The sequence below is a fragment of the Mesoplodon bidens genome (genome assembly GCF_964165515.1).
Source record: "Mesoplodon bidens genome assembly, chromosome: 10".
Taxonomy (NCBI): domain Eukaryota; kingdom Metazoa; phylum Chordata; class Mammalia; order Artiodactyla; family Ziphiidae; genus Mesoplodon; species Mesoplodon bidens.
This window is the reverse complement of record NC_138172.1, coordinates 48,206,390-48,276,559: the sequence shown is the minus strand read 5'-3', so window position 1 is coordinate 48,276,559 and position 70,170 is coordinate 48,206,390. Positions and strand designations below refer to the sequence as shown.

Genomic DNA, 70,170 nt, shown 5'->3' with positions numbered 1-70,170 from the left:
TTGTGGCACGCAGTCTCAGCAGTTGTGGCTCACGGGCTCTAGAGCGCAGGCTCAGTAGTTGTGGTGCACAGGCTTAGTTGCTCAGTGGCATGTGGGATCTTCCCCGACCAGGGATCAAACCCGTGTCCCCTGCATTGGCAGGCGGATTCCCAACCACTGCGCCACCAGGGAAGTCCCTGTTTTGTTTCTTACGTGAGTGTTCATTATGTTATTTTCTCTGGGGAGTTATCTTTGGTTACATTTTTTTTTTTTTTTTTTTGCCTTTTTTTGCGGTGCACGTGCCTCTCACTGTTGTGACCTCTCCCGTTGCGGAGCACAGGCTCCGGACGCGCAGGCTCAGCGGCCATGCCTCACGGACCCAGCTGCTCCGCGGCATGAGGGATCTTCCCGGACTGGGGCACGAACCTGTGTCCCCTGCATCGGCAGGCGGACTCTCAACCGCTGCGCCACCAGGGAAGCCCTGGTTACATTATTTTTATACTTTTTGAATGTCTGAAATAATCCTTTAAACAACAACAGGCAATTAGTCAAGGGTGATAAATTAGGTGATGGAAGAAGCACAAAGGCCTGTGGAAGTAGAGAGACAAGAGCCAAAATACAAAGGAGAAAGTTGGGAGCATCTTGCAGCCAGAGGTGGTAACTTGTGCTAAGCCCAGAAGCCCAGCTTGGGGGTCTGCCCCACAGGTCAAGTCTCCCGGGAACCCCACTAGAATTGCTGCTATGGATGCAGTGGGGCCCCTGAGCCCTCTGGACTGGGGGCTTTGCAGAGCACAGCCGCTGAATGCTGCTGCAGGTGGGCAGGAGCCTGTGGGCATTGTCGGCACCAGCCTAGGCCCTGCCGCTGGTGCTCACTTAGCCTTTGGTCTCCGAGATCCACCCCATCCCCTCAGCCCTGCCTCTCACTAGTGGAGCTGCTCTGAGACAAGGCAGAGACAGCGGCAGGAAGCCGCCCTCCTAGTTTCTCAGACGTGGTCCCTGAGGTCTGCATCAGAACCACCCGAGACAGAGGGGGGTGGTTAAAAACATAGATCCAGGGACTTCCCTAGTGGCGCAGTGGTTAAGACTCCGTGCTCCCAATGCAGGGGGCCCGGATTCGATCCTTGGTCAGGGAACTAGATCCCACATGCATGCCGCAACTAAGAGTTCTCATGCCACAGCTAAGGAGCCTGCCTGCTGCAACTAAGACCCGGCGCAACCAAATAAATAAATGAATAAAATTAAAAAAAAACCCAAAAACAAAAAACGTAGATCCTGCCCCCACTCCAAATGGATGGGTCTGGGCAGGGCCCAGGAATATGCATTAAAAAAAAAAAGTTTATTTGGTTGGGTGGGGTCTTAGTTGCAGCAGGCAGGCTCCTTAGTTGCAGCACGTGGGCTCCTTAGTTGTGGCATGTGAACTCTTGGTTGCGGCATGCATGTGGGATCTGGTTCCCTGACCAGGGATAGAACCCGGGCCCCCTGCACTGGGAGCGTGGAGCCTTAGCCACTGCGCCACCAGGGACGTCCCAGGGATGTGCATTTTTAGCACCACCCTCCCGCCCCACCCGGATGACACAGTGATTCTGAACGTGCCCTGGGGTTTTGAGGGCCCCTCCATTCATTGCTGCTGCTGCAGGGAAGCAGCCCCCCCTCCCACCCAGGAGCCCCCCACTGTGCATCTGGCTGTCAGTCTGGCCCCCTGCCTCCCTCGTGGGCCTGGGGCTACTCGGCAGCAGCTCTCTCCCCCGGCCACAGGTTCCGGGCGCGGGGAGGCCGAGACGCGGGAGTGCATCTATTACAACGCCAACTGGGAGCTCGAGCGCACCAACCAGAGCGGCCTGGAGCGCTGCGAGGGCGAGCAGGACAAGCGGCTGCACTGCTACGCCTCCTGGCGCAACAGCTCAGGCACCATCGAGCTCGTCAAGAAGGGCTGCTGGCTGGACGATTTCAACTGCTACGACAGGTGCCAGTGCCCCTGGGGCTGGGTGTCTGGAGCTGAGGCAGGGACACACGGGCTCTCGTGGTAGCCTGGGCGAGCAGGGGTGGTGCTGGGTCCCTGCCCCCGTTGCGAGGTCCCCAGGAGGGCTCTGGGTGCATGTCCACCCTCTGTTGTCCCTCCTGATCCTGGGTCCCGCTTTAGGGGAAGTGGGCTCACACTCTCCCCCCGCCCCCGCCCCCCCCCGACCCCCGCCTGGTTCCCTGTGGGGTCCTCTGTGGGGAGGGGTTTGGCTGGGCTACCCCGGGGAGTCTGTCCCTCACCTGAGGAGCGGATGGGAAACTGTTCCTCCAGGCAGGAGTGCGTGGCCACCGAGGAGAACCCCCAGGTGTACTTCTGCTGCTGCGAAGGCAACTTCTGCAACGAGCGCTTCACCCACCTGCCCGAGGCAGGCGGCCCGGAAGGTGAGGTGGGGGGAGCGATGTGGGCCGGCCTAGGCCCCCCACCGAACGCTCGGCTCCTCCGTGGGGTGGGGAGTAGCCACAGGGCTCTCTGGTCTGGCCCTGGAGGTGTGCGGGTAGGCGGGCTGTGTGACGCCGGGCTCCGTGTGTCCCCCAGTCACGTACGAGCCACCCCCGACAGCCCCTACCCTGCTCACTGTGCTGGCCTACTCGCTGCTGCCCATCGGGGGCCTCTCCCTCATTGTCCTGCTGGCATTCTGGATGTACCGGCATCGCAAGCCCCCCTATGGCCACGTGGACATCCATGAGGTGAGATGGGGCTGGCTTGGGGCCGGGCAGGGTAGAGGTGGGGAGGCCAGGCCAGATCCTGTTAAGCCCTCGATCCCCCCAGGACCCTGGACCTCCACCCCCATCCCCTCTGGTGGGCCTGAAGCCACTGCAGCTGCTGGAGATCAAGGCTCGGGGGCGCTTTGGCTGTGTCTGGAAGGCACAGCTCATGAACGACTTCGTGGCTGTCAAGATCTTCCCACTCCAGGTGCGTGTGTGCCTGCGGGGGCCCAAGCTCTCTGCCCCAGGGCAGTCCACATCCTGTACAGCTGGAATGAGAGAGGAGTGGCCCCCATTGGGGGTGGTGACGCTCACCATGGGCCTAGGGTAGGGCTATGCAAAACATTGATTTGCAAAACCTCAATCCAGTCTGGTTTTCAGGGTTTTGTTTTGCCATCAGGTTCTGCTTAGAGGCCCTAGACACCAGGCTACCCCTAGCAGTTGCCTGGGACACTTGGCAAAGCCAGGCCTGCTTTGCTTCTCACTGGTTGGGTGGTCCTGGGCTCCTCACTTCTGTCTCTGGACCTCAGTGGCCCCCTTTGTAAATCAGGTGCTGGCCTTAGTGATCTCAGGGTCACTGTTGGTCTGTGGTCCTGGGCCCGGCTCAGTCCTGCTCCACCTCCCTTACGGAGGCTGAGGTTGGGGGTAGTGGGAAGCTGCAGGGTGGCGTGGCTGCGGTGGGGTTCAGCCGCATCCCTGCCTCAGGACAAGCAGTCGTGGCAGAGTGAACGGGAGATCTTCAGCACACCTGGCATGAAGCATGAGAATCTGCTGCAGTTCATTGCCGCTGAGAAGCGAGGCTCAAACCTGGAGGTGGAGCTGTGGCTCATCACGGCCTTCCACGACAAGGTGAGCACACCCTGTGGACCCTGTTCCCACGGGAGGTGACCGTGGGCCCCACTGGCCTTCCCCTGAGGTCGCCCGTCATGGGTGTGGACATGAGGGTCTGCAATAAGAACCCCTCGCCCTGGGATCAGTTCTTACGAATGGGAGCAGTGACTTCATGATTATCACTCTCTGACGACACCCCCTTCCCAACCCCTCCTGGCCTCATGAATTCCAGCATCCCGGGGTCGGGGGTGGGAAGCCCAGCCAATGGTCCATGGAGATGGCCCTCCCGGAGCTGGGCTGGATCCTGTCCTCCTGTGCCCAGAGCCTGTGCTGTTCCCTCTAGGGCTCCCTCACGGATTACCTCAAGGGGAACATCATCACATGGAATGAACTGTGTCACGTGGCAGAGACAATGTCAAGAGGCCTCTCATACCTGCACGAGGATGTGCCCTGGTGCCGTGGCGAGGGCCACAAACCGTCTATTGCCCACAGGTACCTGGGTTAGCAGTTGCCCTCTCTGCGCTTGACCTGGAGCTGCAGAGAGGGTTGGAGGGTGAGAGCAGGGCCTGGGGGGTCTCAGTTTCATAAGCGTGGTTAGCTGCTCCGTGGTGTGTCAGAGGCAACCGCACAAAACCCTGGGCCCACCTGACTCTTCCCCTGCCTTCTGCCCGCGTCCCCTGCAGGCTGTGGCCTCGCAAGTCAGTTCTCTGGTGCCCTCCAGTGGCCGCAGGAGGAAGTGCCGACTGCTGACTGAGTTGATTTAGTAGGTCTCAAACTTTTTGGTTAGGATCCCTTTACACTCTTGTGGGTTATTATGTCTGTTGATATTTGCTGTATCAGAGCACGCATATTCCGTTAACTGTCAGAGTGATGACATGTGTGTGTAGCCTCTGGAAAACTCTATACTCTGGGAGAATGAGCTTCAAAAAAGGCAAATGACGGATTATTATGAAAAGAATGCTGACCTTGCAGACCCCCTGAAACAAGTCTCAGGGGTTCACTGGGGTCCTTGGGTGGTGCTTTGAGAGCCACTGTGCTACCTCCTCATCACAGTGGCAGGCACTGCTCTAAGCACTTAGAAACACCAAGTCATTTCAGCCTCATTACTGCCCTGTGAGATAGGTACTGTTTTTCTCTGCCTGTCCTACAGGTGAAGGAACAGTGGCGCAGAGAAGTAGACCTAGTGTAGTGTGGTTCTGTGGCTGTGAGGGAGGGAGTGAGCCTCGAATTCCAGGGTTCAAAGCTGAAGGGCCCCGATGGTAATAACATGAATGACATAGGAGGTTGACTGTATGAAATTGCCATTGTTGTAGGTCAAAAACGGTTGAATGTCGACTCTTCCATATGGTTCCACCTAACGGTAGTGCATAGTAAGTGTGCCAGGGGTGGCCCTAAACATTCCTCCATCGGTTTAGCCCTCACAGCAAGGCTGAGACAGGCGCGGGGAGATTGAGGACCTGCTAGGGAGGGGCTGGGCTGAGCGCAACCTCAGCACCCGCTCCGCCGCTCCCGTAGCGGCTCGAGCCTCGGGGGCCTGCTCGGAACCCAGGCCAGTTCACTGAAACTTCTCTTTTCACTCACATCCCAAATAGTGTAAATTCTTCCCGGAAAACTCGCATCCCTGGCTGCTATGCCCCCTCCTCAAGCCCTCTAAGAATGTGAGGGCTGGCCTTCGATGCTGGGCACCGGGCTGGGGTCGGTGTTGCAGCTCTGGCGGGAGTGCAGTTCTGGATTCTCACACCAGTGGAGGGAGGCGTCCTAAAGCTGCCTGCCCGTGTGGCTTCGTGGAACTCCACCCTGGCGCAGACCCTGCTCCCCACGGGTGGGATGGCCTGGCCTGGGGTCTCTGGGAGTCAAGGTGGGAAGCCAGGAGGAGGGTCAGTGGGACCACATGTTCGACCCTGTCTCAGTCCACTGTCTCCACAGGGACTTTAAGAGCAAGAATGTATTGCTGAAGAGTGACCTCACGGCCGTGCTGGCTGACTTTGGCCTGGCTGTTCGGTTTGAGCCAGGGAAACCTCCGGGGGACACTCATGGGCAGGTGACGAGCCTCAGGGGGTGCGAGACGTGGGGGCACAGGGGTGGACGCTGCCCTTCTGGGGCTCAGCTGGCAGGGGGAAGCTCAGAGCTGTCTGAGAACTCCAGGAGCAACGCTCTCGTTTCACCAGTGGAGAGAGTGAGGCCTGGAGGGTGGTGTGGTCTCCTGGGCCAGCCAGTGAGAAACAGACTTCCCTTCCTCTTTCAGTTGTAATTATTAAACAAGATAAAAATAAGATAAACAAGAGTATACTGAGAATCCAAACCGGAAACCTAGAAAAAGTAACCTAAGGTTAAGCCTAAGCAAATCATCCTAAAACAACGGCTATTACCATCTTAAAGTCTTCTCCCCCGTTTGCTTTCGGCGTGCGTCTCCGTGACGTACGCGTCATCCGTGTGGCCCCTCGTGGTGCTGGTGGAGGCAGCGGCTCATGGTGGCTGACTGCTGTCTCGAAGGACACTTCACAGTCGTCATTACTTCGTGACCCCGGGGCCCCCCGGGGATGCGGTGCGTCAGGGACGGCCGTCATTGTTGATGGCCCTGCTCTGCACGTGGCTGTAGCTCCTGTGTCCAGCTGTGAGTGCATTTGTGCGTGGTTGGTGACCGCAGACCCTCCCCTGTCCCCGTGCAGGTGGGCACACGGCGGTACATGGCCCCTGAGGTGCTCGAGGGAGCCATCAACTTCCAGAGAGATGCCTTTTTGCGCATCGACATGTACGCCATGGGCCTGGTGCTGTGGGAGCTCGTGTCCCGCTGCAAAGCTGCCGATGGTGAGCGGGACGGGAGCCCTGAGCATTCTGGGTGTGGGGGGTGTGTGTGGTTGGGCGTTAGGGTGACCCCGCCGGGCTCTCTCTCTGCCCCCAGGGCCTGTGGATGAGTACATGCTGCCTTTTGAGGAAGAGATTGGCCAGCACCCGTCACTGGAGGAGCTGCAGGAGGTGGTCGTGCACAAGAAGATGCGGCCTGCCATCAAGGATCACTGGCTGAAACACCCGGTGAGGGGCCTTGGGGGCAGAGAGGGCAGCCCCTCCCATGTGTGGCAGGGTCAGAGAGAGGGGCCTCAGGCAGCGGGACAGCCCCTCCACCCCTGCCTGGTCAGAGGCCACTTAGTGCAGTGCCTCCCTTCCACCAGGGGAGTGTCTGGGGAGGTTAGTGCTCTGTAGGGAGGCGGCTCTGGTTTTGGCCGCAGAGAGCGATGGGGCCTGACAGCTCCATCGGAGCCCTGGTTGCCCCCGTGGAGCACTGGTGCAGTGGAGCCCAGTGGCCCTGGGCCTGACACATGTGGGTTGGAATCCTGGATCTGCCGGTCAGTAGCTGGGTGACTTCCGGCAAATTGCTTTATTTCTCTGAGCCTTTGTCTCCTCGGGGTAGTAATAGATTTAAGGAGTTACCATACATCACCAGGCAGGACACCTATCACGTAAGTGCTTAATATGGCTTAGCTCTGTGGCCTCTGGGCCCCTCCAGTCTGAAGATACCGTACAAAAGACCCCAGCTATGTAAATCATTAGCTTTCTTGGAAGGATATTTGCCTCCAGCTCCACTGAGTCCTTTCCCCTGCCACCCCAGGGTTAATTCAGAAGAGGGGCACCCTTGGGGCCAGTGGGAGCTAGCGCTCTCACCATATGGTCTGAGGTCGAGCTGTGGAGGCCAAGTTCAGCTGCCATGCTGCTCCCTGGAGCCCAGAGCTGCAAATGGAGAAAACTTAGGCATCAGGAGAAGGAAGCTGGGCCAGGAACTTACCTTCTGCCTCAGACCTCCTCAGTCTCCCAGGGCAGAGAAACTGGGGTTGCCAGTCCAGTTCCCTGATGGGGAGCAGATCCAGAGAGGTCTGAGTGTGTCCTGGTGCTGAGCAGGCCGGATTGCTCCGGGGTGTGGGCATTTTGCCCATCCTGCTGCCTTTCCCAGCTGCACACAGTTGGTTCCAGTACAGGGTGTCACGCCACGTTCCCTGGACTCTGGGGAGGTGTCTAGGGCTGTGGGGGACAGGGTGGGATGAAGCCTTCCTCTTTTCCCACTGTGACTGCACTTTGGGCCCTTACGTGGTTTGGGCTTGGCCTAATAAGATTTCGTTTGAATATCACTGCTCCGTGGCAGCAGCCGTGTCTGCCCCCGGAGGGCCCTGGGTTGCCCTGCTTCCCACGTTGAGGTTCAGTGGACCCTTTGCAGCGCTGTGGAGGAGGCCCGTGGCCTCAGGCTGGTGACTGTCGGAAGGGGAGTCTCCTTCAGACCCCTGCAGGTGGGCTCGTGGCTCTCCCCGGTCCTCAGGAACACCGTCAGGTTTGCTTGTCCTCAGTGAGGGCCACCGGCAAGGGCATCTGTTTCCTCTCTCCCGCTGGTGTGCAGGGCCTGGCCCAGCTCTGTGTGACCATCGAGGAGTGCTGGGACCACGACGCAGAGGCTCGTCTGTCCGCGGGCTGTGTGGAGGAGCGGGTGTCCCTGATCCGGAGGTCTGTCAATGGCACTACCTCGGACTGTCTTGTCTCCCTGGTGACCTCCGTCACCAATGTGGACCTGCCCCCGAAGGAGTCGAGCATCTAAGCCCAGGACGTTAGTGGATCTCCAGACTCAGTGGATCTGAAGAGGAAAGGAAAAAAAAAAAGTTGTGTTTTGTTTTGGAAATCCCGTAATACCAACAAACACGTAAAATGCAGCTGCTATTTTACCTTGACTTTTTATTATTATTATAATTATTATTATTATTATTATTAATATTATTTTTTGGATTGGATCAGTTTTTACCAGCACATTGCTCTACTGTATCGCAAACAGCGGACACGTCAGCAGGCGTTGAGGTGCTGAGCTGTGAATGCAGAACCAGCGCCGTGCTGAAGAGCCTCGGCCACCTCCCGCCCGTCAGGGTTCATTTTTCCCTCTTTCTCTTCGTTTGTTGTCTCAGAATCTGTGACACAAAGAAACCCATCTCCTGTCTTAGGAAACTTAATGCTGCAAACTCTACCTAGAGGAACCTTTGAAGACTGTTACATAAGAACACATCTTCCTCAAAAGAGGAGTTTCCCTCTGCCCTCGTCCTCCACCCCCCCACCCCACCCCACCCCACCCCCACCCCGCCTTTTACTGTGTTTTTCTCCCTTTTTAGACAGTGAGTTTAAGAAACAGCAGATGTGTCTTTCACGGATTAACGGGTGTTGTCCTGACCGAGGAAAAACTGGGCTGAGGATGAGGATGGTTTGGACTGGAGTTGGAGGGGAGGACAGCTGGGGGTGGGGTTTGGTGCAGAGCTACACTGGACCTGGGCACGTTCGGAGCAACATCCTTTGCTATGAGACTACTTCTCAGGTAACCAGGAATCGAGGGGAGGGAGCGTGTGGAGGCCAAGCGTTAACGGCCAGAGCAGGGTTTGGAGAAAGTCTGAAATCAGGTGTGGCTCTGACCCATCTGTTGGCCCTGACCAGTTTTTTCCACACACTTGGGCTTGGGCATAGTACGAAACATTTTTTCTGCCCTGATTTTAAGGTTAGGTAAGGGTATAAATCACGGTTTAGTGAGTACATTCTTCATAAGACATGATACTGTAAATATCTTTAATGAGGAAAAGTTGAAATACGTACAATGCTTCCTCCTGGAGCAGTTCAGGGAAATGGCCACAGGGGGCCCTCTGCACAGCCAGGGCGGGAGAGTTTCCTGGGTTGGGCCTGCCAAGAAGGCCTGCCTCTCTGGAGACCCCCGGAGTCCTGCAGTGCTGGCTCTGCCCTGTGTGGTGACGTTCTTGTCCCTTTCTGTGGCTCGTGAACACAGCTTTCTCCAGACCCTTGAAAGAGGTGCATATTCGAAAAACAGTTTCTCTGTTTTGCCAATAACCTTGCTCTCATCAGTGAATGTTCCTAATGCTGCTGTTTCAACATTTGAATTTTTTTTTAATTTATGAAACATGCAAATTTTTTAAAAAAACAAAACACACACATCCACACACGCTTTGCTATGTGGCTTCCGAGGTTTAAATTTTGAAGAGTAAGAGAATTAAAACTTCACGACCACAGACCACCTCAAACCAGAAATACCTCAGAATTTTCTACTTGTGTAAGTTTTATTATATATTTTATTAGTTGTGTTGTCTTGTAGTAAGTATATTTTAATGTAAGTTGGCTTTTATGCAAGAAAGTTTAAAAGAAATAGAGAAAAAGAAGCAAAGTTGTGAGTCTTCTAGGGAGTGCTACCATTTTTCTTTGATAACACCCCCTTGTAAATAATTGTCATCAACTGTAGGTTGGCTGTCTGGGCCAAGTCTGGGCATTCATTACTCTTATTTGTGAAGACTTTTCCTTCCCGTTTCTTTAGACCATTTTATTTAAAAACTGGATCTCTTCACCTTGCGGGTAGGCGAGTTGGTGGGCGATGGGGAGAGGTTGACTGGCGTGAGAAGGGGAGGGGGGAGCCTCCTCCTGAGTTATTTGGAAGTTCAAGTGTTTCCCTCGACTTGATTGGTCATTGTTCAGGATGACAGGTGACCCCACTTTAACTTGGCAAAACTGTAGCCTTTAGACCCATGTGAGGTAATTTTACTCCAGACTTAATTTCTTAAGCTCATTGGCAGCAGTGATAGCGGAATTGATCTGTAGGCCTCTGGGTCCGCACTGCTCGGGGCCGGTCTGTGACGGCACGGCTTGGTGGTGAGGGCTCAGTGCACTGCCGCGGGGGTTCTGGCCCCCTGGGCCGTGTCCTCCTCTGCGTGTTTGGGCACGGGGTGTGGTAGGAGACGAGTTTGCTTCCCTCTCACAGCTCAGTTTTTGCTTCATGGGTCAAAATGTGGGCTGGCCAAGGTGGCCACAGGGACAGGTTTTTGTTTTTGTTTTTTGGTAAGTTATTTGTCTTCTGACTTTTCCTTTTTAAGCTATTTTTTGCTGTGGTATTTTTCTTCCCTCAGAATAATTTTTAACAGAAAAACAGGCCTTACAGCAGTTGCTTTTCTTTTCCACTTACGTCTTTCAGAAGCTTTAAAATAATTTATTGAAAAGTGCCATATCTGATTTCTCCAGCTTTCTCCTTAGGCAGTGCTGGGAGTCTCTACTTTTCAACCCTCAGAAGAAACTAATAGAATAAACCAGTAACAAATGTAGCTAATTTACCATAGGAATGATTAGATCCCTGATCCCAGCCAGTGTGGAACACTAAACGCCAGCCTCTGTTTGGTTTTAGATTTCCTCTGGGCAGTTTTTCTTTTGTGTGCTGGCTTGATTCTTCTGGGAGCACGTTTTGGCCCTGCGGTGGGACCTGCGGGGCAGGATGCAGGACGGACAGGGCAGGCCTTTTGTCTGGGGGCACTCCCACTTTGCTGACCCAGTGCTCAGCCACTGTCACTCCCTTTGGGGCCTTGGCACCAGAATGAAGTGTCCAGAGATGGCCCCGCGTGGTGTGGCCGGGCAGAGGGCTTCCAGCGGCCCTTTCCCCGCGTGCTAGGCTGAGTGTCCCTGACTGCTCGTGGCCAGGAGAAGGTGGGCATCTCTCTCCCGGGCATGCTGCTGGGACCTGGGTGGGTCTTACGCCTCTGATAAAGTTACGTTTACTGTCGTGTCTTCTTCTCCGGGCAGTCAACCATCCAGAGCTCTGATTTGTGTCGATGGGGTTGGGGGCCTCTGCCTCTGCTCTTCTTCACAAAGATTTCTTGTAGCCTCCACTTCCAGCGAGCTCAGATCACTGCTACATTCCCCGCACCACCCCCCCACCCTGCCCGCCAAGCTCTCTGGAAGACTGGGGGGGCAGGGAGGGAGTCTGATATTGCTTTCCCTGCCTCATCCAGGGTGAGAGGGTGACCAAGTCAGGGGACAGAAGTGGCCCGGGATCCCTGCCCCTTTCTTCCTAGTGTACTGTCGTCCGGGCAGGCTTCTGGCTGTGGGGTGGACTTGGGGGAGAGTGTGTTCTGTTTGACCACTGTGGGGAGATCTCCTGAGCCAGAGAGATCCAGGAGTGAGCATGGGAGGGAGGAGACACGTGGGGACCAAGGCCACCATGCCACAGTGTCCTGCAGAGGACTCTTCATGACGGGCAGCCAGAGAAGGCCATGGATGTAGTCGTTAGCTCGTGCTGGGGCTGGCATAAGCTGGGCTTTTGCCTGGGGCCGTTGGTCCCTATCAGGAGTCCTTCTTTGGTTGATTACTTGGGGTGTGAGGGCTGAGAATGGACCCTTCTTAGGAGGAAGGGAGACCCAGCTGTGCATAAATGTGGTGAGCGCCATCAGCCTGGTGTTCAGATGGCCTTCCTGTCCTGTTGGCTTTCAGTAGGTGCCCGGAGGGGTCAGTCCTGCTGGGGAAGCTTCCCTGTGTGCGCCAGCTGCTTCTGACTCAGGATTCACTCTGTCTGGATGTGGTGGCACGTGTCCAGAACACGAAGGACCTTGTCCAGCCTCGAACATCCTCAGGATTCTTGAGCCCCCAGCTCACACCTTCTCAGCCAAGGGAAAGATCTGCCATCTCCAGGCCACTGAGGTGGTCCTTCCCCTGCCCCTGGGGCCAGGCTAACCCTCCTGTCATGCTTTAGGGAGCTGAGCAGGTGACCCTGCAGTTCTGTGTCCCCTTTCTCTCCAGTTGGCCCCGTTCTTGCTGGCTGCTGCCCTCTCTGCACTGGGTGCTTGGGTTGCATGTGTGGTGTTTCCTTGGTGGCAAGCCCAGCCGTGTATTGAGGGTCCACCATGTGCTATGTGTGGCACAGAAAGCCCATCATGTGGCCCCTGTGCTCTGAGCCATGAGGGCAGGGAGGCAGCTGTTCCATCCAGGGTGGGAGGACTAGATGACCCTCTTGCAAATGGAATTCTGCCTCTTTTTAGAATGCAGTGTGAAGTTCCCAGCATCTATTGGTAATACAAGGATTTGATGTTTTTTTAGTAATATAGTGAGCGTATGTATGTAAGTTTTTAGAAGTGGTACTAGAAGTTGAACAGCCAGGCATTATTCCGGAGAACTTGGCTCACTAGAAAAATATCTAAGTTGGAAAGCGTTTTCCAGGAGAACTCAGTTTACTCAGTGTGTCAGTCCCAGCTATTTCAATGGCCGGTTGGGTTCTGAATCTTTGGAGAGATGGCCAGCCCTGCCTGGTTCACAGTTCAGGGGCCCTCAGACCACATTTTTCCAAGAAGCACAGGGAATTGACTCTCTACACGCACCCCCCCCCCCCCCCGCAAGCAGCCAGAAAAGGAAAGAGGACAAGATGGCTTTTTCAATCCTCTTTGGGGTGATTTGAATTCTCCTAGGTCAATGGCTGTTTACAAAAGCTGAACTAATAAAATGCTCAGCAGCTAATGTGTTCAGCCTAGTAATGATGAGTTTAAGTCTCAATCAGGAGTGATGTTTTAGGCAAAGAAACAGACCCAGTAATTCAGTTGATGAACTGTTTGTTTATTTTCTCACTCTAGATGTGTAAACAATGAATTCAGGGTTATAGGCATAGTTCTTTAAGTAAGATTCCTGACAGTTAATTTGTAACCAGCAATTCATGTATGAATGTATCCCAGACCTTTAGGAGGCTTGGGGAAGTTTTAAAAGATGATTTTAGTTTTGTAGCAAAAAGAAATTGAAGTTTCAAATGCACCCTGTCCCTTGGAAATTAATTTATGTGACTCAGCCACACTTTAAAACAATTACAGTCGGCCCTCTGCATCCACGGGCTCCTCATTCGCAGGTTTAACCACCTTGTATCAAAAATATTTGGGGGGAAAAAATTACAGAAAGTTCCAAAAATCAAAACTTGAATTTGCCACCTACTGGCAACTCTTTACATAGTATTTACATTGTATTTACAACTATTTACATAGTATTTATATTGTGTTTGGTATTATAAGTAATCTAGAGGTGATTTCAAGTATAGGGGAGGATCTGTGGAGGTTATATGCAAATGCTACACCATTTTATGTTAAGAGGCCTCTGCCTCAGTGGATTTTGGATTCCCATCCCCCTGCCACACTCCTCCCCCATACAGAGGGACGACTGTAGTGGGTCCAGGAGACCTATACATTATCATCAAGTAAAAGTCCAAATTATCTAGTGGGATATTTTGAATATTCCTATTTTAAACTTATTTTGGGTCCACTGTAAACTTTGGTTTGGACAAGATTTTGAACTTAAAGGATTTACCACTATTTAAATTTTTACAATTTTTACCAAGCTTTTACATTTTTGTGACGGTATCTTCCAGGTATGAATGAAGCAGGACTTTTTGATTGTGGTACTCCATGTATCCCTGTAGTGCCAAAACCAGTGGTATTTTATTTGCTCCTATGGCAGCTCGTAGCGATAACACAAGTGTTTTTTCCTCACGAATTAAAATGCATATTCTCTAAACGCCAGCATGTGGAGATGGGCCCTGTGCTGCCCTTTCTTCTCCAGGAGTGTCTTTGGATTGTCTGGGGCCTAGACAATTCTGAGAACTACTGCAAGCCAGTTACAGGACACTAAAGAAATATACACACGGACATGTGTGTATGCAGTGGATTCTACAAACGTGGTTTCTTCTGGACATCTACAGAAAAGCGTTTCATTCATTTGCAAAGTTTACATTTTTAAGCTGACAGTTATAAAAAATACAACGCATTAGCTAATGCTTTTCACGCAGGTGAGGATGGGTTTTTTGCAAATGGATGAGTTCCGTCTTGAGTCCTGGGAATTTCTGCTGTTGGTTGGGCGTGGGCTCATTCCCTGACTCTCCGAATCATGTTTGCATTGGAATGTTGTTAGGTAGCATTGTAAATAAAAGTATAGGTTATATAATAGAGTTACAACACTTGAAATTTTACTTTAAAAAATCTATAGCACTACATATATATTTAGTTATATCACCTGACAGATTTCTTCTGCACAGTGTGGAGATTGTTTTATACCACAGATTATTTTTATAAAGTCTAGTGAGTTTCGAATAAGAATGATTTTCTAATCAGAGTAATGAGCTTTACCTTTCAAGATAAACATACACTGGAGTGTAAGTGGTGTGGCGCTGACACTTAGTGCTCCTGCGGATTCTCGTTGATACACTGGCAGATTACAGACCATCTTTGGGTCTCGTTTGACCAAAACTCCACTCGTGGCTGTCTGTGTGGGACAGTCTGTGCAGGACAGGGGTGCTCAGCCCTGCTCCTTGCAGACCTGGAGGAGAGGGGCTGGGAGAGGCAAGTGGAGCCTGCAGTGTGCTTCACAGTCGTGCTTCCTCCTGAGGTTTCTTTTGAACAAAGGGTTCTGAGGTGAATAATTAGTTTCTAAGTTACTCTCATGGGTGTAGTAGTGTGAAGGTGTTTTGGGGAACAGAAATTGCATGGGTGCAGATTGGGGTGGGTTGGGACTAGAATAAGATTCAGGCTACGAACATGTGAAAAGAGGATTTGGTGATTGGAGAAATCTGCCAAACTGAATTATCTAGGACCAAATTATCCAGTTTTCAGGACAGAATTCCCAATGGAGTAATTATTCGGAAAGGGGGAGGGTGGTGTGTGGACATAGTGATCAGATTATACGGAGAGCTGCCAGACACATGTTATCTTCCTTGTGAGGGCTGTTTGGAGGCGAGAGGGGCTGCGCTGGCTCGCCACTTTAGTCTAGCGAGTAAGCCAGGAGCCTGTGGAGGAGGCTCAGAATCCTGTACCAGCAGGGCATTTTTCCAGTATCTACAAGGTTTTCCTGCTCTTCCTACAAAGGTCAGCATCACTGCCATAATCTGGAAGGCAGTCTTCATGTTAGCCTTTTGATTTTTTGGGTAGAGAGTGGATGGTTATTGAGTAAGCCTTTTTGTTGGGGATGTATAGGAAGTATACATCATGTATACTCATCTGTACTCAAGTATAGAGTCATGTAGCTCATACTCTGTAGCCGTAATGGCTGAAGGCCTGTTCCCCAGCCCCTGCCTGCTGGCTTCAGCTGCTGCGTTCGGAGGTGTTCTGATTGGGACAAAATTGTCAGGAGAATCCCTACTGTGTCATGTGAAACCAGCCGTGCTTTTATTCAGTCTGATCGAGAGTAAAGTTTGACGCTCCCCCTTTTATACTTGAATGCATTGAGTTTCGGCAGATCCAGGAGCACTCTGGGCACCGACCATCCGCCTTTTTCCTGTTCCCCATCAAAGAACATTTCTCTGCTCTCCAGCCACATGTCTTGGAATGTAATTCTGTTGTGCCTTTGTTTTTGTCGCCTGCCTCCCCCCAAAAGCAACTGCTGTAAGCTTTTTTCTACTTGTCTTTTCTAGCCCGAAACCCCAGCTTTTTCCTTTTTCCCAGCTGTATTTTCTGGATGCAGTTCTGTGCTCCAGGTGTGTTAAGAACCAGTTACCTCAGACCTTGTGTTGAACAGTGTCACCATCTGGGTCCTCTCGAAACTGCAGGCTCGTGACATACACACGCAGGAACCCTGCTGAGTATGGGTACTTATTTGTTTTAAAGTAAAACTCTTCCCAAGGATTGCAGAAGGGGCTTCTGGCAAGCTCTTCATGGCCCTGCGGTGGGATGGGTCTCGAGTGCCATCTGAAGGGTGCTTTCCGCGCTCCACTTTGAATTCTGCCATTTTCAGTATTCTGCTGTCTGAATAGGCAGAGTGATTCAACTGGTTGGCCTTGTACACAAACGAGTTCCCAAAATGAGCTCTTTGTAACACATTTCCAGTCACTAAAGCTCAAATGAAGAACATTCCCTTAAATGGCAGGATTGAAAACCCCCGCCCCCTCTCCACCACAGTGCATTTCGGGAAGATGTCTGTAGCATATGTTGCTGTGAAATTGGGCCTTGCGGGTTATGGCTGTTTGTCATTTTGATGTATTTTAAATAAATATATATATATTTTTTAAAGAGCCTTTTTTACCAGTTCAGAAAGTTTAATTAACCAGCAGTCACCACATCTGAATTTTTGTCGCCAGGGCATAGATGGCAGACCAACATTTAAGTGGTAACTCAGCCCTATGAGTGTGGGCTGCCCACCTGGCCTGGCCTGCTGACCGTGGGACACCAGGGTCAGTGTGTCCCCACTGGGTCCCAACTCAGCCCTCGAAGTGTTCGGTCTCTACTCTGTTCAGGCGCTGTTTACTTCAGTCTCTACAAGGGCTTTAGCCCAGCTGGGGTTTTCTCAGAGCCCTGCCACGAGTTAAGTGTATGTTGAGCCAAATAATTCCTCCATAAGGGAAAAACACGCTCATCGAAATTTTACCAGCAATGACAGAGATGAGAGTAGGAAAGGTTAGGCAACATCTGGGATTTGATTTGGAAAGTGTCCAAGTCATTGTCAAACGCCATCTGAGAGCCAGTGACCGTACAGAGATTCTTAGGAGACCTCATCTGAGAGTGTGAAGACCTCCTGTGAGGGGAGGAGTTGTTAAAATGCCAGCGTCTTTTTCCTCCCTTTTTTTTTTTTCCCCTGGAATTCTGTAAAAATGCAAAGAGAATTGGGTGGTACTTGAGAATTGGGGGTGAGGGTTACCGCAGATGAGAAACATACTTCTAGATTTCAGTTCCACGCCACAAATCCACACAATGCCGTTTTTCAACTGTACAAAAGAATCTGCTTATGAATTTGACATGATCTTAATGGTAGCATCAAAGGCCAAATTTTTCACGTGTTAATATTTTTTCCACATTTGTCCTTGAATCTAAAGAACTTCATACAGTACTGTAAATTTAACTTACATTGAGTTTGATGTCAATTCTTGTGAAAAGAGCTTCTGCATGTAACAGACACACAGTTAAAGAACACAGCAGAGTACAACATTTGCAGGACCAATTCTGGAACCAACAGATGTCACCTCTCATTTGCCATCTTAAATGTCAGTTTTACCAGCTCCTTCTAAATGTGTGTAGTATTTGTAAGGAAAAGAAGGAAAATCCTAAGACTTGTCTAATAACTTAGTGGAGAATGTGTGTGTTGGGTTTAGGATGGATAGCAAAGTCTTTTTGAGCTGTGTTATCTAACTTGTATATAAAGCTGTAATTAAAAGTTTGGATTCACCTGTTTCTTGCGGTTTACAATGATGAATCATTTGAAAACTCTGGAAATGTGACTAGGATATGATTTAAGCCTGTAGAAGTGAAGAAGCTCTTCAAGTGCTAAAACTAAAGACTTCTAGTTTTTGGCTCAAATTCAGTAAGTACTGTTTGTATGCCAGGATATGTGAGATGTAAATGTAATAGGTCACTTTTCACCCTTGTAGCTATAAAATAAAAATTTTGTAGAACAGAAATAGATTGTACTACTGAATTAACAAAAGTTATACTAAAGTATCATGTTTAAAAAAAATTATTATATATATATATATATACACACACACACACAGAGTTAAGCTTGTTGCTGTTACCCTGTCTGGATTTGAAAAGTGTGCTGATTTATATATATATATATATATATATATATATATATATATATATATATATAAAACACACACACATATATATTATACACCCGCACACATCTAAAATGGCCTAAAGCAGACATCCATGTAATTACAGTTGCAAAATGAAGACATTTTGGAGAGAACATTGTATCATAGTTCATTCATTTGCAGTGGATCTTTGTTCCTTTTTACTGTGGTAATTTTAGAAATGAGTGTCAAGTTTGGAATTAGATCTGCTAAGTTGGGGTTTTGCTGCTTGAACTCTGCACTGGGTCCTCAAATAAACCGATGTGAATGTAGTTTTTTCCCCCTGTGTGAAGAAGCAGCCACACCCCAACAGATAGGAGGAAAAATCTAGAACTGTTTCAAGTTTTATCTTTTTGTATATGAAAATAAAATAATAATAATAATAATAATAAAAAAGTCCTGTTGTCTCTCTTAATCACATGGCAGGGGGTTGTGTTCTCCCACTTACAGGGCCAACTTGAGCACCTCCGTGAATTCCTGCTTGGACGACATGCAGTTAATGGCCGATACCTAGGCTGCCAAGGTCCTGTGGGTGGACTTAGCACAGGTCTCCAGTTCTGCCCTTCAGAAGCTCAGGACTTAGTTGGAGACACTGTGGGCTTCTCCTTAATGGACTGTCCTGGGACTTTGGGTATGTTCCTGCAGGACAGGGGTGTTATTTTCCAAATCCCCAAGAACCCCACACACACAACCCTGCTCCCCAATCCTATACTTTGCAGACAACCCTGAGCAATATTTTTGTAAGTGCAGCAAAGAAACCTAGAAAATAAGTTATATTCAGGACTACTGAGAATACAAGCGCTGCCATTTCCAAACATGGCTGAGTAGCTGGGTCACTTGCTGAGCTGTTAAAAAAATACAGTGATGGAGCACCACCCCAGATCTGAATCAGCAAGCCAGATCTCCCATTTGGGAGCTCCTGAGTTACCTCACTAGATGAAAACATGGTTCCCTGCTAATAAAATAATTATAGTCTCTACTACCTAATAAAACAGGAAAGACACAGAAATCACCTCACTGCTTTCTGCAGTAATATAAAAGATTTTTTTTTGGCCTCTGACTAATATTTGCTAGGTGGAGAAACAATTGCTTTGAATCCTCCTGGTGGTGTCAATGCCTTTTTATTCACTGTTTATTATGAAGATTAAATAACCTGCTTGGATCTCTTTGGTACAATTTTTGATGAAGGGGCCCTCTATTTAGGAACCAGTTGTCCAGTTTTTGATCCATTTTGTCCTCTCAGAGTTAGAAAGTTCACCTTTTATTAGTGCCCTTGATGAGAAGGAGAGGAAGACAAAAGGCTAACATTTTTGAACGAAGACCTTAGCGCTAGCAACACTGGTAGGTCGGACTGCAGGGACCATCTGGTTGCTTTCTCTTCAGCAAAGGGATTCTTTCAGTTAAAAAAAAAAATTGGGGCCTCCCTGGTGGCGCAGTGGTTGAGAGTCCGCCTGCCGATGCAGGGGATACAGGTTCGTGCCCCGGTCTGGGAGGATCCCATATGCCGCGGAGCGGCTGGGCCCGTGAGCCATGGCCGCTGGGCCTGCGCATCCGGAGCCTGTGCTCCGCAACGGGAGAGGCCACAACAGTGAGAGGCCCGCATACCGCAAAAAAAAAAAAAAAAAGAAAAAAAAAAAAAATTGGACACAGAGCCGGTTCATAAAAGCGGGCTTGCCCAAGTTAGCAAGTAGAAGAGGGCTCAGGGGCCATTCAGCCTGCCCTCCCACTCCTTCCCTTAAACTGTCAAGCACCCCTATGGAATACTAGGGTTCCCCGATGATAGTTTTAAAACTACTGGTCCTTCATTTTAAAGGTGGACAAACAGGCCCAGAGGAGGTACCCTACCCAGAGTCAGGCAGCCTTTACTTCTAATTCTTGACTCTTGGGGCCCAGTGTGGGGTTCACTGTTGTTTCCAAGTACAGGATGTGGGAGAGGAAGAGTCACCCACCATTTCTCTCTCTTTCTGGTGCTTAGCACAGTGCATGGCACTTAGGAGGGCCTTAAGAACTACCTCTTAAGTGAATGTATGTATTTAGTAAATTCTGATGGAAGCTGTCAAAGCAGCTTTGAAACCTACAGATAACAGTGTTGCCTGGTTGTATTTGTCTGGACTCTTTTTTTTTTTTTTTTTCTTTTTGCGGTATGCGGGCCTCTCACTCTTGTGGCCTCTCCCGTTGCGGAGCACAGGCTCCGGATGCGCAGGCCCAGCGGCCATGGCTCACGGGCCCAGCCGCTCCGCGGCATATGGGATCCTCCCAGACCGGGGCACGAACCCGTATCCCCTGCATCGGCAGGCGGACTCTCAACCACTGCGCCACCAGGGAGGCCCTGTCTGGACTCTTGATTGCACATGCCAGACACCATTAAACAGAAAGGGGGCTTTGCTGGAAGAATCCTGGGGCAAGTGGCCAGCCAAGCCTTGGGTAAAGGCAGGATGTGTCTGGGCTTCTTCAGGAGCCTTGGAAGCTGGGGTCAGCATGGCACGCCTTCACCCGTGTCTCAGCATTTGTTCCACTGGTGTTATGTGCAAGACCAGATGCATCTACTCTTTGTCTACTTAGCAAGAAAAAAGGCTGTAGACAGAGCGGGAGTTCCATATGTCACAGCTTTGCTATCTGGAGAAAGTTCCAGATCGAAACTCCTTAGGAAGACTCTGGTTGACTTAGCTCAACCAGTTAGTGTCAGAAGCCCTGGGGATCATACAAAATGACTTCATGACAGGTATTCCTGGAAGGGCGCATGGAGCCATGAAGCTGTCAAAACAACGTATACATTTTTTTTTTGCGGTACGCGGGCTTCTCCCTGCTGTGGCCTCTCCCGTTGCGGAGCACAGGCTCCGGACGCGCAGGCTCAGCGGCCATGGCTCACGGGCCCAGCCGCTCCGCTGGCATGTGGGATCCTCCCGCACCGGGGCACGAAGTCGTGTCCCCTGCATCGGCAGGCGGACTCTCAACCACTGCGCCACCAGGGAAGCCCAAAACAACGTATACATTTAAGTTGGTTGTTAGAAATGGCCTCCTGCTTAGTGAACTAAATCCACATGGAATGCTGGAGATTATGCTGCAAAATGAAGAAGACCTATTTATTTGTGAGTGGGAGTGCATAAAACATATATCCTTCCTTTGACAGCAGGCATTCAGCAATCCGGATTTCATATTCTATCAAGATAAAGTAGAGCTGCCTAAATAAAAATTGCTAATATTAACAGAGCACTTAACGACATGCCCCAGGTTCTTCCCTAAATGCTTTACATGGTTAATCTCCTTTAATCCTCACAAGAACCCTATGGTCTAATAAGTATTATTATTATTACTATTATTATTCCCGTTTTAAAAAGAGGAAACAGAAAGGTAGAAAGTGGTTGAGTGGGGATCCAAACCCCTGTGCTCTGATTCAGGGTCCTAAACCACCATGGAGTACTGTCTTGTCAAGAAACTCCTTAGGAGATGCAAAGCTATCTTTAGAAGTTACGATTTGTGTACCATGCGATTTCAAAGCCACGTGTCATGAGGACATCCAATGTGGCACAGGTTTTAGAATCAGACCTAAGTTGGAATCTCGGTTCTGAGGACCTTAGCGTAAGCATGCGCAAGTGGTTTACTCACCTATTAAACGGGACTAAGAGTATTTTCTTCTCAGGACTGTATGTGCACATACTGAGCCTTCAAGGCGTCATGCTCTCTCACCCATCTCCCGGTCCAGGATACTAGGGGTGGAGCCGGGATGCTCCTGGGCCTCCAGGTTTGTCACCAGGGGGCGCGCGTTTGCGCTCTGCCCTCCGGCGTCTCCTGAGAGGCTCAGGGCCAGCAACTCCAGGTAGCGCATGCGTGTCTTGGTCCCGCGGTTGCGATTGGCTTTCAGGCGGCTGACCTGGAGTGCGCATGCGCTAAGGCAAAAGGCTAGCGTCTCGGGCAAGATGGCTGCGAAGAGTTTTGCATCCCGCTTCCGAGGCTCCCGACGCTTTTTGAGTGGCTTCGTGGCTGGAGCCGTCGCGGGCGCTGTGGGAACCGGGCTAACTGTCGTGCAGTTCCTCCGGAGTCAGGACGCTGAGCCAGCGTTGGCGGTGAGGGAGCCGGACGGTGAGTGTGTGGGCCCCCAGGTCTCGGGCCCGGGCTGCTACCTCGGGCAGGATCCGTAACCGTGGACGCACGCTGTCTCCACTCGCCAGGCCCTTGGTCGTCTGCCGTGCGGTCTCCCGACTCGGCTTCCTCTCCCCGCGTTGCGTCTCACCTGCCTGCTCCGTGTACTTCCTTCCCCCTGGGGATCTACTACCCCGACTTGTGTGTTTTTATTGTCTATGTCCTCCCCTAGATTGTTAGCTCCATAAGCGCTCGGACGGTGTCAGTTTTGTTCTCCACCAGCTCGGTACCTGGTACATAATTGGCATCCAGTACGTATGGATGAATGAACGAATGAACACATAGTTTTAGCAGATCAGTTAACTGTCCTCAATTTATCGTAGTTCAAATGAAGAATACCTGCTGGCCTTTCTTCAAAGTATGTAAATCCGCAGGTTACCAGGTGTACCTTATATTTGACAAAGTAAATGAGCTCATGTTCGTTTCTTTCTGTCTCGGATACACTAATTTAACTCGCTCCTCCTGATACTTGGCATTTGGGAAGAGAGCAACTCTGGTGGGTTGAAGCCTGGAGAGCGCATCAAGAGAGAATTATTTGGAAACCGACTCCCTGTTCCGTGCGTGCTTGGTTTCTCCCACTAGGAGAAGCAATACCAGTTTTACCACTGTCTTGCTGCAGCACACATCTCTGCTTCAGTACCAGAACATTGAGGAAGAGTGTCAATGAACGATAGTTTTTTTTTTTTTTTGGCTGCATTGGGCCTTCGTTCCTCCACACGGGCTTTCTCTAGATGCGGCGAGCGGGGGCTCCTTTTCGTTGCGGTGCGCGGACTTCTCACTGCGGTGGCTTCTCTTGTTGCAGAGCACCGGCTCTACGCTCACGGGCTTCAGTAGTTGTAGCACGCGGGGTCACAGGCTCAGCAGCTGGGGCACACGGGCTTAGTTGCTCCACGGCATGTGGGATCTTCCCGGACCAGGGCTTGAACCCGTGTCCCCTGCATTGGCAGGCGGACTCTAAACCACTGCATCACCAGGGAAGCCCCTGAACGATGGTCTTTTAAAAAAATTTTAAAGGCTGTGCTTTTGTCCCCACATTAACTCTTAGAACATAATGAGTAGGTAGGCTGTCTCGCATTCAATCATATCAATGACTAGTGATGACAGGAGTTTTTCCTTTGCTGCTTTTGTATACTCTGTACTTTGTGGGGCAGAGATTTGAAAATTTGATGTGAAAGACCAGCAAGATCAGGTCCTTATTTAACAGTTAATGAGGTACTTCCCTGGTGGCACAGTGGTTAAGAATCCGCCTGCCAATGCAGGGGACACGGGTTCGTAGCCCTGGTCGAAGAAGATCCCACATGCCGCGGGGCAGCTAAGCCTGTGTGCCACAACTACTGAGCCTGCGCTCTAGCAACAAGAGAAGCCACCTCATTGAGAAGCCTGCGCACCTCACCGCAACTAGAGAAAGCCCGCGGGCAGCAAAGAAGACCCAACACAGCAATCAATCAATCAATCAATCAGAAAATAAATAAATTAGAAAATAAATTGGAAAAGTTAAAAAAAATTTTTTTTAATTAAAAAAAAGAACAGTTAATGAAATAGCTACAGTTTACCTGGATAGAACTATACAACTGATTATAGGCAAAACCAGTATTTTGCCCACTGTCTCTTTTCTTTTCTTTATAAGTAATTGCAAAAATGAGATGACCTGGTTGATTAAATTGTTGAGTCAGTCCTTTGTCTTACCCCCTTCCTTATAATTTTTTATTCCTAGTAATAGTCACTAACTGTTATTTTTTTCCCCTGTTTTTCATTTTTAGGTTCTTCAGAAAGGGCTCTCTTAGAACAATTTGGATTCCCTTTAACTGGAACAGAGACGAGGTGCTACACTAACCACGCCTTGTCTTATGATCAGTCAAAGCGGGTGCCTAGATGGGTTCTTGAACATATATCCAAGAGCAAGATAACGGGTAGGTGGTTAGAAGCAAAGGCGTTGATGAAAGACGTTTCCAAATTTAAAACAAGGAGGATTATTAATAATTTCAGCCATTTCTACTTTACAGCACATTTAGAAAATGATGGTGTTTGTATGGCTCACTAGATGAATGGACCCTGCCTGGCAACCAGGGCACCCTAGACCCTTCCAGGCTGTCTCAGGGGTTGAGAGGATCTGTATCTTGACACATGAATTGGAGGCTTTGTCATAAATATTGTTGCAATGAGCACCACTCATTCATTACGTCCGCAAATGCTTTTTTTTTTTTTTTCCCTGCCTCAGGTTTATTTGTACAAATAGCACAGGAGGACACCAGCCCCATGCAGACAGCAGCCAGGGGTCACACCGGTCCTTCTGTCCTCACATTGGCAGACAAAGGTCTCTACTCCAGAGCCTTTGTGGGGTTCTGGGCACCTTTGGGAGCCTGAGCTAGAGCTGGAGCAGCAGCTGCACCTGCAGCCTTGGCCTTGGTTTGAGCCTTGGCCTGGGACTTTGGCCGGCAGAGCCTGAAATCCTTGGCGATGCGGGCATGAGCACGTTTCCCAAGCTTGGGGTGAGCAATGTAGGCAAGTTGACTGAGCTTGCGGCTGCCGCCTGTTGGGATCTTGGGCTTGACCTCCTTGGGCTTTACGAGAGCCTTTTTTTTTTTTTTTAGTTAATTTATTTATTATTTATTTTTGGCTGTGTTGGGTCTTTGTTGCTGCGCGCAGGCTTTCTTTAGTTGTGGCGAGCGGGGGCTACTCGTCATTGTGGTGCGTGGGCTTCTCATTGTGGTGGCTTCTCGTTGTGGAGCATGGGCTCTAGGCTAGCGGGCTCTAGAGCACAGGTTCAGTAGTTGTGGCACACGGGCTTAGTTGCTCTGCGGCATGTGGGATCTTCCTGGACACGGGCTCGAACCCTTGTCCCCTGCGTTGGCAGGCAGATTCTTAACCTCCTCGCCACCAGGGAAGTCCCTTTACGAGAGCCTTTATAGCCTCAGCACGTGCACTTAATGGCCTTGGTGTTGTTGGCCTGCATCTTCTTCAGGCCCTTCTTGTTGTGCTTCTTGGCAAAGTGCATGTTCCTCAGGAACTTGGGGTCCACCCCCTTAAGAGAGTCATATTGTGATCGGGGTTCCTTGATGCCGTTTCTGTGCTGCTTTTGGGACTGGTTGTGCATGGTGCAGTTCTTGGACTTGGCCAGGTCTGCACTGGGGCCTGCCCACAAATGCTTTTTTTTTTTTTTTTTGCGGTACGCGGGCCTCTCACTGTTGTGGCCTCTCCCGTTGCGGAGCACAGGCTCTGGATGTGCAGGCTCAGCTGCCATGGCTCACGGGCCTAGCCGCTCCACAGCATGTGGGATCTTCCCAGACCGGGGCATGAACCCATGTCCCCTGCATCGGCAGGCGGACTCTCAACTACTGCGCCACCAGGGAAGCCCACAAATGGTTTTTTTTTTTCCACGGTACGCGGGCCTCTCACTGCTGTGGCCTCTCCTGCTGCGGAGCACAGAGTCTGGATGCGCAGGCCCAGCGGCCATGGCTCATGGGCCCAGCTGCTCCACAGCATGTGGGATCCTCCCGGACCAGGGCACGAACCCGTGTTCCCTGCATCGGCAGGCGGACTCTCAACCACTGTGCCACCAGGGAAGCCCCACAAACGCTTTTTAAGTGCCTACTTGTGCATGGCACTGTGCTGAGCTTTGGGGTTATATCAGTGACCAGAGTAGATGGTCTCTACCCCCAAGGCACTTTGAATTGGGGAGGGGGTGGGTGGACCTATCAAATAATCATAAATGTATAATTACAGTTGGCAATAACTGTTCTGAAGGAAAAATGATTGCAAGTTGGGATAGTATAATTAAGGAACAGTAAAGAATACGATGAGAGATTATAACAGGAGAACCTGATACTGATTAGTGAGGCTTTGAGAAAGTGGCCTGAAGAGTGGATGGCAGTCACTCAGGCAGAGGAGTTGGGTGGGCAGCGGGGGTATGGAGAAGAGTGTTCCAGGCAGGGAAAGAGAAGCACGGTTGCATCTTTAAAGGCCCCAATGTGAAGAGTTTGGTTTGGTTATGGAACTCAAAGAAGGCCAGTGTGGCTGGAGCAAGGGAGAACGTGATGTGAAATGAGACTGGAGAGGCAGGCAGGTGTGTGAGCCTGTTCACGTGTCCTCAAGTTTCTTGGTGCGTTCCTGTAATTAAGATGACCAGATCTTGCTATTCAATGTCAGATTGGTTTCTAGGTAGCCTACTTCAATTTACACTCCCACCATCATTATTTGTCCTGTCTCTCCCAGCCCTCACACCTAATGAGCATTATTGAGCTTTACCAATTTATTAGTTGATATTATTTGCGTTTATTGATTACCAGTGAGGGTTAATATTTTGTGAATTATTCTTTGTGAATTTTTCTTTACAATTTTCAATAGGAATATTCTTTTTTAAAAATATTTATTTATTTATTTTGGCTGCGTCAGGTCTTAGTTGAGGCATGCAGGATCTTTAGTTGTGGCATGTGGGCTCTTAGTTGCAGCATGCAGACTCTTAGTTGCAGCATGCATGCAGGATCTAGTTCCCTGACCAGGGATCGAACCCGGGCCCCCTGCATTGGGAGCATGGAGTCTTACCCACTGGACCACCAGGGAAGTCCCAGGGATATTCCTTTTTGAATTCTGTAGGAGTTCTTTTTTTTTTTTTTTTTTTTTTTGCGGTACGTGGGCCTCTCACTGTTGTGGCCTCTCCCGTTGCGGAGCACAGGCTCCGGATGCACAGGCTCAGCGGCCATGGCTCACGGGCCCAGCCGCTCCGCGGCACATGGGATCCTCCCGGACCGGGGCACGAACCCGTATCCCCTGCATCGGCAGGCGGACTCTCAACCACTGCGCCACCAGGGAGGCCCAGGAGTTCTTTTTTATATTAATGATATTACTTTTTGTCATAGTTGTTTTATTCCCATTCTCTTATTTGCCTGTTAATTTGCTATATGGCCCACAAATTATTTCTCCATTGCTTTACAGTGCATGCTATGCTTAAATATATTAAAAATGCTGATATTAAGATGAGTGTGTGCCTTTATAGAGTACACATTAACTAGCAGAATAGCAGGAGGCTTGGAATATGCTTGCTGCTAGAAGGAAACTGATGTAAGCCCAAACTTTATCATAGCAGGTGAAATTGATTATGAATTTACATCAAGAGAAACTCACTTGATTTAGTCTCAAGCCTGATAAATTTCCTTTAAATACAAAAATTTTCCCAATATGGAATTTCAGCTTTACTAATTTTATCTTGCTGTTAAGTTATCATTTTCAGAGGCATATAAGAAAAGCACTGTTTCATATTGTAAATCACGTGAGCTGTGTAATTTTGAGGAGGTAAAATAGAGCTAATTAATATTTGAAAACAAGCAATATACCTGTGATTTACTTATTTCAGTGTAAAGCATCTTCTGTTTTAGTTATGACAGACTAAGTTATTTAGATTATCTCTCCTGCTAAAAACAACAAGAAATGTTATTAGCAGTATATAAAAAGTATACAGAAAAAAAATCACTTAAAAAAAAAACGTGAAGAGGGACTTCCCTGGTGGTCCAGTGGTTAAGAATCTGCCTTCAAATGCAGGGGAACCAGGTTTGATCCCTGGTTGGGGAACTAAGATCCTACATGCCGCGGGGCAGCTAAGCCCACACGCAGTGGAGCCCGTACACTGCAACTAGAGAGAAGCCCATGTGCCCCAACGAAGACCCAGCGCAGCAAAAAAAAAAAAAAAAATGGTCTCAGAAGCCAGATTCCTGGCTTCTGATCCTGGCTTTAAAAACAAACAAACAAACAAAACATGAAGAGGCAACATGATAGTAGAGCTTTCTTTGCCAGGCCAATATTTGGGAACGCCAGAATCCAGAGGGGTAAGGGTGGCCCTGGTAAACCTGGTAAACCAAAGCCACATTGCCTTTGGTTTTGCAGCCTTATGGGGTGAGGGGGACTGAAGGCAAGACCTAGGGCTCACCCAAGGTAGATTATCTTACAGGAGACCCTTCCCACATTAACCTGGCACCCCAGAGGGCTGCACCCTCGGGGATGGGTGAACCAGAACTTACTTGCCTGCCCACCATAGGGAATTACACGGAAGGTTGCCTTGGCACTGAGCAGACAAGGATCAAAAAGGAAAATAAAAAGTTTGTTCTAGAGAAGTTGAGGCCACAGACTGGCTGTCATGCAGACTTGTAGCCCAAAGCCATGTAGCCTGTACAGATCAAGGAACCTTAAACCCTGAGCTTGCTTTACTGTGGTCCTCCACTGCTAATGCCTCCAGACACTGGACAGAAGTAAGTTTACATCCTCTCTTCAGGAAGGCATCTTCATCCTAGGATTTTGGAAATTCCCACAAATGATTTTTCTTTTTCTTTTTTTTTTTTAATTTATTTTTGGCTGCGTTGGGTCTTTGTTGTTGCATGTGGGCTTTCTCTAGTTGTGGTGAGCGGGGGCTACTCTTCGTTGCGGTGCACGGGCTTCTCATTGTGGTGGCTTCTCTTGTTGCGGAGCATGGGCTCTAGGCGCACGGGCTCAGTAGTTGTGGCTCTCGGGCTCTAGAGCGCAGGCTCAGTAGTTGTGGCGCACGGACTTAGTTGCTCCGCATCATGTGGGATCTTCCCAGACCAGGGCTCGAACCCGTGTCCCCTGCATTGGCAGGCGGATTCTTAACCACTGCGCCACCAGGGAAGTCCCCCCGCACCCCCAAATGATTTTTCAAGGGCAGTGAGCACCAGATAAAGAAAACCAGACATACCAGGAAGCGATTCCAATGGTAGTGACACTTAGAGAAGTTTACTAGGAATTCTCTGTTTACAGTTATTATTTTTTTTTATGGGGTGATTCTAAGCTAGACATTAGATACTTTACTCTGAACCTTGGGGTCTGATAATTTAATTTTTTTCTTGATTGAATGAAATGACATTAGAATCAGTAACTTCATTAATCCCCATTTTACACTTTTTTGAGAAGCAGCCTGAGTATATTCCATTTGTCCTCATAATTTTTATAGTTTAACAAGGCCTGTCCTAATGACAGTGGAAAACATAGTGTTAGGATTCGCTGATGTCCACGGTGGCAAACTATTTTGAAGGTATCAGAATATAAGTAAAATTGAGATTTTGTCTCTCCTGTGTGGTGCTCAGATATTTTGTGTCAGGAGTTTCTGGATTGATCTCATAACCTAAATGTTTGTTTTGTTATGGCTTAAGAGGCAGTAAGCAAGATATCAGAGGCACTCTCTCCCTCCTCTAGGCTGTGCCTGCCCAGAACAAATTGTTTTGTGTCTATATATATATCCATTATTTCAGTACGTATAAACTTGTCAAATACCGTTGTACAACATACAATACACGGGGGTCTTTTTTTTTTTTGGCCGTGCCACGTGGCATGTGGGATCTTAATTTGCCGAGCAGGGATCGCAGCCATGCACCCCACACGGAGTCTTAGCCATTGGACCTCCAAGGAAGTCCCCGTGGGTGTCTTTTTTAAAAAGCAAGAGTGTATTTAGTAACTAAGCTTTTTATACAGCTCAGCTATTTGATTGGTCATTGCTTTTACATAGATACTATCCAAGGGATTTTTCCACTTAACTTGAAAGGCCAGAAACAAAAGTATATGAGATGAGATAGCTGCACTGTATGAAAAACATTCTTTCCTGGACTAGTCCTTGCTAAATTCAGGTGAAGTAGCCGAACTCTCCCGGGAACTTGAGACATGCGTGCTGTCACTAAGTACTAGCTGCTCAAAGAGATACCAGCCAGCAGCAAGCAGCTTGCCTTGCTTAGAGAATCTTGAGGGATATTTGTCCACTGGTAACTTACCATTTTGTGTGTTTTTCTTCAGGTGATGCAGACAGAAAACATTGTAAATTCAAGCCAGATCCCAGCATCCCTCCAACCTTCAGTGCCTTCAACGAGGACTATGTTGGCAGTGGGTGGTCACGAGGCCACATGGCTCCAGCAGGAGATAACAAATTCTCATCTGTAGGCATATTTTTTGGGAGGGATGGGAACACAGGTCTGGTATTATGTGTACCGTGGGACTTGGAAATTAAAAACCTAGGAGCCAAACCCTAACACTTGAGAATTTTCAGACCCTATTTTGTATTTTTCTTCCTGACTTCACTTCCTTTCTTTGCTCCGATGCTCAGACATTTTTAAACAGGTTGAGGAAAACTAAATGCTATGCAAAAGGGAATTGGAAAGCCAATAGGAACTAAAGCTACTCACTCATTTTTATCTTGAAAAATTTCAGACCTGTAGAAAAGTTGAAAAAAGAACACAGCAAAAATATTTTGACTTGTAGAAAAGTTGAGGATAGTACAGCAAAAACATTTTGATACATATATTTTATATATGCATTTTTTTAAACCATGGACAGTGAATTGCAGACATTGTAACACTTCATGCCTAAGTAGATTGCTTGGGAGATTGTATTGTCTAAAGATGAGGATATTTGAATATATGTCAAGTGTATCATTATACCAAGAAATGTGTGCAAGTGTATTTTTGTATATTTGTACAATAATATCCAGTATACAGTTCTCATTCAGATTTGCCAAATTTTCCCAATTATGTCCTTTGCAACTTTTTTTTGGATTCAGTATCTAATCATGAATCACATATTACATTTAGTTGTCATGTCTCTCTAGCCTCCTTTAATTTAGGATAATTTCTCTGCCAAAAAAAAGGCGAGAAATGTCTTTTCTGACATTGGCATTTATTGCATGAATTGGTGATTATTATCATTAAGATAGTGGTTCTTAACGTTGGATACTCATTGTAACTACCTTGGGAAGTTTTAAAAAATCCTGATGCCCAGACCTGTAAGCCAGAGCAGTTAAATCAGAACTTCTAGGGGTTGGGACCTAGGCATCGATATTTTTGAAGCTCCCTAGGTTATTTCAATGTGCATCCAAGGCTGAGAACCACAGTTTGACAAGAGGGTATTTGGTGGCCTTGGCAGTGTAGATCAATGAAAGGAGATCCAATGACAGAGCCTTGGGTTTACAGGTCAGAAGTGTGAGAGGAATGAACACATGGTGGCTAGAAATTCAGAAGATGAGGACTTTTTTTGTGCCACTCTTGAACTAATGTGTTTGCACTGTACTACTTAAATACTACTGTGCTCCTGAAAGCTGCCCTTTGTTGAGAAACCCTCTGCCAGAGGCTTAGCCCTAGAATTCACCTTTTAGCTTTATACTGGAGATTTTTCGTTCATAGAGTCTACATTATTGGTTTGAATTTTATAGATTGTGAAGAAAAGCAGCACCCCAAACTACTTCTTTTGTTATAGTCCTTATTCTGAACAATTATTATTGAGCTTTCTGTCACGGAGTAGCTGTGGCTTTCCTTTATCTAAACAGATGGTTGCTGTAATTGCCTGGAGCTAAGGTATGACTAAGGAACTGGTTGTCTCTGCTTCGTAAAATCTCTCTCAAAGGGAACGGTATTTCAGTGCACGTTACTATTTTTATTTCTTTTCACAGAAAGCCATGGCTGAAACCTTTTACCTTTCTAATACCGTGCCTCAGAATTTTGATAATAATGCTGGTTATTGGAACAGGTGAGGGGTGAGAGTTTTTAACATGTGATTCTGTGGGAGATGAGTGATGTGACAGGAGAAGGTGTGCCTAGCACCTGTCTCTGCCTTTGTTGTGTCAAATGTTAAAACTACGGAAGATAAATGTTTTGGACTAGTTTTCTTTGCTAGATTTGGACGTATAGACTTCAAAACATAGCTAGCGAGTTTGGTCATGTTTCCTCTGGTCGGAAGTCAAGTTCTGGAAGAAACGCCTAAAAATATTATTACTGAGGCCGTAGAACACTGTTTACAGGCAGAGGATACTGTATTTTTCTCCACTTGTATTTAAAGAGTTGCTGAGCTTTTTAAGAACAGTGTTGGTACCGTCGAACATAACCATTACCAGTTTTTTTTTTTTTTTTTTTTCTTTTTGCGGTACGCGGGCCTCTCACTGTTGTGGCCTCTCCCATTGCGGAGCACAGGCTCCGGATGCGCAGGCTCAGCAGCCATGGCTCACGGGCCTAGCCGCTCTGCGGCATGTGGGATCTTCCCAGACCGGGGCACGAACCCGTGTCCCCTGCATCGGCAGGCGGACTCTCAACCACTGCGCCACCAGGGAAGCCCACCATTACCAGTTTTTTTTTTTTTTTTTTTTTTTTTTTGGTACGCGGGCCTCTCACTGTTGTGGCCTCTCCCCTTGCGGAGCACAGGCTCCGGATGCGCAGGCTCAGCGGCCATGGCTCACGGGCCCAGCCGCTCCGCGGCATATGGGATCCTCCCGGACCGGGGCACGAACCCGTATCCCCTGCATCGGCAGGCGGACTCTCAACCACTGCGCCACCAGGGAAGCCCACCATTACCAGTTTTTGATAGAAGCTGTCTACAGTAGTCCCCCATGTATCCATGGTTTTGCTTTTTGCCGTTTGTTACTCATCATCCACAGTCCAAAAATATTAAGTGGCAAATTCCAAAAATTAACAATTCGTGAGTTTTAAATCGGCACGTCGCTGAGTAACCTGATAAAATCTAGCGCCTCCCGCCGTGTCCTCCCGGGGACGTGAATCCTCCCTTTGTACAGCGTATTCCCCCCGTTGGTCAGTAATTGTCTCGCTTTCATAGTGCTTGTGTTCAAGTAACCCTTACTTTACTTAAGAATGGCCCGCAAACGCAAGAGTAGTCATGCTAGCAACTTGGATTTGCTGAAGAGAAGCTGTAAGGTGCTTCCCTTCAGTGAAAAGGTAAAAGTTGTTGACTTAAGAAAGACAAAAAATTGTATGCTGAGATGGTTGTGATCTGTGGTAAAAAGGAATCTTCTATCTGTGAAACTGTGAAGAAGAAAAAAGAAACTCATGCTGGTTTTGCTGTTGCATCTCGAGCTGCCAAAGTTATGGCCACTAAGCATAAGCGCTTAGTTTAGATGGAAAAGTCATTAAATTTGTACAATAAGGTATTTTCAGAGAGAGAGAGAGAGAGAGACCACACCCATATAACTTTTATTACAGTATATTGTTATAATTGTTCTATTTTATTATTAGTTATTGTGTTAATCTCTTACTATACCTAATTTATAAATGAAACTTTATCATAAGTATATATGTACAGGAAGAAACATAGTGTATATAGGATTTGGCACTGTCTGCAGTTTCAGAAATTCACTGAGGGTCTTGGAACGTATTCTCTGTGGATGCGGGGACTACTGTATAAAATCATCTGGGCATTCTGTATTTTTCTGATGCTTTCATGCAGTTCTTTCAGGGGATCTTTTAAGCATTGAAAACTGGTACAAATATTTCATGCTATTGCATTTTCCCCAGACATTACTGTCTGGTTTGAAATAATGAAGAGAGCACCCCACACTAAAAAAGACTTCAACAATTATCAGTCATGGCCCACATTTGTTTCATCTACATACCCTCCTTTCCCCCTACGCAGATTATTTTAAGCAGGTCACAGATGTATTATTTTATCCACAAATTTTTTTTTTTTTTTTTTTTTTTTTTTGCGGTAGGTGGGCCTCTCACTGTTGTGGCCTCTCCCCTTGCAGAGCACAGGCTCCGGACGCGCAGGCTCAGCAGCCATGGCTCACGGGCCCAGCCGCTCCGCGGCATGTGGGATCCTCCCAGACCGGGGCACGAACCCGCGTCCCCTGCATCGGCAGGCGGACTCTCAACCACTGCGCCACCAGGGAAGCCCCACAAATATTTTGATATATATTTTTAGAAGATAAGAATTCTTTAAAAATATAACCACAGTACTGCCATTGCCCCTAAAAATGTAACAGTAATTCAGTAATTCCTTATTAACAATTTTATAATCAGTGTTCAAATTTCCCTGCCGGTTTTTACCTTTTTTTTTTTTTTTTTTTTGGTTGATTCTAACACAGTCCACACATAGCTTTGGGTCATATATCTCTTCAGTCCCTTTTCATCTGTAGGCTTCTCCTCTTCTCCCTGCCCCCGCAAATTATTGGTTGAAGATCTGGGATGTTTGTCCTATAGAGTTTTCTTTCCATATTCTGACTGATTACATACTTTCGGAAGCATTTAACATTTTACTTTTTCAAGAGATATGTTTTTTGGAGGAAAACTTTACTTTTTTATTTATTTTATTTTATTTTTTTTTGCGGTACGTGGGCCTCTCACTGTTGTGGCCTCTCCCGTTGCGGAGCACGGGCTCCGGACGCGCAGGCTCAGCGGCCATGGCTCACGGGCCCAGCCGCCCCGCGGCATGTGGGATCTTCCCGGACCGGGGCACGAACCCGTGTCCGCTGCGTCGGCAGGCAGACTCTCAACCACTGTGCCACCAGGGAAGCCCAAAACTTTACTTTTAATTGGGCATATATGCTATAAGATGTAATGTTGATTTTACTTTTTAGATACAGAAACTGAGGAATGATGTCATGCATTGTTACCTCATAAATTGCTTCCAACTGCAGTATAACAAAGTGCATATTAAAACTACTTGCCAGGGCTTCTTCCCTGGTGGCGCAGTGGTTAAGAATCCACCTGCCAATGCAGAGGACACGGGTTCGAGCCCTGCTCTGGGAAGATCCCACATGCTGTGGAGTAACTGAGCCTTGTGTGCCACAACTACTGAGCCTGTGCTCTAGAGTCCATGAGCCACAACTCCTGAGCCCGAGTGCCACAACTACTGAAGTCCGTGCGCCTAGAGCCTGTGCTCTGCAACAAAAGAAGCCACCCAATGAGAAGCCCGCGCACCGCAACGAAGAGTAGCCCCCGCTCGCCACAACTAGACAAAAGCCCACGCACAGCAACAAAGACCCAACACAGCCAAAAATAAAAATAAATAAATTTATTTTAAAAAATAAAAAATAAAACTACTTTCCATTTATATCTAATAAATTAGCAAGAACAGTTTTTAAATGATTATTCCCAGTGTTCTAAAGATTCTTGTGAAACTTCTGTGTCGTATATTGGAGTTTATAGAGTAAATTTGTACAATCTCACTAAAAATATTACTTTTACATATAATCAAGCATCATTAAAATATTTATTCAATAAAGTAATTCTGGCCCTTGAAATTTATTCTAAGGAATTAATACAATGTTGCATTATTTAAGAAATGTCAGGATAAACCCAATTGTCCTACAATAGGAGTAGTTACATAAAAAAAGATATGTCAACTTTTTGAAATGATATGTAATTCTTGAAAAAAGTTTATTTGAGAACTAGGGCATAGAAAAATAGAGGAAACAAAACAAAATTTCAGTTATAAACTGTACATTGAATGCACACACAGGAAAATGTAGGTAGTTGTATAAATGTGTGTATTTTTAAAGTTTTTCCATGCAGTAAACACACTGGGAAGAACATTGCTTATATGCTTAATAGTGTTTTGTGCCATATTCTCTTTACATTGATTTCTCTAATTTAATATTCTTGGTAGCTCTCCTAAGGACTTGATATGGTTTGCTGCTTTTTCTACATTTATGTGTGAGAATATCACACATCTTTTTGCTTTGTTTCTCAGAATAGAAATGTACTGTCGAGAACTGACAGAGAGGTTTGAGGATGTCTGGATAGTATCTGGACCGCTGACCTTACCTCAGACTGGAAGCAATGGAAGGAAAACAGTTAGTTACCAGGTAGGAACGTGTTTTAATATTCAAGCTTATGTTATTTGCATGAGATTATAATCTCATTCTTTATTCTACTTTTTAATTTCATTTCTTCACCAGGATTTATTGAGCACCTGTTGGAATGTTAGGCATAGAGGATAAAATGATGGGTTAAAAAAAGCAAAGCATTGACTTCAAGGCGCTCACAGTTTAGGAGGGGAAAGAGACATGTTATCAGTTAATTATGTTAGAGTGTGATCTGATGTATAAACGCATAGATGAAGTGGTGTCGGAACGAACTGACCAACCCTATTTGTGGGGGTCAGGGAGACTTCACAGAGGAGGAGATGTTTTTTCTGGCCCCGCTGCATGTGGGATCTTAGTTTTTCGACCAGGGATCGAACCCTCACCCCCTGCATTGGAAGCGCAGAGTCTTAACCACTGGACCGCCAGGGAAGTCCCCCAAGGAGGAGATTTTTGAGCTAGATCATGATGGGTGAGTAAGAGTGAACTGAGTCAGGAGGGAAGCACGGGGACTCCAGAGGATGGACGGTGTGAGTGCAGGACACTTAAGATCAATAGCGGAATTCTGGGTTTTGGGTATCATTACAGACATGGGCTGAACTCAGGCAGATGGAGTGAGGAGGAGGAGAGGAATACAGGAAAGAGTCATCACAAATTCACTTTTTGGGTGAAGAAGAGGGAAAAATTCAGGAAGACATCCAGATTGCAGTTAGTTGAATAAATGGGAGGAAAAGCTTTTCTTTTAGATGCTTGGATTTTTTTAAAAAGGTGACTTTTTTTTACACGCACGATATTTGAGAACTTCATGAACTAAAGGAAAGGGAGGTTGAAGATACAAGAGAGTATAATTAGTGATGTGAGAGCTGTAGACAGCTTCTGTTACGCCTGTTACGAGATTAAGGATTCTGCCAAGATATGGACACCAAGGGGGTAAAAGGAGGGTAGCATGAATTGGGATATTGGGACTGACATATATACACTAATATGTATAAAATAGATAACTAATGAGAATCTGCTGTATAGCACAGGGAACTCCACTGTACAGTAGAAACTAACACAACATTATAAAATGACTATACCCCAATTAACCAAAAAAAAAAAAGGAGAAAAAAAAGGATTCTGCCAAGAGGGTGGCTGAACTGATGTACTGTGAGATCTACAGAGGGTCGGGAATGAAGTGAGGTGAGGAGGAAGAAAGGTGATAGAGTCAGTGAAAGGAGAGGGATTGAAGGACTTCCTGGAAAGTCAAAGAGGAGGTGTATTTGGGGGAACATCTAGTAGATGTTTAGTAAATGCTGCTTAGGTTACATGGTTACTTAAGGGGCTCTGTGATAAAATTGAATGATCTGAGGAACAGTTAGGAAAACGAAAACAATTTTAGGGTGTATTCTGTCCCACTTGACTGGCTTATTAGCCCATCTGGCTCTGATGAGCAGTGATGTGTAAGTCTCCCAAGTGTTCACACAGGTGCTCACGCCCTCAGAGTATTCCAGGGGTTCTTGTGGGAGTGAAGGAGTGGCAATGGAGTTAGTATTCCAAGCAGAGTAATCTCTCTCCTCTCATCAACTTGCTAATTTTCATATTTTTTTGTAATACTAGAAGGAAAAAATGCCTTGAAGCTCCCTGTGTTCTCTTATTTTTCGAATACTAATTATTCTTGAGCTTTGGTAAATCCTCTTTACTCTTACTTTTGGAAAACAGGTTCTCCCAGCTTTCACTTCTACACCTTAAATGATCAAATGACAGTTTTGTCTGGGCTTTGTTTTCATAAAATTGAAAGATTTGTATGACTAGCTTACTGTGTAGTAGAAGAAAAATGTATACAAGGTTTAAAAGGGACAGTTAACCAGTAGTTAAGAGCGTTTCACGAAACAGCTTTTTTGTGTGTGTGTGAATATTTCTGTTAAATATGTTTTGGCCACATGCTGTCGTGGGAAGTATATTGGTTTTCTTAAGTTGGATATAATTTTTATTATCAGTCTGCTAAAAGCGCCTAGAAGCAGTGATATGCTATTGGCAATGAGTGTACCCTGAGACCAGATCTTGGTTTCTAAAAAAACGCCTCCTGCTGAAAGAACCCAGCGCTTGCAGAAATGACTGATTCCAAGGATGGTGCAGGGAAAGTACAAACTGGAACATCTTGTGCCAGGAAGCAAGTAAGTGCTCAAACAAATGGTGAGGACATGTCAAAAGGACACAGGAATCAGCTTTATGGAGTTCTAACTTAACGTGTCTGGAACTCTTTGATATCAAAATAAAATGGATTATAGAACTAATAAATAGGAATCCATATCTTAATACATAAGTAAACACATGGGTGTAAGGAGAAGCTTCTGTGTACCATGGACTGTCAACTAATAAGTTTGTAAGAATGAAAGAGAAAAATCATTTTGTAGCCATCATGGTAATGTGTTTCAAACAATCATCAGTGGATGTTAAAACTAGAGAGTAGAAAAGCTTTATGACGAATAGGACATGTATATAATCTAAAAGAATCCCTCCGCAAATTACTTATTGATAACAAAGCAAGAAATTATGACTTCACAGTAGAGAAACCCCCCTCCCCCCTTAACTGAGTGATCAGAGTTAATACTGCACGTATGGGACTTACTGATAAATTGTACTTGCTGCTGTGATGCACTAAGGATACAATATCACTTCTGTGATATTTCTGCCCAAAATGCATAATGTTGAGTCTCATCATGCAGGAGTATCAGGCAAACCCCAACTGAGGGACATTACATGAAATAGCTGACTTACATTCTTCAAAAATATTAGTGTTGTCAGAGACAAAGGCTGAGAAATTAACTGTTCCAGGTTAATGGAGACTAAAAACTAAAGACTGAAACGGCTGAAAACAAAATGCATTGTGTTATCTTAGATCAGATCCTAGATCAGAAAAACAAAAGTTGCTAAATAAGACTTTATTCAGACAATTGGTAACATTTGAGGTCTCTAGATGAGATAATTATATTTTATCAGTGTTAAATTTCCTGATTTTGATCATTGTACTGTGATTATGTAAGTGAATGTCTTTGCTCCTAGGAGATGCATCCTGAAAGATGTGTCTATGACTTACTTTCAAAAGGGTTAGGGAAAAAATAGAAAAAGAGAGTGATAAAGGGAATTGGGCAAAATGTTGAGTTGATGAATCTGGGTGAAGGGTGTGCACGTGTTCCAATGTGCCATCCGTACACATTTTAAATTTGCAGTTAATTCAGAATGAAACAAATATATACGTATATACCTTTTAGTATATCTTTTCTAGACCAGAATTCTTATTACACTGGAATATGTAAAACTAACCACTAGAAAGACTTAACCTTACTTCTCCTAAATCGTTGATCCGTGAATGATATTCAGGCATGTTCAAGTAGTCTTGAAGAGAGTTTCAAAAGAGACCTGTCCGCTCTTCTCACCCTAATTAGTGTCGTAATGGTGAATGTGTGAGGGCAGTCAAGATCAGCTTCCTGAAGAGTATACTTTGAGTAACAGTCTTGTTTTTTTGTTTTTATTTTAAAGCATTATGGGTCTTAGGCCTTTTCTTTCAGATTCTGGGCCTCTGAACCTATATCATTAGTTTTCCATGTCTATATTAATTAATAGGACCTATTCATGCTCACACTGGCAAATCTTTAATTCGGCAAATTCTCATGTACCTCTCATGTGGGAGGATTGCATATGGAATTGTAAATGACATGCTTCAAACTACATTCTTGATTACTTTCTCCCTTCTTTCCTCTATTTCACATCCTGGGAGTCATCTCTCTTAATTTCGTTGAGTCAACAACTTTTATCAGTTCTTTTACTTAATAACTTGTACTCAGATTTTGCAGAAGCTCTGAACACCTGTAATACTGAGGAGGACTCCACTAAGTTTCTCTGCACTTCCTACTTTCTGGCGTAACAGGATGTTCCAGACTCATCTTGGGCAAACTCTGGAATCATCCATTTCTCTTGGTTCATTTTAATGGGGATTGGTATTTAGAAACCAAGATCTGGACAAGTTGATTCTTGAGTACTCGGTCTGCTGTTTGCCTTGTCATGTATGTTCACCACATTTATTTTTAGCCGTTTTTAGTGGGTGGAGAGAGCCCCCAAAAACATAGTATGTGAATTCTATTGCCTTTAGTGGCACACTGTTGGGAAGACCTTTTTTCTCCATCTTTAATATTCCTATGCTTTTTTTTTTTTTTTTGCGGTATGTGAGCCTCTCACTGTTGTGGCCTTTCCCGTTGCGGAGCAAGGCTCCGGATGCGCAGGCTCAGCGGCCATGGCTCACGGGCCCAGCCGCTCTGTGGCATGTGGGATCCTCCCGGACCGGGGCACGAACCCGCGTCCCCTGCATTGGCAGATGGACTCCCAACCACTGTGCCACCAGGGAAGCCCCCTATGCTTTTTAAAAATTTAATTTTATTTATTTATTTTTGGCTGCATTGGGTCTTCATTGCTGCACGCAGGCTTTTCTCTAACTGCGGTGAACGGGGCTACTCTTTGTTGCACATGTGCTTCTCATTGTGGCGGCTTCTCTTGCGGAGCATGGGCTCTAGGCGTGTGGGCTTCAGTAGTTGTGGTGCGCGGGCTCAGTAGTTGTGGCTTGCAGGCTCTAGAGCGCGGGCTCAGTAGTTGTGGCACATGGGCTTAGTTGCTCCGTGGCATGTGGGATCTTCCCAGACCAGGGCTTAAACCCATGTCCCCTGCATTGGCAGGCGGATTCTCAACTACTGCGCCACCAGGGAAGTCCTTCCAGTGCTTTTTGAGAAGGAGATTTGTAGACCCTGGTCGTAAAGGAAGCAGGTAACTCTGTGTGTTATGTATGTGTACATAAAGTTGAATGTTGATAGGAATCTATATCCCTCGATGGGTATGTAGTTTTTCATCTTTCTTGGAATCATATCAAAGTGACATCTACTTTTATATACGTATTTATATTTTTCACTAACAATTTCTATTATAGCTTTTGTTAGATTTGGCATCAAACTTGATTTCAGGTGGAATTTTAAATTTAAAAATCTTTAGTATATTTATTAGCATGAAAGCAAAATAGGATCCTTTAGTAAATTAAATTGGAAACATTGTCTCAGAGCTCACCATTTTAGGAATTTAGTTGGGCGAAAAATATTATATCTATGCGTACAAATATATACACGTATAAACTTGGGTGAATTTGGTTAAGGAAAATAGACACGGGAGGCAAAGCTAGGCAAGGGGAAGGGGTAGGAAAAGGTAGGATGTGTGCCGAGAAATAGTAAGTCCCAGACAGTTGGATTAGAGCACTTGTATAGGGAAGAAGACGAAAATGAAAGGAAAGGATAAACAACAAGGACCTACTGTATGGCACAGGAAACTATATTAAATATCTTAAATACCTAGTAATAACTGTAATGGAAAAGAATCTGAAAAAGAATATATATGTGTGTGTATGTATAAAACTAAATGACTTTGCCATAAACCTGAAACTAATACAATATTATAACATTATAAATCAACTATACTTCAATAAAAAGTTGTCTTGAAAAAAATAATACAAGGGGAGGTTTGCACCAGGTGGTAGAAACCTTGAATGCCCAGCTAAAAATTCAGGTTATTTTCTAGCAATTCATAACAAAATCATTGTGGATAAAACCATGTCCTTTAGTGATGCTGAGTAAGGGGACACAGCATTGCCCAGCCCTCGAGGTGGGTCTCTTCCTCTCAAGGAATTAATATGTATTTGAATCATGAATTCCTGTTTCCCGGGGAATATCTTGCAATTATGTGTGGCAATTCATGTTTTGTTTTCTTAAATCCATCCATTTAGTATTTACTTCTTGTTTACAACGATACTCTGAACCTTATTTTAGGAGGATGTAGCTAATAAAAGCGAGGTATTAATTTACATATATGTGTCTACTTTGGAGGAAGTGAAGCGGATGAGCTGGTGTTTATCGAGGGCCGTATATACCACCCGGTGTGTAGGTAGCTTTGTTCACGCCATCCCAGTCAGTCCTCACAAACGGCTCTTAAAAACAAGCAGTGGTTATCTTCTTTTATAGGCAAGGAAATTGAAGTTTTGAGGGGTCATGTCCAAGTCACATTGCTAGTAATTGTCAAGGGGGAAATCCAAAGGTGAGTCTCTCTACTTGTATGAGAATTGCCAGTCATTCGTAGTATTGTTCTTTAAGCTCTCAAAAGTCGACAGTGAAGGGATTGCTGTGCTCTTCATATATAGAAACTTAAGGCCAGGAGGTAAAACATGATGTGGATGGAGAGCAGTTACAAGTGATATTTGCTAGCCTGCAAAAATAAGAACAGAAAATGGGCCAAGAGGAGGATTCCTTATAGCCAGGCAGAAACGTCTGCTAGAATATGTAGGAAAGAATCACAGCATCATAGGATTTGAGTAAATGTGAGCCTGAGGGAAGATTGGTAGCAATGATTTTATCAGAGTGAGTCATCTGACAGCTCTAATCAGAATCACCCCCTTTATTATAGCTTAGGTCATCCATGTGCCTATTTCTAGAAAAGACTGAATCAAGACAAGTGAAACATACCTGAAGATCCTGGCCTGAACATTATAATTGACCTGGCAGGAAAGTGAGCTTCAGATTTGTCAGCTCAGTAGTGGTGGTGGTGGTGATGTTAGAAGTACTTAACAGTCTGGGTTTTCCTTCTACAGCCTTATTTTCCAAACTTCCACAACTCCTGGAGGGGGAGAAAATCGAAAATATGCTTCCAGGGATCTTGAGGTATCAGCTGTAGTGATCAGGAATTTTTTTTTGAAATCTCCTCTTTTATCTTTATGCAATCTTCATTTCCATATCTATTTGTTTTAATTGAAATAAATTCTTTTATGTGTTAAATATTTCCTCACCCCCATCCTAAATTGCCCAGTATAATTGAGAGTCTGGGCAGTTGTGCTTGTTTCACTGGTTTGGCATCTCCCACCCCTATGCAGGACAGATGCCTAGTGTGAGAAGCACCGTCTCCCAGGGTTTGAGCTCCCTCAGAGGCTTTACAGGTAGCACACGGGGCTGCCACACCCCTGTTGACTCCCCACCCCTGTGACTCCCTCCCTTTTTGTTCCTCCAGCCTCTCAGGTAGAGATTCCCTGTGTATCACACTGTGAATTTCACTCGATTGGCATGACCCTTATTTTAAGGGCTTCATCTCTTGATGGGTCCAACAGTTTTATTTTTGGAATTTCTTTTTTTTTTTTTGTCTTACCAGGGGAACGTAACCAGATACATTACATCTATCTGAGTCTTGCAGGTACATATTTTTTCCTCACGATGCTGCTTGCTATTTCACTTAAGGCACAGTTGCTGCAGATATGACATGACAGAGGGCAGGCTTAGCCTGGGTGTTGTTTGCGGCCAGTCTCTGCTGGTACTGAGTCAGCATGAAGGCCCAGCTCTGTGTGTGTGGAGTTGGGGGTGGGATGGGGGAGCAAATTGTCATCTCTGTCTCTTGGATAGTAGGGAACAAGCGCAGGCCAGCACGTACGGAAACTAATTTCAGGTCGCGAGCGAGTGCCAGCTTTATGATTGTTATATATGTTGTATTTTCTAGTGATTCCCAGCTTTTGTTACAGCCTTGACAAGAGTTGAGTGCTGTTTGGTAATTTAACAGCAGCAAGGATTTCCTTTGTAAAGTATTTTTATACCTAAATGTTATATGAAAAGGATTATTGCTGATTTACTGATACTAAAAACTTGGTTCACGTTAAGCCCTCGAGTCCTTTGTTTAGGGCATCATTTGGGTCCAACCTGTTTTCTTCTTCTGAAACCCTGTTGTCCACCTTGAACTGGTCTAATTTTGCTTGATCCCATGTTTCCCCACTGTCCCTCTGCAGAACCATCTTTTGTACCAATGCAATTGCATTTTTGTCTTTTGAATGACATCCACTACAAAAATAGCTTTTTTACATAGGCCTTGCAGATTTCAAAACCTTTTTTTTTTTTTTTTAACGTGTCTTTGTATCTTCAGAACTATTCTATGAGATAGACTGCTTGGGGATTGTTATTACCCATTTTATGAATGAAAAAAGAAGATACCAGTGGCTGTGAATTGCAACTTTGCGCAAAGCCTCAGGTCTGTGGGGTTTCAATCTGCTGAACCATTCTGCTTCAGTACCCTAGTTTCTAGAAGCATTTTCTGAAAGTCTTCCAGTTTTCCTGAAAGTGGGAAGAATTTATTATGTAGGTTGAGTTGTTTACAGAGAAGAAGATAGCTTTAAAATATTTCAGGATTTTTTTTTAAGTTTTAAGTTCAAGGAAGAAACAATGAGGGTTCTGAATTTCCAAATAGGACTGGTTCCTATATTAGGCAGATTAAAGACGTTTACTTCCTGAGAACAAAGCAGACTGAACCAGAGAAGATAGTAGCTAAGGTTTCCATTATTCTCTTTATTTCTGGGAATAGTGTTTTACGCCCCCTTTGTTGAAATATTATGAGACCGTCATGGGTGGAAGTCACACTTTGTGGTTCTTATTAGGAATTTCTGTGTCCATGAGGTTTCTCAAAAGTAATATTAGAGGTCCTCTAGCTATGTGAGAGTTTTTGAAAATCTAATAGAAATGGTACATTTCCATGAGGTAAAGCCATGAATCTTCAAATGTCAAGCTTCTTTACTTTTGGCTGGAATTTAATAAACCTGGTTAGAAGCTCTGGTTGGCAGCACATGGCCTAACCAATTAATTATTTTTGAGAGTTGTCATTTGTAGACAAAGAGTCCATGAGGAGAGAAAGTAATCAAGTGACCGGTCTCCAGACAGTTGGAGTCTGAGATCTGTGCTGCAGTGATGGAGGATGTCCACCAGGGGGCACCAAGGATTTGCTTAACTGTTGGCTCCCCAGCTAGTTAGTGCCTGGACCACCTGAAGCCCATTTAACCGCCACCACCACCCCCCCGCCCCCCACCTTGTAAACTATGGCTCAGGTGCAGCCACACCCTCAGTTCCGGTCCCTGACTTCCCCTGCACCCACCCCCTCAGTGCTGCTGCTGATGCTCTGTATCGGCGTCTCACCACATTCTGCCTGCAGTGAAGGCTGTGGATGTTGACTTCTCTCCCGGATGGGAAGCTTCTTGAGAGCAGCACCAGCTGCATTTACTTTCAAGATTATTCCTTTCAGTATTTCCAGCAGTGCCGGGCACAGGACCTCTGAGTCGCAGTGTTGAGTTAACATCTCTTGGTGATCTGTGGGCTAGTTGTGTACTCCATCGAGCTCACCTTCAGTGTGTTTTTTGGTCTTGAAGAGCATGCATAAATGACTTCTTGGGCGGCAGCGGGGGATTTTGTGTCTGTAGGTTGTGTAGTTTCATAAACCTTACTCTAAACTGCACCCTGACCAACCACTTTCACTAACTTCCAAGACAGTTATAGAGACCATTCCTGTGGAATGATGGGTCTTCCCTGCAGCCCTGCAGTTGGCCTTCGTGGTGGGACTTCCCTGCGTGTTAGGCAGCAGGTGGCCTCGGAGTTGTTAGGCTGTGCGCCGTGTGGGTAGGAGCTTGGGAAAAGCAGAAAAGAATCCTCTGTAGCTCTCATCCTTCTGCCTTATCTGGGCTCCCAGCGGGGCCTCCCACAGCAAGTGGGTTTGGCCTGGAAGGGAGGCCTCTTGCCAAGGAAGGGCCGGCCCGGGAGGAGCAGTAGTACCACAAGCATATAGTAGCTGGATTGTGTCATTTTATTGGAGACCATTAAGGAAATGGACGTTCATTTTTTTCTTTTCCAGAAAACAGATAATGGCTTCTAAGCCAATTGGAAGGAAATTTGAAAAGGTTTCATAACAGTGGTATTTCATTATTACAGCCAACCTACACAGGCAGCCAAGTTGTTTTCAGGCCTGACCCTGGCTCTGGCTTCTTTGCTGTGTGGATACCTTTCCAAAGTGTTTGATTTGATGACACATTCAGGGGTTCTGTGTTTGATAGCAGACCCAAGAGTGTGCGGAACTCTGAGCAAACAGCATTTACATTTACCTAATGTAATTTAAAAAATGAACCACAGTCTAGGTGATACTGGAGATGGTAATACTGATGTGGTGTGTCTGGCTGCTTCTTGAAAGGCTGTTTGTTTAGCTCCCTAGTGAATTTGGTAAACTAAGGCCATATTTTTATTTCTAGAGCTGGGAGTTCCCCAAGCTGGCCGTTTTGACCTTTGAATGTTAGGAGCCCCAAAAGTTCTGATTATGAGACAAGGAAAAGGCAACAGCTTTTCTTGTCCATTAAAAAACCCAGGACCCACTCCTGGCATTCCTTTGTCCTACAAACAGAGCAGAGAATGGGACCCCTGCTCTTTGGGGTGGCATTGCTTTAAAGACGATCAGAATCTACCTTTTAAATGCTCATCTTCTCTGTGAATCTGTGTCTTGGTTTATTATTACCTTTGGCAGCTGAATTTAAGTCCACTGGGGGTGGGGTGGGGTAGTTCGTAAGTACGTTTTCAGAAATGCATCTTAAAGCTTTTCAGGAAAAATTTGGGACCTGCTACTGCAAATTAACATCGCAAATATGGCTGCTTTGCTTTTAGGTGATTGGCGAGGACAACGTGGCGGTGCCCTCCCACCTCTACAAGGTGATCCTGGCACGCAGAAGCCCGAGGTCTGCTGAGCCCCTGGCACTAGGGGCCTTCGTGGTGCCCAACAAGGCCATTGGCTTCCAGCACCAATTAAGTGAGTTCCAGGTGAGCCTGCAGGAGCTGGAGAAGTTGTCAGGACTGGTGTTTTTCCCTCATCTGGATAGGACTAGTGACATCAGGAACATCTGCTCGGTGGACACGTGTAAGCTCCTGGATTTCAGGGAGTTCACTCTGTACCTGAGCACAAGAAAGATTGAGGGAGCCCGATCAGTACTCAGACTGGAAAAGGTCTTGGAAAATTTGCGGAACGCAGGCATTGAACCTGATGAGGACTTCATGACTCGCTACGAGAAGAAACTGCAAGAACTCAAAGTTCAGGAGCAGTCAGGAGTCCTGGAGAGAAAGCCCTCGTAGTTCACATCTCAGAAACCTGATGTCATCTGTAATGAAGCAGGTGTGGCCTCTTCAGATCCTGTATTTTAGTGGCTTTGTTTTAAAATGATGGAATCCTAAATTTCAGACTAAATTTCTCCCCAAAAGATGTCAAGTGTTTTGGTTGGTATTTTATTTGACATGGGAAACTAAGGAAACTGTTTACGCCTGCAGCTCACGGGCTGGTCTTGTGTCAAGTTAACAGGAGGGCTGTGTCTGCGGGATGACGCTGTGTGCGTGTCCCTCTGGGTGTATTGTATGTGAAGGCGTTATATTTTCTGCCTCCAAATCGTACAGTGTCTTTGATGTATCTGCTCAGCCTTCTTGGAACCCAAGATTGTACGTGTTCTTTCCCTTGGACTTGAGCTGGTCTTAGAGATGGCTTTTAGATTACCTCTATGCATTGTCCTGACCACGTGTGTCATATATTTGTTTCTTGTTCCTCCTCTCATGGGCCTGCTGTTCCTCCTCTTCTGTTATGCAGAAGCACTCAACAGCTACATTTTCTGCTCACTTAGTGTGTTCTGTATACTAAGCTAAGTGCTTTACACATATTATCCTACAACTACCCTCTGAGGGAAATACCACTATCCTTATTTTACCCATGAGGAAATTGAGGCTTAGAGAGCTGAAGTATTTTGCCCAAGGTTCATCTTCCCAAAGAAGTAATCCACAAGGAATGAGGCATATAACATGGGGTATGTTGAAATCTTCCCTGACACAGAGGCTCAAAGACATACTTCCGTGGGTGTCTGTGATCCTGGGGCTTGCTTGGTAAGAGGGGTCTGGTTTCTTGTCTGCAGTCGAGCCATAGGGACTTCAATGTCCTCTGAATTGAACTCTCCTTAGTTCTTTGGGAAGAAACAACCACAGGTATTTGAACGTTAGAGGACAGTGCTTCATAGGGTTTATCTGAGTCCCTGCTTGCCTTCAGAAATGCAATTCTTCTAGTGACTGGCTTGTGCCAAATTCATGTGTTCCTTGCTTTCCAGATGAGCTTTTTGTGAATCTCTGCCCGTAGATTCACCAGCTCATGGCTTGCTCGCCTTTGTGCCTGCCTGTCTACCTGGTTGGCCCAAAGACCCAAAGACAGTTACCTCTGGGGGAAACAGTGGCTGTTTTTCTGAGCCAGATCTCTAGATTTGGGTTTACGTAGAGTCCTTTCATGGGCTGTCATAAGTGCAGGCAGTAAAATATCTTCAAATAGAGCATAGGAACTTGTCTGACTGTGTCCTGTCAGTACTGTCTTTCCAAGTGGTGTTACCAGAACAGTTTTTATGGTGTTTTTGTGGTGTTTTTGTGTTTGTCTCTAACAGAAATGCCAAGGTGTTAAGATAAAGGTAAGATGAGAATGGTTGATCTTGTTCTGCTTTATTTGGGTAAACAAGAAGTTAGGGGGTCAGAACACTTCAGCCCGATTAATACCAGCCTGTTTTATCACACTGTTCCCCATTAGCTTGTGCCAGTCTTTTTCTTCTCAGGGAGAAAGAGCCAACATGTCACTTTGACCAAAAAAATCTGTTACTTTCTCTCCTTGTTGGAGAGGTGACAGTGGGGTCTGGGGGTTTTTCCAGGAGCCCGAGGGCGGCTCTGTGGGAGAGGTCCTACGGCCCATCTCCAGAGGTGAGTCCCCGCCCACTGTCCCCCGGGCCTGTCACTACGTTCTCCTCTGACCTCAGTATCCAGCAGCCTTGGGGTTATTCCCCATATGCTGCTCTCACTCCTGTGCCTCCACCTTGATGGTAGAAAGTCTTGATTTTTAGATCAGTAAATTAAAGTGTCTTAACACATTTTTAGTTCCTATGAAAAACACTACCTAGTCATTGTGAAAAAGAGAGAACTACTTACAATAAAAAAAAAATGCGTCTCCCAATCCTCATTATTATATGTAAAAGTTTTGTTGATATACAACAAGTGATGCTTGAATTGTTGTCTCAACACTTCCACTAGGAGTCCCTCCAAAACAAACTTTGAAATGTAAACACTGGGTAGAGCTCAGGACTTTCCTCTGGATCAGATCACTTCCGCCTCCCCCGTGGGACTGTTGAGTACTTGGACTCAGACGCAGCAGAGCCCTAGGCCTCCCCGCAGCATCAGGTGTGTCCCTCTGGTCAAAGAAGCACCTCATTACTGACCTGAGCCAATCACCATCCAGCCGGGCCCTCTCCGGGTCCTGCCGCGGTCTCAGGCTGCACCTGGGACTCTGCCTTCCACTCTGTTTATGCTCAGGGAGCCCCTGGTCTGAGGGAGGCTGCCAAGGGAGAAGGACCCAGGCTCTGCTGCTGGGACCCCCCTCTGGGGGCGAGGGACTCACTCCCTAATCTCTCTCCACCTGCAGTAACATCTTTATTGCGAGACTTCAGACTCTTTGGTCCATGGATTGAGACTATTTCACCTATATCGTATGCAGCAAAGGGGGACCTTACACAAGTGGCAAAGGTAGGATGGGTGTGCTATCCCCTTAAATACCTGTTAGTGTTTCTGCACTTGTGCCTCCATCTTCAAAAGACTGAAAACCTCCGTCCCTCCTTCAGGACTTAGAATAGAGCCCAGCAGGAGATACAGAGTCTGATCTTGAGGGAATGGCTTCCTACAGAGCTGGGCTCAGCCTGCAGCCCTGCTCTTGGAGTGACTGTGAGTATTACCATGTTGCCTGTGTTCCCTGCCTTGATCGTGAGTCCATAAATGTCATTGGCGTTAACATGACGAATCTCCCAATTTCCCGTCAGCAGCCCATCCGCAACTCCAGGGTCTGCTGTTCTGTTCCCTGCTAACTCCCTCCCATGTCCACACTGTGTGCCCTTCCCCTTTCTGGGCCCTCGCTCTCCTCCTTGAGCCTCTAATTCATTCTGGTGGAGTTGGTCAGGGGTGGCCTCACATCGACCATGGAACCCCTGCTCTTGCCCACATCCATACCCAGCTTTTTCGTCTGGCCTGCTTTTCTGGGTGTCGTCATGGAGATGGTCTATCACAGGATCCAGTGCTGTTTTTCCAGTCTAGCCCCACCTCCAGGGACCAACCCTCAGGTCATCAGAGGGCCGAGTGGGATGTACCACACTCTGTATAATTTGGGGCAAGGGGAGATGGGGTGCTTGGATGGGCTTCTCTTCCATGTTCTTGAACTTGACAATTTGGCCAAGGACTGGTCCCCTCTGAGTGCACAGCACCTCTAGGGGTCAATGTGGCCTAATGCCACACTGCTGGGACCCCGCCCGAACACAGAGCCTCAGTCAGCAGGCTCTCAGGCTAGATGGGACAGGAGGGGTCATCTTGTCCAGTGCGCCTCATGTTTGGCTCACATCAGAGTAGCCTAGGGAGTTTAATCCGCACCCCCTCCAACTTTATTTTGAATAATTTCAAGCTTTCAGAAAAGTTGAAAGTGCAATGAATGCCCTCCCTCAATATTGTATCTCATTGGTATTCTTTTCTTGAACCATTTAAAAGTAGATCATTGTCTAAAAAAAGTAAGTTGTAGGGCTTCCCTGGTGGCGCAGTGGTTGAGAGTCCGCCTGCCGATGCAGGGGACACGAGTTCGTGCCCCGGTCCGGGAGGATCCCACGTGCCACGGAGCGGCTGGGCCGCTGAGCCTGCGCGTCTGGAGCCTGTGCTCCGCAACGGCAGGGGTTGCGGCGGTGAAAGGCCCCGTGTACCGCAAAAAAAAAAAAAAAAAAGTAAGTTGTAGACACGGCACTTCACTTTTTTTGTTGTTTTTTTACTTTATTTTTTTAAATTGAAGTATAGTTGATTTACAGTGTTGTATTTCTGCTGTACAGCACAGTGATTCAGTTACCCATATATATACATTCTTTTTTATATTCTTTTCCATTATGTTTTTTTTATTTTTATTTTTATTTTTTTATTTTTTTATTTTTTTGTGGTACGCAGGCCTCTCACTGCTGTGGCCTCTCCCGTTGCGGAGCACAGGCTCCAGACGCGCAGGCTCAGCGGCCATGGCTCACGGGCCCAGCCGCTCCGCGGCATGTGGGATCTTCCCGGACCGGGGCACGAACCCATGTCCCCTGCATCGGCAGGCGGACTCTCAACCACTGTGCCACCAGGGAAGCCCCATTATGTTTTTTTTAATTAATTAATTTATTTTTGGCTGCATTGGGTCTTCATTGCTGCACACGGGCTTTCTCTAGTTGCGGCGAGCGGGGGCTACTCTTCGTTGTGGTGCACGGGCTTCTTATTGCGGTGGCTTCTCTTGTTGCAGAGCATGGGCTCTAGGTGTGTGGGCTTCAGTAGTTGTAGCACATGAGCTCAGTAGTTGTGGCTCGCAGGCTCTAGAGCGCAGGCTCAGTAGTTGTGGCACACAGGCTTAGTTGCTCCGCGGCATGTGGGATCTTCCCGGACCAGGGCTCAAACCCATGTCCCCTGCATTGGCAGGCAGATTCTTAACCACTGCACCACCAGGGAAGCCCTCCATTATGGTTTATCATAGGATATTGAATATACTTCTCTGTTCTATACAGTAGACCTTGTTTATCCATTCTATATATAATAGCTTACGTCTGCTAACCCCAACCTCCCACTCCATCCCTCCCCCAACCCCCTCCCCCTTGGCAACCACAAGTCTATTCTCTATGTCCGTGATTCTGTTTCTGTTTCATGGGTTCATTTGTGTCATATTTTAGATTCCACATATAAGTGATATCACATGGTATTTTTCTCTGTCTGACTTAGTATGATCATCTCTAGTTGCATCCATGTTACTTCAAATGGCATTATTTTGTTCTTTTTTATGGCTGAGTAATATTCCATTGTATGTACCACATCCTCTTTATCCATTCATCTGTTGATGGGCATTTAAGTTGCTTCCATATCTTGGCTATTGTGAATAGTGTTGCATTGAACATTGGGGTGCATGTATCTTTTCGAATTAGAGTTTTCTCTGGATATATGCCCAGGAGTGGGATTGCTGGATCATATGGTAGCTGTATTTTTAGTTTTTAAAGGAGCCTTCATACTCTTCTCCATAGTGGAGAATTAATTCTTAAATAGAATAGGTCCCCAGTGAATCATCCATCCTGCTTGCCAAGTACTCTTCGGGCCACACGTAGGAGGCCTGAGGGCCAGCCCAGGAGGTGGCCTTGAGGAGGCCTCTTGCCTCTCGTGGCACCTTCCTTGTCCTGGTCAGAGACCAGAGGTGCCTCCACCCACTCTTGGGTGCTCTGTGCCCCACTTTTGCATCCAAAATTGCTCCCAGGTTTCTCACCTTCCACTGTCCCCATCCTAGTCCAAGCCCCATCATCTCTCCCTACAGAGACCACCTGACCTGTTTCCCCTCATCTATTCTTATGCCCCACAGATCTTTCCCTCAGAGCAAGAGGTGGGATCTTTCTAAAGTACAAACCCAGATGGCAACCGTGCCCCTCCCCACAAATAATAAAACAGCGTGTACAACAAGGCACCTCTTTGTGTGCCCCTGGGTCACGTCCACACTCCGCTCCTGGCTCCCCCTCACTCCCCTGCCAGCCACGGGGGCCATTGCTCCCTTCTGGACCAGGCTGCGGCCCTTCCCTCTCTCTGCCTGGCGACACCCACCTCAGTCAACAAAAATGCCATGTCTTCATCAGAGGTCTTCCCTGATGCCGTCCCCTGGATATTCTTACTCGTTGTACTTTGTCCCCCACCCCCTCACTGTTTTGTAATTATAAAGAGCCCTGGTTTGTGGATTTTGAGGTTAATGTCTGTCTCCCCAGGATGGCATGGGCCTCCTCTGTTTGTGCTCATTTTTCTAACTCCAGAATCTGGGAGATGTTCAGTTCATGTTTGCTAAAGGAAGAATGGACAGATGCCTCGGTCTCCCCAGCTGGTCCCGTGTGTAGGCTGACATCATTTAGCAGGAGTGAGTGAGTGAGGAAAGGGACTCCTTTGGCTCCGGGGCCTCCTGTCCCTCGCGCCTGGGGAGTCCCGCTGCCGTCAGGCCCTCAGGCCAGGCTGTGGCCCCACTGCTTCGTTTTTATTTATCCTGCAGACGTCACAGTCTCTACAGGAGGAGGAGGGTGGTCACGCAGCAGCTGGGGCTGGCGGGAAGCAGACACATGGGGCCAGGTGGTCCTCAGCCGGGGCACAGGAGCAGAGAAATTGGCATGGGGGGCTCTGCAGCTGGGGCCTGGCAGCAGGTGGGTGGCGAGGGCTGGGCGGGCTGCCCATAATCGAGGAGCTGACGGTGTAAAGAGCCCGCTTAGTGGAAGTGGAGGACTGGGGGTGGGAAGGCCAGAGCTTCAGCCCCTCGACCCAGCCGTGCCCCTGGCCTCTGCTAGTCTCCCTGATCTGGGCTTCTAGAACCCCCAGGCCCCCAGCCCCTGTGACGCCCTCCGCTCTCCCAGCCTCCCTGTCCCTCAGCTCCCCAGTCGCCACCTCTGGCCCCTCCTGCCAGCGGCCTGGGCCCTGCTGGCCAGCCCCCTTCTCTCATCACCTCCTCCCACTCCCTGTGGCGCCCTGGCACCAGCCCCAGGTCTGTGTGGACTGATTGCCCGACACTCCTGTCCTCCCTGCCCCACACCCCCAGGGAGGGGCTCTCTTGGGGATCCAGCTTCCCCCAGAGGTCAGGTGGGGGGAGGGTGTGGCTGACAGAGGGCCTGGTCCACCCCGAGCTGTGGAGCTGAGCTAGGGAGCGGGTGGTGGGGGGAGAGGAGAGGGCATGCGGGGCCACTGCAGGGCAGGGGATGGGGTCCCTGAAAGGCCACACTACCTTGCCAGCTTCCTTGGTCTTGCCTGGCGCCATCTGCTCTTCCCAGCTCTTCCTCAGTCTCCACTGTGCCCCCTGGTCCTTCCAGCTTCTCATGGTCCCTCTCATTGGTGACTGAGGAGCTGGGGCCTAGGCCATTCTGCGTGTCAGGAAGGACGGGCTGGGGGGACTTTCTGCTGCATTGTGTGTGTAACTAGTGTCCTGGGGGTGGGTGGCTATCGGGGGTGCCCCTGGGTGGAGGAAGGGACCTGTGAGGGGTGTGTTAGTAAACAGAGAGCAGTTCAGGAAATCAGTGGATGTTACTGTGGAAGGGACTTAGAGATTGTCCCTAACAATTTACAGATGAAAAACACAGGGCTCTGGAAGAGGGAAATTGGATTGGCATGAACAAGTCACATGGGGGCTGGTAATCATGCTCATCATTATCATGCTGGGTATTTATTAAGTGCTTACTGTGTACTAGGGATTATTGTAAATTTTTTGTGTTTTAGTTTATATAGTCCTCACACTACGCTAGGAGGTAAGTATTGTCATGCCCATTTTACAGATGAGAAAAGGGAGACTAGAACAGTGAGGTCAGTTTCTCCAGATGGTACAGCAAGCCCATGCAGAGCGATGGAATGTTGTCACACTGCACAGGGAGTTTTGCTCCTTCAAATGGTGACATATGTATTAACATGTAAAGCATTTCTTAGAGCTCCTTAAAAACAATAGCAGACATTTCACCAGGGAGGATATAGGAATGGCTAATAAGCACATGAAAAGATGCTCAACATCATTTGTCATCATTAGTCATCAGGGAAATGCAGATTAAAATTACAGGATACACCCACCCAATTGGCTAAAATTAAAGGAAAAAAAAAAGACTGACAGTTCCGAATGTTGGCATGGATATGGAGCAACTGGAACTCTCATTGCTGGTGGGAATGAATGATGAACAACCACTTTGGAAAACATTTGACAACTTCTTATGGAGTTAAATATATACTAATCAGATGAAACTCATTAGTTGTCCCCTGAAACTAAATGTCTAGGCATTTACCCAAGAGATAAAAACATATGATCACACAAACACAAGTACACAACGTTGATAGCGGCAGCTTTATTCCTGTTGGCAAAAAACTGTAAACAACCCAGATGTCCAGTCCATCAACTATTGAATGCAAAACCAACCATGGTACATCCATTTAATGGAGTACCTCTCAGCAATGAAAAGGAACAAACCAACACAGGCAGCAACACAGATGAGGTTCAAGTGCATTATGCTGAATGACAGCAGCCAGACACAAAGGCTATGTGCAGTATTATTCCATTCAAATGAACGCTCCAGAAAAAAGCAGAACTACAGGAACAGAAAACACCTCAGTGGTTTCCAGGGACTGGGGCTGGGAAAGGGGTTGAATGCAAAGGAGCATGAGGACATGATGGAAATATTTGATATCTTGATTTTGGTGGTGGTTATACTGCTTATACATTTGTCAAAACTCACCACACTGCGCATTTAAAAAGAGTGAATTTTGGGACTTCCCTCGTGGTGCAGTGGCTAAGACTTCAAGCTCCCAATGCAAGGGGCCCAGACTTGATCCCTGGTCAGGGAACTAGATCCCACATGCTGCAACTAAGAGTTCGCGTGCCACAACTAAAGATCCCACACGCAGCAACTAAGACCCAGCGCAGCAAAATGAATAAATAAATATTAAAAAAAGAGAAACAAGGGCTAAGATCTTAAAAAGGGTGAATTTGTTACGTGTAAATTATACCCCATGGAACGTGATCTAAGTATAGAAACAGTGGGCTGGAGAGGATAGAAAGTACGATGGTCATTGTTGCCTCATTGCGAAAGTGACATCAGAGGAAAGAGGGGAGCCATGCACTCTCTGGGAGAAGACTGTGAAGGAGAGGGAACGGCCAGTGCTGAAGCCCTCGGGTGAGGCGTGCACGGGCTGGGCAGGAGCCAGCAAGGAGCTGGTGTGGCTGAAGTGGAGTAAGAGCCGGGGTTGTAGACGGGCTCAGACAGGCCCTGGGGAGTGGGGTGCATTGGGGGGCTGCAGAGGGCTCAGGCTGTTCTCTGAGTACAATGGGGGCCACTCGGGGGTTCTGTGCAACTTGCCTTTTAATAGACACCACTGGCTGCTGTGTTGAGAAAGGTCTGGGCCAAGGACCAACCAGGAGGACTTTGTAAGAATCCAGGCAAGAGGCACTGGTGGCTCAGACCAGCATGGCGACGGTGGTGTTGAGGAGTGGTCTGACTTGGGATATACTTTGAAGGCAGAGCTGACAGGATTTCCTGCTGGATTGGATGTGGGGTGTGTGAGAGAGAGGAGGTAGGGATGATGCCAGGGTTTTTGGCCTGAGCAGCTGGAACTCCAGCTGAAAACCCCATGGGGGCTGCTGACTGGTGTTACCTGTCCCCTGGGGCCTGTGGCTGAAGTCAAGACAGACATGGGGGAGGGCTCGGCCCTGCTCCTGGCTCTGGGGCTCAGGGGATGGGCTGCCTATACTAGTTATTCCATTACCCTTTATTTATTGGCCTTATTGGCTTTTGTCATTTCCTCGTTGTCTCCTGTCTGGAGAGAAGACTATAAATGTGATGGATTGATACAGGATACAGGAGGCCCAATTATCTCTGTCGAGCCGGCCTCTCCTCTTGGTCAAGCCCTCCCCGTTATCTGTCTTTGCAGCACCTCCCATAGCCTTGCAGGCAGAAGCAGCCTGGTCCCTGGCTGTCCAGGAAGAGGGAGTGCAATCCAACAGGGTGAGTGGCAGACAGACGGTCCCCTGGAGACACGGCTCCAAGAGCAAATACAGGAGGCAAGCTCAGCCCCACAGAGGCCGGGCGGAGGCCAGCGGGGTGGGAGGGCAGGACGTACCGCCGCAGGTCAGCCCACATCCGGGGAGGGGGGCTCTGCTTCGACTTGCACGCCTTTCTGGAATCCGAGCTGGCGCCTCCCTCCACGAACGCTGGGGTGATGGGGCTTTTCTCTCCGGCAGCAGGTGCCTGGCAGCTGCCCGTGGATGCCAGCCCCGTGAACTGGCCTGGGAGGAAGTGCTTGTCGGAGTGGTGATTGTACGTGCTGGGCTTGGGCTTGGGCTTGGGCTTGGCCCGTCCCCGTCCCCTGCCCTTCAGGCTGACTTGGGACACCCACAGGAGAGCGGCGCCTTGGGTGGGGGCCCCTGAGGTCCCTCTGGGATCCTCCCCAGGATCCCCTGAGACAGAGCTTGGCAGCTGCCAGGCTTTGAGTGTCATTTCTGAACCAGATCCCTCGGCCCCCACCTCAGGCCTGTCTGCCTGCCTCTGTCCCTGGGAATGTCCTGAGGCCCCTGGTCCAGGGTGCTTGGGACAGGAAGCCTGAGGTTCCTTCTTAGGATTTCAGGCATCTCCCTATGGTCACGCCCTGCTCGCTCCCCAACACGGACCCTGGTTGCTGTGCCTTGAGTGTGCATGTGTGTGAATCCGCACCTGCCTCTCCATGTAGGCAAGGATCTCATGTAGGTGGTGTCCTTCCAGAACAAACAGTGGAAGGTGGGACTGTGGGTGAGAATAGGAGCCGGGGACCTAAGAGGACAGAAGGGCAGGAAGGATTCAAATGGAGGAGAGGATCCAGGTGAACCCAGTGGACAGTGAACGGCTGGGTTGAGGGGGTGTCTCTTGTGCCAGCATTCCGGGGCTGCTCTCTGTGCCAGGCACGGGGCGGGGGCCAGAGAGTGTGGTGTGAGCGGGCCGGCCTGGCCTTCCCCAGCCCTCAGGCAGCGCACAAGACGGTGTCCTGGAGGTGTGTGCAGGCGGGGCAGGAGACAGTCCTGCGGCTTCCCCAGCCCATCCGCGGTGGCCTTTGGCATCTCCTAGCTCTCGGCCGCTGCCGGCTGTGTCTCCGCCTGTAGGAGTGAGTGCCTGTGCTGTCTCCCTGACCCTCCCAGCCTCCTGGCACTGAGTCTCGTGGCCGTCAAGGCTGAGGCGGAAGAGCGGCTGGCACGGAGCAGGGAGCAGCCAGGGCCCTGGCCCCAGGGTGAGAGCTGATGTCTGTCCGGGAGCATCTCTCTCTCTCTGCCAAGGGCTGAGATCCTGGGCTGCATGCCTGCCTTCTGACACAGGAGCCGGCATCCATCCCTCACGGAACCTGGACCCCAGCCTCACCCCAGAGTGGCCGGGTGACAGCTGTGGCGGTGTGGTGACCGCAAGGCCCACTCTTGCCTCCCTCCAGATGCGCCTGACACCTTCCAGGCCACTTCAGGCAGCTACAGAGACCCACAAGGGGCCCCACACCCAGAATCCAAGTTTTGGCTTCAAGAACAGTGAGGAGCTCCTGCACTGGCCCATTCCAAGGGGTAGTGACCTGGAGCGTGTCAGAGGGGAGGACTGGCCCTTTACTGCTTATGGTGAGTGCCCCAGCCTCCCCCCACCTCCACGGGCTCCACAGAGGGTTACTGAGCCACTGCCACATGCCAGCCGCTGAGCGAGGGACCAGCCACAGTGCTGAGTAAAGCGCACTTAAACCCTGTCCTCATGGTTTTGTTTTGCTTTTAATTCTTACTTTACATGGGAGCAGTGTATAGTTGACTGACAGTGTTCTGTTAGTTTCAGGTATACAGCAAAGTGATTTGGTTATACATACACCTGTACCTATTCTTTTTCAAATTCTTTTTCCTTTAAGGTTATTACAGAGTTTTAAGCAGAATTCCTGTGTTATACAGTAGGTCCTGGTTGATTATCTGTTTTATATACATTAGGGTGTATATGCTAATCCCAGCCTCCTCGTTTATCCCTTTCTCCAGCTTTCCCCTTTGGTAACCATAAGTTTATTTTCTAAGTCTGTGAGTCTGTTTCTGTTTTGTAAATTAGTTCATTTATATCATTTTAAAAGATTCCACATATAAGTGATATCATGTGATATTTGTCTTTGTCAGACTTACTTCACTTAGTATGATTATCTCTAGGTCCATCCATGTTGCTGCAAATGGCATTATTTCATTCTTTTTTATGGCTCAGTAATATTCTATTGTCTCTGTGTACCACATCTTCCTTATCCATTCATTGGTAGATGGTCATTTAGGTTGCTTCCATGCCTTAGCTATTGTAAATAGCTACAGTGAACATTGGGGTGCATGTATCTTTTTTTTCTGTTTTTTGGGGGGGCGGGCACGCCAGGTGGCGTGTGGGATCCTAGTTCCCTGACCAGGGATCAAAACCACACTGCCTGCTGTGGAAGTGCGGAGTCTCACCCACTGGACTGCCAGGGAAGTCCCTGTATCTTTTCAAATTATGGTTTTCTCTGGCTATATGCCCAGGAGTGGAATTGCTGGATCATATGGCAACTCTATTTTTAGCTTTTGAGGAATCTCCATTCTGTTCTCCATTGGCTGAACAAATTTACATTCCCGCCAACAGCGTAGGAGGGTTCCCTTTTCTCCACATCCTCTCTAGCATTTATTGTTTGTAGACTTTTTGATGATGGCCACTCTGATGCAAGATGATACCTTGTTGTAGCTTTGACTTGCATTTCTATAATAATTAGGGATGTCGATCATCTTGTCATGTGCTTCTTTTTTAAAGAGTGTGAGTGAAAGTTACCTCTTGAAATTGGCTTCGTGACAGTCTTCTTTTTGGATTACCTCCCCCAGGACATTTCTGGAGGGCAGGTGTCATTTACAGCCCCACAGGCCTTGTTAATATGAAGTGCCCATGAGAAATAGTTTTAAAGTTGTTGTTACGGGAAACGGCCACAAGGCGGCAGGATTTCTTCATGCCCAGCTTGGATACTCGGGCAACCAAAGCCTTGGAAAGTCAAAAGTTGTGTTTGGGGATTGTAAATTACAGTGGAATGTGCCAGAAGAAATACCCAAGGGGGTTGTGTCTCATTACTTCCTCCCCCTTACCTTTCACCTCTGGGTAAAATCCCAACCCCTGCAAAACCGCTTTGCTGAGTGTGCTGTCGTCTGGAGGCGGGGCAACTCTAAGCAAGGAGGCTGGAGGTGGGAAGCCCACCACCAGAACACGTGGAGACCAGGTGACTTTTCAAAGCTTTTACAGCCCTGAGGGTCCACCATTCTTTGGTTGCACTAGGCTTTGTTTAGCTGCAGGAGGACCCGCCTGGATCTAGAGATTGTGATCCCATGCAGAGGGCACCAGACACTACAGGTCCAAGGGGGGCTAATTTGCTGGTACATCCTCCCCAGCTCCCTCAGCCCCAGGACAGTCCAGCCATGAGAGCAAAGCCAGCTCAGTCTCCATTGATGTGACACCAGCCCGGGTCACCGAGGCCAGAGAGGAATACAGTAGGCATTTCTGTTTTCTTTTTTTTAATTTAATTTTTAGTTTATATTGGAGTACAGTTGATTTACAATGTTGTGTTTGTTTTAGGTATTCAACAACTTGATTCAGTTATACATAGACGTATATCTATTCTTTTTTGGATTATTTTCCCATACAGGTTATTACAGAGTGTTGAGTAGAGTTCCCTGTGCTATACTGTAGGTCCTTGTGGATTATTTTATATATATTGGGGTGTATATGCTAATCTCAACCTCCTCATCCCTTTCCCCACCTTTCCCTTGTGGTAACCATAAGTTTGTTTTCTTAGTCTGTGAGCCTGTTTCTGTTTTGTAAATAAGTTCATTTGTATCAACTTTTGGATTCCACCTCTAAGTGACGTCATGTGATGTTTGTCCTTCCCTGTGTGACTTACTTCAGTTAGTATGATCATCTCTAGGTCCATCCGTGTTGCTGCAAATGGCATTATTTCATTCTTTTTAATGCTGAGTAATGTTCCATTGTCTGTATGTACCACATCTTATTTATCCATTCATCTGTCGATGGACATTTTGGTTGCTAGTGTTTTGGCTATTGTAAAGAGTGCTGCAATGAACATTGTAGTGCGTGGGTCTTTTTGAATTATGGTTTTCTCCAGATATTCACCCAGCACTGGGATTGCCGGATCATCTGGTAGCTCTAGTTTTAGTTTTTAAAGAAACGTCCATACTGTACTCCATAGTGGCTGTTACCAGTTTCCACTCCCACCAGCAGCTTAGGAGGGTTCCCTTTTCTCCACACCCTCTCCAACTGCTGTTGTTTGTAGACTTTTTGATGATGGCCATACTGACTGGTGAAAGGTGATACCTCTTTGTAGCTTTGATTTCCATTGCTCTAATAATTAGTGATGTTGAGAATCTTGTCGTTTTTTTTTTTTTTAAACAGTATGTTCCTGGGTTGTAAATTAGAGTGGAATGTGCCAGAACAAACACCCGAAGGTTGTGTCTCATTACTTCATCCCCCTTACCCTTTCACCCCTAGGGCAAATCCCAACCCTGGAAAACCACTTTTGCTGAAGGTGCTATTGTCCAGAGGTGAGGCGACCCTAAGGAAGAAGGATGGAGGTGGGAACCTTCCCAGCAGGAGATGTGGAGACCAGGTGACTTTTCAAAGCTCTTCCGGCCCTGAGAGTCCACCACCCTTTGGGTGCACTGGGCTTGTTTCAGCTGTAGGAGGGCCCACCTGGATTTAGAGATTGTGGTCCTGTGCAGAGGGGACCGGGCACTACAGGTCCAAGGGGGCTTCATTTGCTGGTAGATCCTGCCCAGCTCCCTCAGCCCCAGGACAGTCCAGCCTTGGGACCCAAGCCTGCTCAGGCTCCAGGGATGTGACACTAGCCCAGATCACTGAGGCTTGAGGGGAACATTGTAGGCATTTCTTTTTTTTTTTTAATTTAACTTTTGTTTTCTATTGGAGTACAGTTGATTTACAATGCTGTGTTTTTTTAGGTGTTTGGCAACTTGATTCAGTTATACATAGACATATATCTGTTCTTTTTCGGATTCCTTTCCCATATAGGTTATCAAAGAGTGTTGAGTAGAGTTCCCTGTGCTATACAGAAGGTCCTTGTTGTTATCATCTATTTTATATATATTGGGGTGTATATGCTAGTCCCAACCTCCTCATTTATCCCTTCCACCACCTTTCCCCTTTGGTAACCATAAATTTGTTTTCTGTTTCTGTTTTGTAAATTAGATCATTTGTATCAATTTGTAGATTCCACATCCAGTGATATCATATGACATTTGTCTTTGTCTGACTTACTTCAGTTAGTATTGAAACGGCGTACAAGCCCGTGTCCTTGTCTTTCTTTGGTAATAAAATGCTGACTCAAGAGTTAATGATTGGGAAATGTGAAGATAGAGAAACAAAGAATAGCTGTCGGGCTGAGGAACTGGTAAAGTTTAGACTATAATTCTGCCACATAGCAGAATCATGAAACCCACAGTTCCCTGAAAGATACAAAGGCCTGACACACATTCCTGAGTTGTTTTTACAGAAAGCAGACCCTTTCCAGATGAAAACTGCTGACCACAAGAACATAGACCCTAGACTGGTTGAAACCAGAGGTTGATGAAGCTTGAAACTTCGCCTTGATGCCAACCAATCCGAGAATTGTCTGCGAGGTAATCACCCCCTCCACGTTGGGTCACACAGTCTTGAGGGCATTAGCCCGCTGTGGCCCCCTTTGCCTGGCAAAGCAGTAAAAGCTATTCTTTTCTACTTCACCCAAAACTCTGCATTTCTATTCGGCACTGGTGAACAGAGGCCGAGTTTTGGCAATAGAATTTTGGGGGCTCATCTAGGATTGACCTGTGTGCAGGTGGCCTTGAGGCGTCCCTGTGTTTGATTGGACGCTCTGAGGTTTCTCTCCACACCAGCCTCCTTCGAGAGAGCGGAGGGTTGGAGGACTCCTCTGGAGGCTGGATCGCCAGGGATCCCCTGCCGTAGGGCTGTGCCCTGATCATACCCAGCCTGCTGTCTTGGTAGTTGGAGCTCCGAGGCGGGGATGGAAGACAGGAGAGAAGCTGTCCTGGCAGCTGCCAAGGCCACTTTTGCCTTGAGGACATCCCCCTCTCCTTCTGCCCACACTGGTCTGGACTTCCTGCTCTGAGAAGATGTTTTGGGGAAGGAGCAACGTAGAGCTTGGGACATCACAGCACCTCCGCCGGCACTTCGGTAAGCCCCCCGGCGTGCACTCCGAGGACCCTCAACCTTGTCCGTTTGGGGAACCTTCTGTTGCCATTTGGGAATTTTTTATTTATCTTTTTTGGGGGTAGATTTTTTAGATCCAGTTTGTAAGGAGCAGCTTAGACTAAGGCCACAGGCTTAGTGGGACTTGGAAACCAATTTGAGCCTTGGGCTGTTAGGGTTTTTTTTGTTTGTGGCTTCTGTTTGCCCGACAAGGATTTGGTTTGCCTTTGGTTTTGCTGGCAAGTGTTTAATTTGACTCAACATGGGAAGTGCTTCTTCTTTGATTCCATCTGACAGCCCACTAGGGAAAATTTTGGCAGCCTGGTCAACCTATAATTATAAACCTGTAAATAGGGAAAAAATAATTTAACACCATGTGGTCACAATATTCTTTAGACTTCAGAGAAAACTGGTTGAGATGAGACTCTTTTGAAATTCCAAAACTGGTCCATTTTGCATGTGCAGTTAGAGAAAGCTGTCTTGATAAAAAACTTTTTTTCAGAACACTGACCTTGAGAGAACAAAACTATTCTTAGGAGAAAACTTGAAGTTAACTCTTATCATGTCCTTGAAGTACAAACACAGCCCACTGTGCCTTCAGTCTTAATTAGTAGAACCTCAAGCCAAGGAGGGGCAGGAAAGGAGGGAAGAAAAAGAAGCCTTTTAGGGCTTCCCTGGTGGCGCAGTGGTTGAGAGTCCGCCTGCCCATGCAGGGGACACGGGTTCGTGCCCCGGTCCGGGAAGATCCCACATGCCGCGGAGCGGCTGGGCCCGTGAGCCATGGTCGCTGAGCCTGCGCATCCGGAGCCTGTGCTCCGCAGCAGGAGAGGCCACAGCAGTGAGAGGCCCGCGTACCGTGGGGAAAAAAAAAAAAGCATTTGTGGGCTTCCCTGGTGGAGCAGTAGTTGAGAGTCCGCCTGCCGATGCAGGGGACACAGGTTCATGCCCCGGTCTGGGAAGATCCCACATGCTGTGGAGCGGCTAGGCCCATGAGCCATGGCAGCTGAGCCTGTGCTCCACAACGGGAGAGGCCACAACAGTGAGAGGCCCGCGTACCGCAAAAAAAAAAAAAAAAAAAGAAGCCTTTTAGTCAAATGTGTAAATTTGACTGTTCTGTTATTCATAAACTGATAAGTTTAATTACAGTGCCTGATTCATGAAATATAAAAAGATGAAACAATGAGACCTCTGTCCGTCTGTATGTATGTCTCAGTATGTGTCTTTGACTTTGGATAATATTGCTGAGGTTAATTTGTAAATGAGCTCTATTTAATTGGCTTAAAGAAAAGTAAGTGCTTACAAATGAGATCCAAATTTACCTACTTTTGTCTTCTTGCAAGAGGGAAACTAAAGATATTTGCACTTATTAGTCACATGTCTTGTGCCACTTTGAGAAAAGAAATTGTGCTTTGGGAAAATGCATGTTTTTGGAGATTATAGAATATGTTCCTAAGTTTGCTAATCAGAGAGTGTCAATATGACAGACACTTCAGTTGCTTTCTTCTTGGTTCTCACTAGAGATTAAGGGTTGTTTTTTTGTTTTAATTAATTAATTAATTTTTTTTTTGGCTGCTTTGGGTCTTCGTTGCTGCACGCGGGCTTTCTCTAGTTGCGGCGAGCGGCGGCTACTCCTTGTGGTGCGCGGGCTTCTCATTGCAGTGGCTTCTCTTGTTGCGGAGCACAGGCTCTGGGTGCCTAGGCTTCAGTAGTTGTGGCTCGCAGGCTCTAGAGCACAGGCTCAGTAGTTGTGGTGCATGGGCTTAGTTGCTCCACAGCATGTGGGATCTTCCCGGACCAGGGCTCAAACCTGTGTCCCCTGCATTGGCAGGTGGATTCTTAACCACTGTGCCACCAGGGAAGTGCAAGGGTTTTTTTAAGGGTTAAAAATTATAATATGTAATTAAAGCTAATAAAATGATAAGGGAAACATTTCAGTATGTAAAGCAAGTAGGAGATGTATTGCCAGTGAGAGAAGGTATAAAGATTGCAGATATTTTTGTTAAAAAAATGATAATAATTTTGTCCTACAGTTGGTTGTTTTTGGATGGAAAAAAATAAGGGACAAATTAATATGAATCCAGAAAGTGATTAAAGGGTTGTGAAAAGGGTACTTTAAGAATTTTCTGTGTTGTTAACATTGATCCCCTCATTGTCAGATTTCTGTCGTCCTGCCCTTATAGCACAGAAATGGTCTACTTCTAAGTCAGGGAATTTAAAAATGAATAAACAATAGCTGTAAATTTTTTTAAATCAGGGCTATGGGAAATCCAAGATGCCCTCTTGGCTTTTCCCGGCTCCCTGACAAACCTCATTTTCTATTAGATGGGTTAAAGATTTCTCTGGCTGCAGGGAATGGCTCACAATGAAAAGGAAAAGGTTAGAAAATGTGTTTCCCACTTGGAGTATAGTGTCTACCATCTCCAGTGATCAAGACACCCACTTCACTGGACAAATCATACAAGACTTAATGTCACAAATTTCTTGAAATTAGCACTGTCACTATCATCCTCAATCATCAAGCAAGGTCAATAAAACTAATGGAGGGGCTTCCCTGGTGGCGCAGTGGTTGGAAGTCTGCCTGCTGATGCAGGGGACACGGGTTCGGGCCCTGGTCTGGGAGGATCCCGCGTGCCGCAGAGCGACTAGCCCCGTGAGCCACAGTTACTGAGCCTGCGCGTCTGGAGCCTGTGCTCCGCAACAAGAGAGGCAGTGAGAGGCCCGTGCACCGCGATGAGTAGTGGCCCCCACTTGCCGCAACTAGAGAAAGCCCTCGCACAGAAACGAAGAGCCAACACAGCCATAAATAAATCAATAAATCAATAAATCAATAAATAAAATTAAAAAAAAAACTAATGGAAAAACTGGACTCAAACAGAACAAAATAAATTATAGGGGATTAAATGAACTGCTAAATATGATTATAGTTTTTATGAATTGTCTGACGTACTGCCTCTTCTAATCTTTGTTTTTCAGGTATAGAAAAGCCCTTTACTTCAAGCTACTTATGATTTACAACAATTTGGTAATTTACACCTATAGGTAAAATTAAAATATTTTTTTCTCGCTGCCTGGTTCCTCCAGAAATTAGAGACTCTTGGGTTCTGAGCAGCCTTATCAGGTGAATGGAAAAGACTGTCTCTTGACATGTGCAGGAATCTAGATACTCTTGAGACCTGGAAAAGAGACAAATTTACCCAATGTATAGATATCACAGGCAGAATCTGCAGGCAAGCCTGGCCTTGAGAGGCCTTTTAAAAGTTTGATCTGAGATTCCTAATGAAGAGTTCCAGTGCAGCCAATATAAATAAGCCTATATGAGCAATTACGTTTATATGAATAATCAGGCCATGTATATTGAAACCAGACTTATTTTGAACAAATCAACTTTAATTTGGCTGGACTTAGCAAAAAAATGAGGATAATCTAGAGAGAAAAATTATGTTTCAATAGTATACCTTTGTGGATATTGAAGTTTTGTATTTATTGAGGCTTTGTATTTATTATCTATGTCCAAGATGGCTCCTTATTGCTGTTACCTTATTATAAAGTTTAATTGAACTAGTAAAAGAATATTCTAAGCTTGTTTCTAAAGCCAATCATGGTAACCTATCTTTGGATGAAGATCAGATGCCCTGTGACCTACACCTAAGAGATTATGCACACTGGAAAAGACATTATTTAAAGGACTGTCAGCAAACTAAATAAAAAGATCCTTAAAAGATACTCTTAACTATGATATGTACCACAAAACTGAAGGGAATTGACTCGAATTCATATTTCCCATTGAAGAAGGGCCTCTGCATTTGAATGTCTATAGAAAAGACTGCTAACTCCAAACGACACCCCCATCAGGATGAAAAGAAGACAGCAGCAGTGGAAGACAGCTGACATAAAAATCTGGACCGGGCCCGTAAGAACCATCCAACTAATTCAAACTGCACTGTTTATCAAATGTTTGTCTTCCTATCAAAACGGAAAGTTATTGTTTTACTTCTAACCATACTTTTGACCCCAGTGTTCAGCATGAAAAAAAATTCTCTAGTGAAGTTGTAACAGAGTATAAATATTCATGACATGTATCACTGCTTGTTTTAAGTGTATTGCTAAACGTGTACAATGCTTGTGTGACAATTAAGTAGAAGTGATAAACTGTATAGCCTGCATTTTCCCATTCACATACCTCTGAGCCCGTTCATGATATCTGATTCGTTTTCCCCCAACATGGAGAACTAAGCAAAAAAAAAAAAAAAAGGCATAGGACCGAGGGACATAAATGGACCCAGAGCAGGCAACTGGGCCACCACTCTGGCAACGTTGGAAAAACATACTGATTATCAATGCCATTTATGGAAATATTTGCAGTCGAAATGGGAAAATGATGGAAGAAATTTTCACATGTTGAGGTATGGGGAAATCATTCTGGCTTGTACATGACTGAATTTGAAATTTAGGCTAACCAAAACAGCCTGTTTGGGGTCTATTAAACATGCATTGTACATCTGCCTTAGCCATTAAAAAAATTACATTAAAAAAATCAAAATGAAATAACTGTGGTTCAGACGTCCAAAATGGAACTAGGTGGCCAGTATGGATGTGGGTTCAGACACGTTCCTATACTACTGAAAACTTGAGTTCTCTAAACTTTATCTGACTTAAGAACACCATCAGCCATTTTCAAAACAATATCTAATAGCAGCTGCCAACTGCAACCTTATCCTCTCAAAGTCTTGTAACTATGAAACCTTTTTCCTACTTTAAAAATAGTAATAGCAAATGAGACAGCTCAAGCTATAGCCTCCCAGCAAAAGCCTACTTGGTTACTAAATATCTGTAAAAAGGAAACACTCCAAAACTTATTTTCCTGGTTGCCATCTAAAATAGGAGGATTATTTTGAAAAATACTACAAAGGTGTATTTTAACCATTATCTGCATTGTAATATGTCTAATAATTTTCAAATGTTTGTCTAGGTTCTATGACAAAGCAATCAGAGAGGTAATATTTTCTTAATATAAAATATTGATGCTAAGCTTCGAATTCGAGGTATTTCCAACTCTGTGTCCATTCCCCAAATTAGTCAGGACTACACCCCACATCAGCAGGAAGTAACCAGAGCAGTTGTCACCCTATTCCCACAGAGAAGGGGAAAATTGAAACAGAGATGGACTGACACTGAGTTCTTCTGCCAAGTTTATGATTCACCTCTCAATCTAAAACATTCCCTTTCATGTTCTGTAGCTATTCCTCCTCAACTGAGGAATATCAAAGAAAAAGGGAGATTGAAACCGTGTACAAGCACCTGTGTCCTTCTCTTTGAAGAAGAACGCTGACTCAAGAGTCAGTGATTGGGAAACGTGAAGATGTAGAAACAAACAATAGCAGATGGGCTGGGGAACTGGTAAGAATTTAGACTATAATTCTGTCAAGTAGCAGAATCACCCAACTTAAGAGTTTTCTGAAAGATATAAAGGCCTGACACACATTCCTGAGTTCTTTTTACAGGAAGCAGTCCCCTCCAGATGAAAACTACTGACAGCAAGAACATAGACCCCAGACTGGATGAAAACCAAAGGTTAATGAAGCTTGAAATTTCACCTTGACGCCAACCAATCTGAGAATTTGCCATGAGCTGATCATGCCCTGCTTCTTAAACACTATAAAACTACTCACTACCCCCGCCAGGGTGGGCCACAGACTCTTGAGGGCATTAGACCGCTGTGGCCTCCTTTGCCTGACAAAGCAATAAAAGCTACACTTTTCTACTTCACACACACACTGTCTCCGCCTTCCTATTCGGTACGGGTGACCAGAGGCGAAGTTTCAGCAACAATATGATCATCTCAAGGTCCATCTGTGTTGCTGCAAGTGGCATTATTTCATTCTTTTTATGGCTGAATAATACTCCATGGTCTATACATACCAAAACTTATTTATCCATTCATCTGTCTATGAACATAGGGTTCCTTCTGTGTCTTCGCTATTGTAAATACTGCTGCAATGGATGTTAGGGTGCATGGGTCTTTTCGAATACAAGTTTTCTTTGGATATACTACGAGGAGTGGGATTGCCAGATCATCTGGTAACTTTTTGTAGATTTTTAAGGAACCTCCATACTGTTCTCTATAGTGGCTGTTACCAGTTGCCATTCCCACCAGTAGCTTAGGAGGGTTCCCTTTTCTCCACGCCATCTCCAGCTATTATAGTTTGTAGACTTTTGGACAATGGCCATTGTGACTGGTGCAAGGTGAGACCTCACTGCAGTTTTGTGTTCCTCTAATAATTAGTCATGTTGAGCATCTTGGCATGTGCTTTTTTTTTTTAAACAGTATGAGTAAAAGTTACTTCTTGAAATTGGTTTCGTGACATTCTGCCCTGATTTGAATGTTTTTTGGATTGCTTACTGCAGGACATTTCTTGAGGGCAGGTGTCATTTACAGCCCCCCAGGCCTTGTGAATATGAACAGATTTACAGTTGTTATTTCAGGAACCAGCCACAAGGCGGCAGCATTTTCCTCATACCCAGCTCTGGTTACTCCCGCAACAACAACCTTAGGGAAAGTTGTGTTCCCCAGTTGTAACTTTGAATGGTATGTGCTAGAACACCCAAGGGAGTGTCCCTGGTGTCCAGTGGTTAAGACTCTTCGCTTCCAATGCAGGGGTTGCAGGTTGGATCCCTGATCGGGGAACTAGGATCCCACAAGCCCCAGGGCCAAAAAAAAAAAGAAATTCCAGGGGCTTGTATCTTATTACCTCTTCCCCCTTACCCTTCTTGCCCGGGGCAGAACCCAACCCTTGGAGAACCACTCTGCTGAGGGTGCTGTCCTCCGGAGGTGGGGCGACTGTGAAGGAGGAGGATGGAGGTGGGAACCTTCCCAGTAGGAGACGTGGAGACCAGGTGACTTTTCAAAGCTCTTGCAGCCCAGAGTCTGCCCTCCCTTGGGTGCAGTGGGCTTGGTTTAGCTGTAGGAGTGCCAGCCTGGATCTGGAGATGTTGGTCCCATGCACAGGGGACCAGGCACTCCTGGTCCAAGGAGGGCTCATTTCCTGGTACATCCTTCCCAGCTCCCTGAGTCCCTTGGACAGTCCAGGCCTTGGGACCGAAGCCTGCCAAGGCTCCAGGGATGTGACACCAGCTTGGGTCAGCGAGGCCTGAGGTGATCATATGAGGCATGTCTTAGTTTTAGGGTTTTTTTTAATTTAATTTTTATTTTCTAGTGGAGTATAGTTGATTTACAGTGTTGTTTTCTTAGGTGTTTGGCAACGTGATGCAGTTATAGATAGACATATCTGTTCCCTTTCCGATTCCTTTCCCATATAGGTTATTAAAGAGTGTTGAGAGTTCCCTGTGCTATACACAATGTCCTTGTTGATTATCTATTTTATATATATTGGGGTTTATATGCTAATCCCAACCTCCTCATTTATCCCTTCTGCCACCTTTCCCCTTTGGTAACCGTATGTTTTCTAAGTCTGTGAGTTTGTTTCTGCTTTGTAAATGACTTCATTTGTATCAATTTTTGGTTTCGTCCTATAAGTGATATCGTGTGATCTTTGTCTTTCCCTTTCTGGCTTACTTCACTGAGTCTGATCATCTCTAGGTCCATCTGTGTTGCTGTAGGTGGCATATTTCATTCTTCTTAATGCCTGAGTAATATTCCATTGTCTATATGTACCATACCTTCTTTATCCATTCATCTGTTGGTGAATATTTTCATTGCTTCCATGTCTTGGCTATTGTAAATACTACTGTAGTGGACGTTGCGGTGTGTGGGTCTTTTCTAGTATGGGCATTCTCTGGATATACCCTATGAGTGGGACTGCCGGATCATCTGGTACCTTTATTTGTAGTTTTTTAAGGAACCTCCAT

The 70,170-nt window shown here is 46.8% G+C and overlaps 2 protein-coding genes and 1 pseudogene across 10 annotated transcripts in view; 2 read left to right on the top strand and 1 right to left on the bottom strand.

The window, feature by feature from the left end:
• Nucleotides 1-9,130, top strand: part of ACVR2B (activin A receptor type 2B) — a 25,947-nt gene extending 16,817 nt beyond the window's left edge. Inside the window, exons 2-11 of one of the 2 annotated variants that reach the window (XM_081246480.1) lie at nt 1,735-1,942; nt 2,270-2,379; nt 2,558-2,685; nt 2,768-2,911; nt 3,409-3,552; nt 3,878-4,026; nt 5,461-5,575; nt 6,204-6,342; nt 6,437-6,567; nt 7,919-9,130. In XM_081246480.1, the coding sequence (XP_081102606.1) occupies nt 1,735-1,942; nt 2,270-2,379; nt 2,558-2,685; nt 2,768-2,911; nt 3,409-3,552; nt 3,878-4,026; nt 5,461-5,575; nt 6,204-6,342; nt 6,437-6,567; nt 7,919-8,113 (1,463 nt within the window). In that variant the 3' untranslated portion in view covers nt 8,114-9,130. Of the gene's footprint in view, nt 1-1,734; nt 1,943-2,269; nt 2,380-2,533; nt 2,686-2,767; nt 2,912-3,408; nt 3,553-3,877; nt 4,027-5,460; nt 5,576-6,203; nt 6,343-6,436; nt 6,568-7,918 lie in introns of both variants that reach the window. The other variant, XM_081246479.1, reaches the window with a different exon arrangement.
• Nucleotides 9,131-21,682: 12,552 nt separating this feature from the next.
• EXOG (exo/endonuclease G) lies at nt 21,683-67,522 on the top strand. Of its 7 annotated transcripts, XR_014016814.1 has the most exons (16): nt 21,683-21,985; nt 23,806-23,955; nt 29,834-29,973; nt 31,479-31,555; nt 35,504-35,618; nt 46,130-46,631; nt 48,184-48,232; nt 48,560-48,706; nt 48,948-49,048; nt 49,144-49,243; nt 55,985-56,058; nt 56,295-56,370; nt 57,506-57,680; nt 60,592-61,736; nt 62,101-62,289; nt 65,278-67,522. XR_014016814.1 is itself a non-coding variant. In XM_081245641.1 (7 exons), the coding sequence occupies exons 1-6, from the start codon at nt 21,730-21,732 to the stop codon at nt 46,589-46,591; spliced, it is 1,200 nt and encodes a 399-aa protein (XP_081101767.1). In that variant the 5' UTR covers nt 21,683-21,729; the 3' UTR covers nt 46,592-46,631; nt 48,184-48,466. The 7 variants fall into 7 exon arrangements, 2 of the variants coding, with proteins under 2 accessions (XP_081101767.1, XP_081101766.1); XR_014016812.1 differs by lacking the exon at nt 48,184-48,232; XR_014016813.1 differs by lacking the exon at nt 48,560-48,706.
• Nucleotides 23,966-25,586, bottom strand: LOC308623364 (large ribosomal subunit protein eL29-like; annotated as a pseudogene). Its single transcript has 2 exons — nt 24,941-25,586; nt 23,966-24,618 (listed from the first exon to the last, which is right to left on the bottom strand). The product of its transcript is annotated as a large ribosomal subunit protein eL29-like (transcript).
• Nucleotides 67,523-70,170: the final 2,648 nt, after the last annotated feature.

Bases quoted from the DNA above. Each gene is read 5' to 3' on its own strand.
- EXOG (XM_081245641.1), top strand. From the start codon at position 21,730: ATGCGTGTCTTGGTCCCGCGGTTGCGATTGGCTTTCAGGCGGCTGACC. The intron at 21,986-23,805 runs GTGAGTGTGTGG...TTTCATTTTTAG, and splicing joins GGCGGTGAGGGAGCCGGACG to GTTCTTCAGAAAGGGCTCTC. The intron at 31,556-35,503 runs GTGAGGGGTGAG...TTTGTTTCTCAG, and splicing joins AATGCTGGTTATTGGAACAG to AATAGAAATGTACTGTCGAG.